The 56,901-nt window shown below is 44.6% G+C and overlaps 1 protein-coding gene across 4 annotated transcripts; it reads right to left on the bottom strand.

The window, feature by feature from the left end:
- Positions 1–12,962: 12,962 nt before the first annotated feature.
- LOC100357099 (protein argonaute-4) lies at positions 12,963–56,086 on the bottom strand. 4 transcript variants are annotated; one of them, XM_051832165.2, is made up of 18 exons: positions 55,833–56,086; positions 51,809–51,974; positions 48,417–48,537; positions 45,746–45,927; positions 45,433–45,569; positions 45,189–45,323; positions 41,492–41,579; positions 38,141–38,288; positions 37,801–37,920; positions 37,548–37,676; positions 37,170–37,303; positions 35,877–36,061; positions 34,363–34,522; positions 30,514–30,829; positions 30,242–30,376; positions 20,062–20,163; positions 19,595–19,794; positions 12,963–16,776 (listed from the first exon to the last, which is right to left on the bottom strand). In XM_051832165.2, exons 1-18 carry the CDS (start codon positions 55,849–55,851, stop codon positions 16,668–16,670), a joined length of 2,586 nt encoding a protein of 861 aa, XP_051688125.1. In that variant the 5' UTR covers positions 55,852–56,086; the 3' UTR covers positions 12,963–16,667. The 4 variants fall into 4 exon arrangements, with proteins under 4 accessions (XP_051688125.1, XP_069934869.1, XP_051688126.1 ...); XM_070078767.1 differs by having other exon boundaries at positions 12,977–16,776; positions 19,691–19,794; XM_070078768.1 differs by lacking the exon at positions 19,595–19,794.
- Between the last annotated feature and the right edge of the window lie 815 nt (positions 56,087–56,901).

Genomic DNA, 56,901 nt, shown 5'->3' on the forward strand with positions numbered 1-56,901 from the left:
AAAAAATATTTATTTATTTACTTGAAAGGTAGAGCCACAGAGAGGCAGAGGCAGAAGGAGAGAGAGAAAAAGCTTGCATCCGCTGATTCACTCCTGGAATGGCCTCAATGGCCAGAGCTGCGCCAATCCAAAGCCAGGAGCCAGGAGCCTCTTCCAAGTCTCCCACATAGGTGTGGGGGTACAAGGACCTGGCCGTCCTCTACTGCCTTCCCAAGCCACAGATGAGAGCTGGATTAGAAGTGGAGCAGCCTGGACTCAAACCAGTGCCCATATGGAATGATGGCACTGCAGGCAGCGGTCTTACCTGCTATACCAGAGCACCAGCCCCCAAAAACCTTTTTTGTAAAAGGCAAGTGGTCTTTTTCTCTTCAGTTTATCTGTTTATTTTCATCTACTTGAAAGACAGAGAAAGAAAGAAATTCCATCTGCTGATTCACTCTCCAAATACCCACAGCAGCCAGGACTGTGGTAGGCTGAGGTCAAGAGCCTAGAACTTCATCTGAGTCTCACAGGTGGGCGGCAGGGACCCAGCACTGGAGCCATCATCTGCTGCCTTCCAGAAGCATTATCTGGAAGCTGGATTGAAAGCAGATGTTCCTGGACTCCAACCAGCACTCTGATGTGAGATGTGGGCGTTTCAAACATTAGCTCTATCTGCTGCACCACAACCACCACTCTCAGAATAACTTATTGTAATTTCACTTTTTTACTTAAAACAAGACTTTATGACCCTTCTTTGGCAGTATCACTACTTTTGTTTTGGGGCTGTTACAAAGTAAAGAAATTGTTACTTTTTTTTTCTGCCCCATGCCCCAAGAAATTGTTACTTGAACTCAGCACTTGGGTAAGATGACTATGAAGTGGGGCCGGCGCTGTGGCGCAGCGGGTTAATGCCCTGGCCTGAAGCGCCGGCATCCCATATGGGCACCAGTTCGAGACCCAGCTGCTCCTCTTCCAATCCAGCTCTCTGCTATGGCCTGGGAAAGCAGTAGAAGATGGACCAAGTCCTTGGGCCCTTGCACCTGCGCGGGAGACCTGGAGGAAGCTCCCTGGCTCCTGGCTTTGGATCGGCACAGCTCTAGGTGTTGCAGCCAATTGGGGAGTGAACCAGCGGATGGAAGACCTGTCAAAGCAGTGGAAGATGGCCCAAGTCCTTGGGCCCCTGCATTTGTGTGGGAGACCTGGAAGAAGCTCCTGGTCCTGGCTTTGGATTGGTGCAGCTCTGGCCGTTGCAACCAACTGGGGAGTGAACCAGTGGATGGAAGACCTCTTTCTCTCTCTGCCTCTCCTTCTCTTTGTGTAATTCTGACTTTCAAATAAATAAATCTTTAAAAAAAAAAAGAAAGAGAAAAAGAAAAAAATAGATGTTTCACATACCAGGCTGGACAGCACAGGATTCCATCATGCTACTCAGAAGAGTGCACAATTTAAAACTTCTGAATTATTTAAATTCTGAATTATTTAAATGGATCTCCCACTTAATATTTTTAGATCATAGTTACTATGGGCAAATGAAACCACAGAAAGTGAAACCTTGGATAAGAAAGGACTACTGTACAGAGACTGGAAACAGACTCATGTAAGGAAATGTATATATGGAAATAATGTTCATATGACGGAGGTGGTAATGCAAACCACTAGGCAAAGGATAGACTAGTCAATAATGAAATTGAGACAATGAGTTATCAATATGGAAAAAAATTAAAATTGAGCCCTATCTCACCACACACACAAAAATCAACTCCTGTGAAAGGTGGGGAAATTTTTCTTAAGCACACAATCATGCTACCCATTAAAAAGAAGACCATAAGGGACAGGCATCAGTGGATCAAGCCACTACGTGCAATGTTGACATTCTTATATGAACACTGGTTTGAGTCCCAGTTACTTGGTTTCCCATCAACTTCCCTACTAATGTTCCTGGGAAGGTGGTGGAAGAGGGTCCAAGTACTCGGGCCCTTGCCACCCTCATGGGAGATCTGGATGGAGTTCCAGCTTCCTGGCTTCAGTCTGGCCAAGTTCTGGGCTATTGTGGCCATTTTATGAATGAACCAGTCCATGGACAATCTCTGTCCCCCCCCCCCCCACAACTCGGTCTTTCAAATAAATAAAATAAATCTTAAAAAAGAAGACCATTGATACAACCAGATTAAAATTAAGAATGTAAGTTCTTTTTTATTTGAGAAGCATAGAGTCAGAGATAGATAGATTATAGAGATCGATAAATAGATAGATACATAGATAGATGATAGACTGAGCTATTTCCCATCTGCTAGTTCACTTTCCAAATGCTTGCAAGAGCCATAACTAGGCTGGGCTGAAGCCAGAAGCCAGGAACTTAACTAAGTCACTTACATGGGTAGCAGTAACCCAACTACTTGAGCCATCAACCCCACTTTCCAGTGGCTGCTTTAGCAGGCAGCTGAATTCAAGAGCTAGAGGCAGGTAGAAGCCAGACAGTTTGATATGGGAAGCAGGCATTTTAAGCCCTAATTCAAATGCCCATTCCTTGAACCTAAATTCATATAAAGGGAAGACAAAATCAAACTGAGAACAAATATTTGTGATACATATAATCATCAGATGATATGTACCCAATATATTTTGAGAACTACAAAGCAGTAGAAAAGCAATCATACTTTTAAAAAGGCAAAATCCATGAACAGTCATTTTAGAGAAGAGGAAACATAAAGGGATAAAATCCATGCTTTAGAAGTTCAATCCTATTATTTATCAGGAAAATATGAAGTAAGACCACTGTGATACATTAATGTCACCCATGGAATTGGGCAAAAGTAAAATTTTTAGAGTAACAAGAACAATTAGATACTGTTGGTGAGAGTGTAAATTTGTATAGCCATCACATTCTCTTATACATTTGAATACGCTCATACCCTATGACACACAATTTCACTACAGAGAAATTTCCGTTTTTGCCAAAAGGAGATATATACAAGCATATTCTAAAGGCCATTGCTGTGGCATTGCAGGTAAAGCCGCTGCCTGCAGTGTTAGCATCCCATATGGGTGCTGGTTGGAGTCCCGGCTGCTCCACTTCCAATCCAGCTCTCTGCTATGGCCTGGGAAAGCAGTAGAAGATGGCCCAAGTCCTTGGGCTCCTGCACCTGTGTGGGAGACCTGGAAGAAGCTTCTGACTCCTGGCTTCGGATCTGTGAAACTCTGGCTGTTGTAGGCAATTGGGGAGTGAACCAGTGGATGGAAGACCTCTCTCTGCCTCTCCATCTCTCTGTGTAACTCTGACTTTCAAACAATTAAATATATCTAAAAAAAGATTATTTTAAGAGTTACTATTTATAAAATATTGAAAATAACACTAAATCCATCCATAAATCAGATAAATTATGATATATATAAATCTTTTTTTTTTTTTTTTTTGACAGGCAGAGTGGATAGTGAGAGAGAGAGAGCCCTTGGTTCACCCTCCAATGGCCACCACGGCCGGCGCACTGCGCTGATCCAATGGCAGGAGCCAGGTGTTTCTCCTGGTCTCCCATGGGGTGCAGGGCCCAAGCACTTGGGCCATCCTCCACTGCACTCCCGGGCCACAGCAGAGAGCTGGCCTGGAAGAGGGGCAACCGGTAAAGAATCCAGTGCTCCGACCGGGACTAGAACCCGGTGTGCCAGCGCCGCTAGGTGGAGGATTAGCCTATTGAGCCACGGCGCCAGCCTGATATGTATAAATATTACAAACATGCTATTGAGTGATTAAAAAACAAGTTGCAGGCTGGCATCATGGCTCAACATTTGTCAACAAGTTTTTGGACATTTGCTTTCATTTCTCTTGGGTAAACAACTAGAAATGAAATAACTGGGTCTTATGGTAGGTGCATAACTTGGAAAGGTAAGCTTGGAGCACTTTTTAAGCAGCAAATTGTCTTCCAAAGAGTTTGTGCTTTATATTCTCATCAGATGTGCATGAAAATTCTGGTTCTACATCTTCCTGAACACTTGGGGTGCACAATCTTTGTTTCAATGAGAATGTGGTGGTTTCTCATTGTGGTTATAATTTACATTTCCCTAATGAGAAATTATGTTGAGCACCTTTTCAAGTGCTTATTTGCCATTTGTATATTTTCTTAGGTGAAATATGTGTTCAGATCCATTATCCATTTTCAAATTGGGTTATTTGTCTTATTAAGTTGTAAGAATGTGGTTTTTTTTTTTTGAAAGGTTTAATTATTTATTTGAAAGTCAGAGTTACACAGAGAGAGGAGAGGCAAAGAGAGAGAGAGAAAGAGAGAGAGAGAGAGAGAGAGCGCTCAATTAGAAGAGGAACAGCTGGGACTAGAACTGGTGCCCATATGGGATGCCAGTGCTTCAGGCCAGGGCACTAACCCACTGCACCACAGCGCCGGCCCCACAAGAGTGTTTTTTTTTGTTTGTTTTTTTTTTTTTTTTTGACAGATAGAGTTAGACAGTGAGGGAGAAGATAGAGAGAAAGGTCTTCCTTCCACTGGTTCATCCCCCAAATGGCTGCTACAGCCGGCGCGCTGTGCCGATCCAAAGTCAGGAGCCAGGTGCTTCCTCCTGATCTCCCATGTGGGTGCAGGCTGCCTTCCCAGGCCACAGCAGAGAGCTGGACTGGAAGAGGAGCAACCGGGACTAGAACCTGGTGCCCATATGGGATGCCTGTTCTGCAGGTGGAGGATTAACCAAGTGAGCCACGGCGTCGGCCCCAGAATGTCTTATACGTTCTTGATGCAAGTCCTTTGCCCGATATACAGGGGTACTTCAAAAGGCTCATGGAGAAGAGACATTTGGTCTAACAATTAAGAAGCTGGTTAAGATGCCTTTGTTCCACATGGGAGTGCTTGGGTTCAGTATTCAACTCCCCCTCCTGACTCCAACTTTCTGTTAATGCAGACTCTGGGAGGTGATAGTGATGGTCAAGTAATTGGGTCTCTGCCACCTGTGTGGGAGACCTGGCTTGAGTTCTCGGCTCTTGGCCAAGCTTTTCTTGGCATTTGAGGAGTGAATTGGTGGATAGGAGCTGTCTCTCAAAATAAACTTTTTTTAAAAGTTTGTGCAAAATGGAATTTAAGGATAAGTTATCTTGGTGAAAAAAATTTTGAAATTCATGAATAATTTTTTCATAATGCGCATTTTCCATGAACTTATTGAAGATTTGTTTTGTAAATATTCCTTCAGTTATATATTACCTCTTCATTTTCACAACAAAATTGGATAATTTATAATAAATTTTTATTCAAAAATTTTATTAAATCCAATTTATTTACACTATTTATTTTTTTATTTTTATTTATTTATTTTTTGACATGCAGAGTGGACAGTGAGAGAGAGAGAGAGAGAGAGAAAGGTCTTCCTTTGCTGTTGGTTCACCCTCCAATGGCCGCCGTGGCCGGCGTGCTGCGACCAGCGCACTGCGCTGATCCGATGGCAGGAGCCAGGAGCCAGGTGCTTTTCCTGGTCTCCCATGGGGTGCAGGGCCCAAGCACCTGGGCCATCCTCCACTGCACTCCCTGGCCACAGCAGAGAGCTGGCCTGGAAGAGGGGCAACCGGGACAGAATCCGGCGCCCCAACCGGGACTAGAACCCAGTGTGCCGGCACCGCTAGGCGAAGGATTAGCCTAGTGAGCCGCGGCGCCGGCCTATTTACACTATTCTTTTAAAGTTAATGCTTTTGTGTTATGCTTTAGAAATCTTCACCAGAGTCAACTTTGTACAATGAGTTAAGCCACTGCTGGTGACACCTACATCCCATATTGTAGTGCTGGTTGAAGTCCCAGCTGTTCTGCTTCCGATCCGGCTTCCTGCTGGTACACCCGGAAAAGCACTGGAAAATGGCCCAAGTAGTTGGGAGACCTGGATGGATTCCTGCTACTGGTTACAGCCTGGCTCAGCCCTGGCCATTGTGGCCATTTGTGGAGTGAATCAATCTCTCTCTCTCTCTCTCTCTCTCTCTCTCTCTCTCTTTCTCTGTCCTTCTGCCTTTCAAACGAATAAATTTGTTTTTACATTTTTAATTAATTAATTTATTTATTTTGACAGGCAGAGTGGATAGCGAGAGAGAGAGAACAGAGAGAAAGGTCCTCCTTTTGCCGCTGGTTCACCCTCCAATGGCTGCCACGGCTGGTGCGCTGCAGCCGGTGCACCGCGCTGATCCGAAGGCAGGAGCCAGGTGTCTCTCCTGGTCTCCCATGGGGTGCAGGGCCCAAGGACTTGGGCCATCCTCCACTGCCTTCCCGGGCCACAGCAGAGAGCTGGCCTGGAAGAGGGGCAACCGGGACAGAATCCGGCGCCCCGACCGAGACTAGAACCCGGTGTGCCGGCGCCGCTAGGTGGAGGACCAGCCTATTGAGCCGCGGCGCCGGCCACGAATAAATCTTTTAAAAAATCTTGTCCAAACCCAAGGTCACTAAGACTGTCTTCCATGTTTCCTCCTAAGAGTTTTGTAGTTTTTGACTTTTACATTTAGGCAGGTGATCCATTTTGGGTTAATTTTATATATGGTGAGAAATAAAGGTCAAGGTTTTTTTTGTTTTGATTTTGCACATAGCTATCCAATTGTTCCAGAATCATTTTTTGAAAATATTTCCCCATTAAATTGCCCTGGTTGTGTTAAAAGGCCATTTGCTATGTATTTATGGGCATATTTCTGAACTCTTTCATTCCATGTATCTATCTATCTTTATGCTAATGTATCACTATCTTGATCAGTGTAGTTATACAATAAGTCTTGAATTCAGATAGTGTATTAATTATCAATTGTTGCATAGTGAACTATCACAAATGTAGGGGCTTAATACAATGCAGAGTTGAGTGTCTCAGAGTTCCTTCAGGTCAACATTCCAGGCATGGCTTAACTAGATGTTCTGCTTTGCATAACCACAGACTGCAATGGAGGTGTATCCAGGCTAGGGCTAGATTCTCATCTGGAGGTTTGACTGGAAAAGAATCCACTTCGCAGCTCACATGGTCTTTAGCAGCATCCAATTTTCTGATAAAATCAAGAGCCTTCATCTCTCTGTTGCTTGGTAATTGAAGGACACCCTTAGCTCCTAGAGACCCCTCACAAATCCTTGCCACATGGGCTCCCCCAGCATGGTCAGCAAGGACTGGGAGAAGTGGAGAAGAGAGACTCTATGGTAAGTCTTCTAGTTTCTTTAAGAAGTATTTGAAAGGCAGAGTTACAGAGAGGGAGAGGTAAAGACAGAAAGAGAGAGAGAGATCTTCCATCTGCTGGTTCATGCCCCAAATGGCCACAATGGTCAGGGCTGGGCTAGGCCAAAACCAGGAGCCAGGAGCTTCATCTGGGTCTCCCATATGGTTGCAGGGGTCCAAGCACTTGAGCCATCTTCTGCTGCTTTTCCTAGGCCATTAACAAGGAGCTGGATAGGAAAGGGAGTGGCTGGAACTCCAACCGGTGCCCATAAGGGATGCCAGTGCTGCAGGTGGTAGCTTTCCCGCTATGCTGGGCCCAGCAAGACGGTCTTTTTTTTTATATAAAGATTTATTTATTTTAAAGTCAGAGTTACACACAGAGAGAAGGAGAGGCAGAGAGAGAGAGAGGTCTTCCATCCGCTGGTTCACTCCCCAACTGGCCGTGACAGCCAGAGCTGCACTGATCCGAAGCCAGGAGCCAAGAGCATCCCCTGGGTCTCCCACACAGGTGCAGGGGCCCAAGGACTTGTGCCATCTTCTACTGCTTTCCCAGGCCATAGCAGAGAGCTGTACTGGAATTGGAGCAGCTGGGACTTGAACCAGCGCCTATATGGGATGCTGGCACTCCAGGTGGCTGCTTTACCCACTATGTCACAGCCCCAGTCCTGCAAGACAGTCTGATGTGAGAGGGATTCATAAAGTTTGTGGAAATGCATATTATGAAAAAACTATTCATGGATTTCAAAATATTGTGCCAAAATGAACATCTTTTGAAAAATTTAATATATATAGGAAGAGACTGAGACAGACAGAGCTTTCATTTGCTGGCTCATTCCCCAAATGCCCATAACAGTTAAGACTGGGCCAGTCCAGAACCCAGAGCCACAATACAATCCAGGATTCCCATGTGGGTGGCAGGGATCCAGCCACTTTACCCATCATCTGCTGAGCATATCAAAAGATGCTCAATATCATTAGCAATCAGGGAAATGAGAGGCAAAACCACAATAAGATACCACTTTACACTCAGTACAGTGGTTATTATTACAAAACAAAAATACAAGCAAAAAAAAATACAAGTATTGATGAGAATATAGAGAAACTGCATGCTGTTAGCAGGAAGGTAAAATGGTGCAGTTACTGGGGCCAGTGCTGTGGCACAGCAGGTTAGGCTGCTGCCTGTAGCACTGGCATCCTCTATGGGTGCTGGTTTGTGTCCCAGCTGCCTCCTCCAATCCAGCTCTCTGCTATGGCCTGGGAAAGCAGTAGAAGATGGCCTGAGTCCTTGGGCCCCTGCACCTATGTGGGAGACCTGGAAGAAGCTCCTGGCTCCTGGCTTCGGATCAGCCTAGTTTGGCTGTTGCAGCCATTTGGGGCATGAACCAGTGGATGAAACACCTCTCTCTCTGCCTCTCAATTTCTCTGTCTGTAACTCCACCTTTCAAATAAATAAATAAAAATCTTATAAAAAGTAGTGCAGTTGCTTTGGAAACATTATAGCAGTTTCTCAAAAAGATAAACAGTATTATCATATGATCCAGCAATTCCACTTCTGGGTTTGTATCCAAAATAATTGAAAGCAGAGTCTTGAAAAGGTATTTGTACAGTGTGTTCCTGGTAACATTATTCACAATAATCAAGAGACAACCCAAGTGTCCAAAACCTGGTCCACATGTTGTTACAATGGAATATCACACAGTAATAAAAATGAACACATTTCTGCTATGGGCAACAACATGAATGAATCTCACAAGCAAAATTGTTCTAAAGAGGCCAAAAGCAAAATATCCCATCTATATAAACCCCAAAACAAGCAAAACAATCAATATACTGCAAGTCAAGACAGTGATTGTTGATAGATACATTTATAACTTTTGATTGTGATAATGGTTTCACAGCTATATACATATGTCCAAATCCATTAAATTGTAGGCATTAAATGTGAGAATTTTTGCGCATCAATTAAGCTTCCAATTAAACTGATCCGATGGCAGGAGCCAGGTGCTTCTCCTGGTCTCCCATGGGGTGCAGGGCCCAAGCACTTGGGCCATCCTCCACTGCACTCCCTGGCCACAGCAGAGAGCTTGCCTGGAAGAGGGGCAACCGGGACAGAATCCGGCGCCCCCGACCAGGACTAGAACCCGGTGTGCCGGCGCCGCAAGGCGGAGGATTAGCCTAGTGAGCCACGGCGCCGGCCCAGATCTAGTCTTTCTACACGAGTGTTGGATAGTAGATCCCTTCCTCATTACAGCTAGTTGCTTCCCAGTCTTTACATAGCTTTTTCTCATGTAATCCTTAAACTCTTGGATGTAAATACTAGTTATTATCTCCATTTCACAAATAAGAAAACCAGGAAAGACTAAGTAACTTGTCCAGTGTCACACAGCTAACTGCTTATCCTATAGACACTTGATGAAATGCTCTTCTCCTTTAGTTTCTAGAACAACTGGTTCTTTGATCTTTGTCCGTTCTGTATTCTCCCTTGTATAACCCTGCTCCTCTGTCTACTCTGTAAGTATTTGTATTCCGTAGGACCCCATGCTTTTTATTTCTTCTCACCCTGCATGATCTTTCTGGGCATACATTTGAATGACTTTAACCACAACCTATACACTGATGGCTTCCAATTTCTTGTTCCAGTACAAGCCCTCAAAACCAACTTGTCCAAAATTGAACTTACCACCTTCATCTTTCCAACAAATCTTCTTCTCCTGTGTTCATTCTCAGTGTTCTGTGGTTTACTAAGCCACCCAAACCAGAAATCTAGAAGTCACCTTACGAGTCTCCCTCCTTCTCCTTACACCCCAAATCTGCTCCATCACCAGGTTCAACTTCTATTTTATGTCTGTCTCTCGTGTTCTTTCTTTCCCTCCAATTGCATCATCACTGCTGGAGTTCAAGCCTCCTCAGCTTTTGCTTAGCATTGCAATAAAACTTGAACTTCCCTTCAGTGGAACTTCAGCTTCAACCTATCCAAAAGATTCCTGCTAGCTGCTAGCAAACTAGCACAAATCGGAATCTGCTATCCCTCCGCACCTGTGAAAAAGCTCTAAACTCTTTAGAATGCCAGTTAAACCCTGTCCTGTGAGGAACTGGTGCCTGCTCCACTGTCTATCCTTATCACCTGCACTTCCTCTCTTACCTTTTAAAGCTAAGAGTACTAAAATTATTTGTAATTCATCCAAATGTCATGATCTTTTTTCCTACTCTGTGCCTTTGCCCATGACCAGAATTCCTGGAATGTCTTCTTACACCTTATTCACTTATAGAACTCTCATTTTTTTTTTTTTAATAAGACAGCTCAGTCATCACTTCTCCCAAGAAGACATCCTTGATTTCCCAGGTTGGGGTAAGGACCTCTGTAAGTGATTCTATGATCCCCTGTATATATTCTCATAGCACTTAACCCTCAAAGCTATCTTTCACATGTGTAGCCCCCAAGTGTACAAGTGAATCCCTCAACAGCCAGAATTTGTGTTCATCATCTTAGTAGCTTCTAGTACCTGACAGAAGCTCAAGACATGTTTGTCAGACTAAATTCATTTCTTTCCTTCAGTGATTATGCAATACATTTGCTAGTATTCTTCCTATTCACCAACTCTATCAAATTTTGTCTTTCTCCTTAAAAACTGCCATTAGGCCTGCGGCACTGGCACCCCGGGTTCTAGTCCCGACTGGGGCACCGGATTCTGTCCTGGTTGCCCCTCTTCCAGTCCAGCTCTCTGTTGTGGCCTGGGAAGGCAGTGGAGGATGGCCCAAGTGCTTGGGCCCTGCACCGCATGGGAGACCAGGAGGAAGCACCTGGTTCCTGGCTTTGAATCGGCACAGTGCGCCGGCCGTAGCAGCATTTAGGGAGTGAACCAAAGGAAGGAAGACCTTTCTCTCTGTCTCTCTGTCTCTCTCACTAACTCTGCCTGGAAAAAAAAAAGTAAAATACCTGCCACTAGCTTCTAGAGAATAAAGTCAACACAAGGAAATCAGAACCAAAGCACAAAGAGACAGAAGAGACACATGCCTTCTGACAGTTTGTCATTTATCTAATTACTTACCTCTCTCCTCCAACAGGAGTGGGCACATGAACCATTCCTGACTGGTGTAACACATCCTCCTGTAACTCAGGAATAGACATGAGCAGGGTACAAGTGGGGGTGAGGAGACTTGGACCCACCTGAATCACACAAAATAATGCATTTCTCATTTAAAAAAAAAAAAAAAGGTTTCTGTCTTCCAAAGTGTCGCTCCCCATCTTCGTGGAGGAACGACACAAGACCCTGCGCTGTTCTTTTGTCTGCTCGGCCCTCCCCGGGTTTGCTGCTGGTTCTTCCCGGGTTGGCTACTGTCCCTTCCACCTCCGTGGAAGGGCGGTTCCCCCTGCCACTTTCCCCACTTCCGCAGGGGAGCGGCACACCGCCGGCCGGCTCTCTCGGGGGCTGCACAGGTGTTCCCCTTAAATGTTCCTGGTGCATGCCGTCTCTCTCCTCCTTTATAGTCCTCCTCCGCCAATCCTAACTCAGCTGCCCACACGCCGAGTACGCTGCTCTCCTCCAATCAGGAGCAGGATCAGCTCCTGGAGGTCAGCACTCAAGTTGGCAAGAGGCAGCTGTGCGGAAGCCGTTTTCTTCTCTCCCAGCGCCATATTGTGGGAGAGCAGATGCATAGAACAAGTCTTAATTCCAGTAACTTAGTCCAGTCCGGGTTGCTCCCCACACAAAGGAGTAGAAGAAAGCATTTGGGCGAAGATCGTAGCTGCTCTAAAGTACTGTAAGGGAACTGGGTGTCTACAATCCCCACATCCTCTCCCCTGTTCACCTGGCAAACTCCTGTTGTGCTTCATGATCTATCCCCCAAATCACAGCCACTGACAAGTGTTTCTTGATACCATCTTCTAAGTTCCTCACAGTGTTTTCTCGTTTTGTGCTCAATAGCAGGTGTAATAAAGTTAGCCTGAACTCAACTTCTAGCTTTGTCATTCGGTAACTGTGGTACTTAGCATCTTTGAAGCTGACTCTTCATTTTTAATGGAGGATACCACTATCCACCTAAAAGGACTGTTTTCTGGGATTCAAGATGTCAACATAAAGTGACTGACATATAGAAGCTTTTGGGTAATGTAAATCTCGATGCCTTCTCCTCCACCCCATGATACAGGAGAATGAACTCTGAAGATTTTTACTCTTCTGTGTTCTTAGCACCCAGGGTGAGCTTGGCATTACCCAGTCCATCATAAATGTTTGATAAATGTGGAAATGGAGATATTATGTGCAGGGGTGGGGGAAGATTCCCTTCTAGTAGAGGGAGCTGCATGTAGGAATTTCTCATCTGGTAAACCACAAATTTTCTGAGGATATAAGGCCTCCACTGTGCATATTTCTGCAGCATCCCCACTGTGACCTAAAAAAAGTTTTGCTGGTGAAAACCTTAAAAAATAGAAAACAAAAAAAAAGGTGTTATAATTGATACCCCCAGGTTGGGTGAATTTGGGCAGTTCCTCTGGAGAAGTTAGTTGGGCTCCACTGCCTCCTGGAAAGTACAGATTTTCCCCAAGATATCAGTTAAATAGATCTTCCCATTGAGAGCTGTGCCTAGAATCCTGATGAATACTTAAAAGTTTTCATATGTGAAATGTTGCTGAAAATGCCTTCTGAAATTGCCAAACGGCAACTTACAAAAATAGGAAGACCGAGCATTTAAAAACACAAAGTTTTCCCACTGTTGCTGTCAAATTTCTCAAATGGAGGAAATTGTTTTTTAACAGCAACCATGTGTGTTGCCATTACAGTGTACTCTGCATTTACCAGACAATTGACAAGCAAAACAAGTTTTGGCACAAGAATGCTGATTTGTCTTATTTTTATTTTATTTTTGGACACATGAACACAAAATATCCCTGCAGGCCAAAAAAAAATGCAAAATTTAAACAACCATTATCTTTTCTCAATATGGGGATATAGCCCCTCCCTTAATAGCTTAGAAAGTACCTCGTATTGCTAGAGACATACATCCAGTCCAAATTGAATAAATTTAAAACATTACAAATCTAACAATATAGAAACAGAAATCACACCATTATTCAAATGAACAAACGCAAACATTGTCAGCCACTAGACATAGAAAGAGCATGAATATGTCAATAGCAAGGGATAAGAAAATGTTCATCAATAACAAGATCTTTCCTTGAATTTGACAAGGAAAAATTCTTGGAGTTGAAAGTTTTGATACAATGCCCTCAGCCTCCACTTTCTTAAAATGAAAGTAGAGCTACCACCTTGCTATTGAACAAGAAAATCTTACAGCACATCCACAAAGAGTTGCTAGGGTGGGGTAGAGAGGGTGAACCTTATTCTACCAGTAGATTAACTTTTCCCTTGGGAAGCAGAGGTATCTGAGCCAGGTAGGTTAAGCTCTGATATAGGCTGGGCACCAGATCCTAAAATGCAGACCGTATAGAACACGTCTGCTTGTAAATCATCACCTTTGGAAGCAGCAAATAGAATTTACAGTAAGAATGAATATGTTTTGCCTGCCCAGAATGCTGGCTACATTACACCAGCTAGCTCACTGTCTAAATCGCTCAGGATTCAATGGCTCACAACAACAAAACCATGGGTTCGCCATTTGAATTTTCACCACTCTCTTAATGTCCTTGCTCCTTATCCCTAAATTGTTACTCATTAGCGTTGCTACATTTAAATCTTTCACACCACATGACAGTGCCTAAACAGGCTGCGATTTAGAAAACCCAACAGCCTAACACTACTTGTAGAGAATGCACACCTCCCATTGATTGACACATGCATAACGATTCAATCAGTCCTGAGGGGGTTACCTATTTGAATAGTCAAGCCGAATTCAATTAAAACTGTGCATTCAGACTTGCTTGCAAAAGTATTGCCACAACTCTGACTCTGCAGAGATCGCCTTTTAAAGATTCACCCCTCAACAAGTTTTTCCAATGATCCTACTTCATCATTTTCTTCCCTTTTGTCCAAAATGACAACATTGCACCCTTAATGGTATTGTTTTCCTATAAAAATAGGCCTCCTGGCTTTTCCTCCACCACTGCACTGATTTGCCCCAGTGTCCAAGGACTGACTGAGGTCTTACAGACTATGTAGATCAAGGTCAAGCGTAGAGCCCAGCTGCAGGCAAGTAGTTCGGGACTTCCCTGAACTCCGCCTTGCTCCCTGTTCCGTGCATGCCAGGAGATGGTGAGAAGTGACACTTCTGTGCGTTACTAGCGAGCAAGCCCGAGGCACTACCGTGCAGGGCAGGTGCCTGCTGGCCTGCCAGCCAGCCACCAAGAGTTCTTCACTCGTTGAGTCCTCCTTCCACAAAAGCTTCCGTTCTTCCTCTTCTTGGGTCCAGAGTGGCCATGCTGAAGGGTATTTTCTGTGCTCTCCCTGAACAAGTGTGAATAAAAGCAGCAGCCAGCCCCTCACCAACATGTCCTGATTTGTATTATCCAAGTGAGGTATTTGCAAAAAAGGAAAATCTTACGAAACGAACAACTGCCATCTCTTCACTCCTGCCTACGTTGTGCTTCAGTCACAGAACCTGCTTTCTTCCCATCACCTTCAGATCAGGGGCGTCTGCATCATCACAATGAGCTGGGGGCTCAACACACATTACAAAACTTGGAGACCGGTCTCAGCAAATGTCGGCGGTGCTGCTGAGCGATAGCCCGCGGAACTGTAAACTTGAATGTATTTACAGGCTTGTTTCCACAATTGATGAAAAACAGTGCTTTATATTGCTGGGATTTTGAGAAGGCTAGATTAAGAGATTTGGACTGACCCATGAGTTCAAGCAAACACCCTTTGCCATCCGCTCCAGTGTTTCCCCAACCAGCGGCTTCCAGAGGCAGAAAACTGTTCTCACCACACTGTGTGTCTCTCTTCCCCCACCCTTTCCTCAGCTCTATGGAGTGTGGCTCTGGGGCCTTTTATCCCCCTTTCCATTTCTCATTCCTGATGTTCCGGGATGCAGAATTCCAAGTCAGTAAAATCTGCGCTGGGAAACACCGGCTGGAACTACCAAGGGTATATGTAGCTGTTGTCCATTCACAAAATATTATCTACACTAAATACAGAATACACTTTCCCCTATGTTTTAACTGGTGCTTGCTTTAGATCAGCTCCCTTTGTTCAGACAAGAAACGAATCCCATCTCCCTGTGAGCAGAATCCAGAATCTATGAAGAAAAATCAATATTTTCTACACAGATTTAGTATAATAAAAGGAAGGAAAACCCACCAAGTACATTTCAGTTTGAAAGAGAAGCAAGTAATTGTGTGAGTAACCTTGATTCTCAGGAAAAAAAAAAAAAAGTTTAAATGCTGGTACGTTTTTGCAAGTTGCAGCATCACTCAAGGTACCTTAAGGACTGGCAAAGCCTATCCAATAAGGAAGCATCCTGGTTCTAGCTTATTTTAAAATAAAGTGACAGGACACCAACTGTGACTATAAAAGAGGTAAAAACAATTCTTTAAAAAGGCATGGAAATATATGTCTTTTCTGACCAGTTTCAGAAGTTGCCAGATTATGATATATAAGAAATAGCTAATAAAAATCATACTGAAATCTCATCTAGAAAACTACATTGTCAGGGGACAGAAGAGGAGGGATCTTAAAAAATGTTTATTGCCAAAGTTAACTTTCTATGAGAAAAGTTTAAAAATCATTTAGATCTAACAAACCACACAGCAGCATAGAATGGGCACTTTTGAAAACTTGGAAAAATACTAAAAACTATTTTCTTTTTCAAATAGGGAGAAACATGAGTACTTTGACCATGGCAGTGTTATCTGTCACTGTGACATGCATTATATCTGTTTATGTCACACATTCACAAAAGTCAATCCAATAAGATAACTGCCTGCGGAATCTGAAGCCAAATATAGTGCAAATTGCCTGGCAGCCTGTACTTGCACCAGCACAAGTCTGCAGAGATCAATCATATAAAGTAGTAAAACTAATAAAACTTTGTAAATCTTTCAAAAATTAATGCTCGTTAAAGGCATTTACAGTGGCGAAGTCAGGAATCTCCATTAAAAAGTCCATGAACATACACAAGTAAATAGTTACACTCAACTGAAGCAGATTGTTTGGTTTTTCTCATCCATATATACTCCACTTGATGAAAACAGAAAAAAAGGAATAATCTTCTCCTATAAGACTAGAGGGATGCGGGTTGCGGTGAACACCACAGCTAGCAAAATATTCCATAGAATCCTTTCTTGTAAAGTCCTTTAAAAAGTTCAGGCTATCAGCCTTTGCACATTGAGGTAAAAATTCCATCCAGTGCATCAGAAAAGATAATCTATGAGTATCTATTACTTTAAAAAAAATGGCTCAATTCTGTTGATGCATCAGATAGTGCTGCAAAGAAAGTAGATTCAGTGCAACTATTCCGAGCTGCTGGTAGAAGACCACCTGCGATCGACTTGGCTCTCTCTAGAGGTGGTAGGCATTTGAAACATTTTGAGGCTGCATGAGGTGCCAAACAGGTTCTTTTTTCTGAGACTCTCAGGCAAAATACATCGTGTGTTGGGTATCGTGATGGATCTGCACAGCCTTAGCCAGGGCCTGAGGATCCCGGCCATTGCTCTGTCCTGACACGTGACTGCCTTCCGCGCTGTAAAAAGAAGAGAGCAAAACATAGGTGTAACAGAAGGCCACTTTATATTTCACCGTTACAAACAGCGTCGGTGGTACCAGATTTAAGAAGATATCAGATTCAAGCCTTGGCTCCTCAAATAATTTGTTATGTCTCTTTACCCACCAGTTCGCTTAACCATGAAGTGCAGTACAACTTATTTAATGAGAAGTTGTAAGAACTACATAAAATAAAGTCTGGATAGACCCAGATCTTTCTTGGTTCCTTTATGAGAACTTTTGCTACCATTTATATTGGATTAATTCCTACTCATCCTCTAGGTTTCAGCTAAATGCCATTTTCCTTATTGAAATCTATTCTGGCAATGGGCATTTGGTGCAGCAATTAAGACATTTCTTGGGAGCCCAGCAGCACACATCAGAGTACCTGATTTGAACCCCGTCTTTTCACTTCAGATGCAGCTTCCCTTAATGCACACTCTGGGAAGCAGCAGGTGATGGCTCAAGTACTTGGGTCCCTGTCTACCACATGAGAGACCCAGGTTGAGTTCTGAGCTCCCGTCTTTGGATTGGCCCAATCCTGGCTGTTGGAGATATCTGGGGAGTGAACTAGCAGATGGAAGAGCTCTCTCTGTTTCTATGCCTTTCAAATAAAATGAAAATAAATCATAAAAATTTAAAGAAGAGAAAGGAACCTATAATAACTTCCAAATTCAAGTGCAGAGTCAACCTGGAACATGCTTTCACAGTACACGGTGAAAACATTTTTGTTTCATGTTACTAAACACAACTGAAATTAAGTTATTAACTGGGTAATGATTTACTTCCAGACTACATGTACGTCCTAAAAAAGCAGCAACTTTGTACATCTCACTCACCACTCTATCCCTACTGCCCAGCACATAGCATAGTTTCAGTAACCATTTGTTGAATGAACAAATTTATGTGTCTAATACACGGCTGTAACCCAGAAGACCCTCAGCAAATGTTACTGTGCCATTTGTCTCTTCCTGCTTTCTCTTTGCTAGCTATATAACCTTGGACAAGTAACAACTCTGCATTTTGGTATTTCAGGGTAATAATAACAATTTCTGAATGTACTGCATAAACATACCATGTGATACAAAGGGCTTAGCTTGGGGCCAATTCATGGCACAATATCACCTGCAAGGTTGGCATTCCATAAGGGAAGGCCAGTTCAAGTTCCAGCTGTTCCACTTCCAGCTTTCTGCTAATGCACAGAAGATGACCCAAGTATCTGGGCCTTGGCAACCCATGTGGGAGATTTGGCTGGAGTTCCCTGACTTCAGCCTGGTTCAGCCCTGTCATTGTGACCATTTGAAGAGTGAAAGATCTCTTTCTCTCTCTGTTACTCTCTCTCTCAAATAAATATAAATGTCTTTTTCAAAGGAAGGGGGATATAGTGAACCATTACTCATCACTCCTCCTTTGCCTTCTCTGCTTTAACCAGTTTTTGTCATCTAGCCTCAAAATCTTTGTCATTCTTTATTTCATCTTCTCCTCTGCTACTCACGGCCAATTAACTACCTATTCTATCCCAGGGATAGCTTTTCTTCCCCCTAAAGTTTTATTTATTTATTTGAAAGGCAGAGCAACACAGAGAGAGGGAGAGACAGAAGGAGAGCTCTTCCACCTACTGGTTCACTCCCCAGTGACCATAACAGTCAGGCCTGTGCCAGGCTGTAGTCAGAAGTCTGTACCCCTGTGCCAGCCCCAGGAATAGCTTTCTGTTTTTAACAAAGACAGTCTTGCTCTAACATACTTTCCCTGCCTCATGCCTGCTATTCCCCTTTAATATGCTCTGGCCAAAGAAAACTTGATATTGTCCAAACATGTCATGTGCTTTCTCTCCTTTGTGTCCATTGTTTCTTCTGCTTGGAAAATCCTTTTCTTTGTAAAGCCAAAGCCTCTGCATCTGGCTATGAAGTCTTCTCTAACTGCCTTTCCTCTGACATTGCAATGTACTTTTATCTGTACTGATAATGGGCTAGTTGTCAGTTCTATATTTGCCTGTGTTGTTTCCCATACTGAAACACAAAATCCTCATGGACTGGAGCCATGTGTAAGTATTTCTTGCACCTACCACTATACTAAGCTCACAGTCAGACCTAATAAATATGCTGAATGAGTGGATGTATATTATAGAATGGAAGGCATGAAGCCACAGCCAGGCTTTTTCTGTAATAGTGTATTTTCAACCATACAGAAATAGACTTGCAGTGGAATGTCTAGAATTTAGCAGCTGAATTCAGACTTGGGGAAGAGCCCAGAAACTGCTATATTTTACAGATGGTCATTTGGAAGAGAAAATTAATGCAGGAAGCTCAGCAATAGGTCAAAATGTCCAATTCTCTTGGGATCCCTATTTGGGGTTAAGAGTGGCCTAGCCCCCTCCCACACATAGGTTCACTGGTACATCCCAGATTGCACTGGAAAGTGGAGTGAAGTGATCATGACTCCCTTTTGCATGAAGTGGAATCCACAGACCTCTGACTGGAGTCAGGGGGCCATGTTGGCCACCTTTTGAGGTTACTCAGGATCTGAATAGATCTGAAATGCATTTGGCTCCACGCCAAAGCCACAGGCAGCTCCAAATTAGACTTCTTTAGAGAAACAAGTATAAACAAGCCTGAGCACTTCTTGGATCAAAAGTCATGTTATAAGCTCTCAAAGGCACATCTAATTTTATTTGCTTGTTGCAATTAAATCCTGGAGGGCAGTTTAAATCATTTAAAATGTCTTCTATAGTAACTTTAAAAACAAATTAACATGCTGCTAAATGAGAAAGAGATTTTTATTGTGCCTGAGAAACTTGCCTGTCGTGATCTTTATCCACCAGATGATACCTGGCCCTAAAAGCTACAAGCCGGGCGTAATATGCAGGGGCTGGAATAGAGACTGAGCGTGTGCACCTCACATAGGTGTGGCACAGCTGGTAGGTCAGGAGCTGCAGCTCATCTGCCGTGAAGCAGTTGTCATCCCACAAGACCTGATAGTGCGAAGGACGGCTGGTTCCCTGGAGAAAGAGTGGCATGATTAATCTGTTTCTGACATGGGCTGACTACCTGAAAGGAGATAAGAATTGAAACTTACTCCTTAAATTCAGAAGTATTTCAGCCTAGCACATCTACAAGTAGATACCTAGACCAACAGATAACAATTCTAGGATACAAGCATTAACAAAGTTAATTACCATGTTTAATAACAAGTCTACTCAAGCTAACTGCTGAATTTGCAAACACCTTCCTATCAAGTCAAAGATCCAGACCAGCTTCCAAGTTACCTGAATTCCTGCATGACTACAGAGGTAAAAGTCGAACTCAGATGGATGAGTGATGGTGCTATCCACGGTAGTGCCTGCTGGTACGTTGCCACTTTTCCCCACCTACCAAAAAAATGCAATTAGTCATCAAGGATATTAGTGCTCAGGATGTTTTAAATGGTGTGTGTTAATTGGTAAAAAGTTGACAAACTGCTCTTAAGTGAAGCCTTAAAGACCAGTTTAATCAAGATGCTGAATCCCCTGATTTTGCCTTAGTTCAGCCATTTCACCCTAGAAGTATTTTCTCAAGCAAACATACTACAGGGTCTCTTGGGGAATCCAGACGAATAAGTTTTTACCTGTGGCTTTGGGCTGCAGTATTGCCATCTAGTTACAGATGACACAGGTTCACAAAGGGTGTAAAAAAAAATGAACATTTAATAGGGACAGGTTTCCTGGAAAAAAAAATCATTTTTTTTCCTCACTTGAACTAAAAAACAAACAAACAAAACAACAACAAAACTCCATAACTTTTAGCAAAAGGTAAGATGAAGAAATCTTTGAACTAGCTCAACAGGTTCAATAAGCCTTACACTTCATGGAGTTAATAAAAGAAGTCACTGGCAAATGATTATCAGAAAAAGAACACCTGAAATGGGAATTAAGAAACTGGTAGCAGAGGCCAGCATTGTGGCACAGCAGATTTAACCACTGCCTGCGATGCTGGCATCCCATACGAGCACTGGTTTCAGTCCAGGCTGTTCCACTTCCAATCCAGCTCCCTGCTAATGCACCAGGAAAGCAGTGGAAGCTGACCCAAGTACATGGATCCCTTCTACCGATATGGGAGACCTGGATGGAGCTCCAGGTTCCTTGCATCAGCCAGGGCTGGGCAAGGATTGTTGCAGCCATTTGGGGAATGAACTAGCATACAGAAGATCTCTTGAGACTGGGGCTGTGGTGTAGCAGGTAAAGCAACGGCCTGCACTGCCAGCATTCCATATGGGCACCAGTTCCAGTTCCTGCTGCTCCACTTCTGATCCAGCTCTCTGCTATGGCCTGGGAAAGCAGTAGAAGATGGCCCAAGTCCTTGGGCCCCTGCACCAACATGGGAGACTGGGAAGAAGTTCCTGGTTCCTGGCTTTGGATCAGTGCAGCTCCACCCATTGAGGCCATCTGGGGAGTTTAACAGCTAAAGGAAGACCTCTCTCTCTCCCTCTTCCTCTGCCTCTCTGTAACTCTGTCTTTCCAATAAATAAATAAATCTTTAAAAAAATATTTCTCTTCCTTTCTCTCTGTAATCCTGCCTTGCAAATAAGTAAATAATTCTTAAAAAAAAAAAAAAAAGGAAGGAAGGAAGGAATAAAAGAAACCAGTTTCAGATCTAGGTCTACTTTGCAACTATATAATTTGAACAAAGCCTAACATTTCTGTGTCTTAATTTAATTGTATATACAATTAGGTGGTGATCTCTTGCTCTTTTAAAATTCTAAGATTCTTCTAGAGTCAAAATTTTAAATTTCTAGGAAAGTAGAGAGGGTAATTTCAGAAGCTCATTTACAAAGAAAGAAATGAAATCTTGCTATTTGGTCAGCCTCCTCTGCTGTCCAGCAGATTCAATAGGCATATAGGCATAAATGTGACAGGAGTTTATTTGGCTCCATTTTAATGATCGTTACCTTCAACTGAAGTTCCTACACACAAGGACTGGCATGGTAGAGCAGCAGGTTAAGCTGCTACTTGAAATGCCAGCATCCCCTATCAGAGCTCCGGTTCAAGTCCCAGCTGTTTTGCTTCCAATCCAGGTCTCTGCTAATGCCTGGGAAAGCAGCAGAGGACGGCCCAAATACCTGGGTCCCTGCTCCTCGTGTGGAGATACAGTTGGAGTTCAAAGTTCCTGGCTTTGGCCTGGCCTTTGGGGAATGAAACAGTGGGTGGAAGATTTCTTTCTGTCCTCCTTTCTTTCTCTGTCACCCTGCATTTCAAATAAATAAATAAATAAATCTTTTCCTAAAAAAAAAGTTCATACACCACTGCATACAATAGCTCTAGAGAATAGAAAAATTTCCCTTCAAGCTCTTATGTGAATTTGGGCACCTAACTAGGCCAGAGGAAAACTGAGTTACAGCATTCCCCCTGTATCCAAGGTTTCACTTTCTACAGTTTGTTCAACAACTGTAACCAAAACGATTACTGCGCTGGAATGAGGAATGAAAATATTTTGGGATAGAAAGACCATATTCACATCACTTGTAGTATATCATTATAATTTTTCTATTTTATTCGTATTTACTGTTAACCTCTTACTGTGCCAAATTTATGAGCTATACTTTTATCACAGGTATATTTGTATGTATAAGGAAAAACATATAGGGTTCACTACTATCTGCAGTTTCAGTAATCCACTGGGAGGTCTTGGAATCTATTCCCCATGGATAAGGGGGAACTACTGTAAAACAGTTTGAGTGCTTTTTCCCAAAGTATGTTAGGAATATTTTTTTTTAAGATTTATTTATTTGAAAGACAGAATTACAGAGAGACATAGAGCCAAAGAGAGGGAGAGGGAGAGGGAGAGGGAGAGGGAGAGGGAGAGGGAGAGGGAGAGGGAGAGGGAGAGGGAGAGGGAGAGGGGGAGAGAGAGAGAGAGAGAGAGAGAGAGAGAGAGAGAGAGAGGTCTTCCATCCACTGGTTCACTCCCCAGATGGCTGCAATAGCCAGAGTTGAGCTGATCCAAAGCCAGGAGCCAGGAGCCTCTTCCAGGTTTCTCATGCAGGTGCAGGGGCCCAAGGACTTTGGCCATCTTCTACTGCTTTCCCAAGACATAGCAGAGAGCTGGATTGGAAGTGGAGCAGCCAGGACTCGAACCAGCACCCATATGGGATGCTGGCACTGCAGGCCAGGGCTTTAACCTGCTGCACCACAGTGCTGGCCACAGGAATATTAGTTTTTGAAGGATGTATTTATGTGTTTATGGTCAAATTTGAGAAATACTATGTAAAGATACAAGTTTAAGAGGCTTTTTTACTGTCTAACTTCTCAGAATATTTTTTTCTATTACTTATAATCTTTGAGAGGGAGGTGGTGTATGTAGCATTTTCCAAACATTTGCCCATAAAACCCTTTTAGGACCTATTAGTGTTGTGGTACAGTGGGTTAAGCTGCTGCTTGGGCTGCCCACATCTCATATCAGAGTGCCTGTTCCAGTTGCAGCTACTCCACTTTTCTCTTACTGCTAATGCACCTGGGAATGCAGCAGATGATGGTTCAAGTGCTTGGGTTCCTGCCAGCCATCTGGGGGACCCAAATGGAGCTCTTAGGTCCTGGTTTCAGCTGGGTCCAGTCCCAGCTGATGTGGGCATTTGGAGAGTAAACCAGTGGATAGCTCACTCTTTCTTTCTCTTTCTTTCCTTCCTTCCTTCTATATTTTTTTAAGAATTATTTATTTGAAAGGCAGAGTTAGAAAGAGAGAGACAGACAGAGGGAGATTTTACATCTGCTACTTTACTCCCCAAATGGCTGCAATGGCCAGAATTGGGTCAGCTGAAGCCAGGAGCCCAGAGCTTCTTCTGGGTCTTCCATGTGGGTGCAGGGGTCCAAGGACTTGAGCCATATTCTGCTGCTTTCTCAAGTGCATTAGTGGGGAGCTGGCTTGGAAGTGGAGCAGCTAGGACTTGAACCAGCACCCATATGGGATGCTGGCACTGCAGGTGGTGGCTTCACCTGCTATGCCACAACACTGGCCCCTGTCACTCTTTCAAATAAATAATTTTTTCCCCAAAATTCTCTCAGGTTCTCTAGATGAGAGCCTGAAGATGCAATACCTTGGGGAAAAGGGAATCCAGGCACATTCATTGCAACAATGATTTCTGGAGCATCTATCCACTTGGCTTTGCAGCAGATGTTAGCAATGAGAGCCTGACACACAGACAGAACTAATGAGCTTGCCTTTCTGCCTTCACAAAACCACATGCAGGGGCTGGCGTTGTGGCAGAGCAGATAAAGCTGCTGCCTGCAATGCCAGCATCCCATATGGTCAAGGGTTTGAGTCCTGGCTGCTCCACTTCCAATCCAGCTTTTACTGTTAATGCACCTGAAAAAGCAGTGGAGGATGGTCCAAGTCCTTGGGCCTCTGCACCCATCTAGGAGACACAGAAGAAGCTTTAGCCTGGCCACTGTGGCCATTTGGGGAGTGAACAACCAGCTGGAAGACCTCTCTCTCTCTCTCTCCCTTAACTCTGCCTTTCAAATAAATAAAATAAGTAATTAAAAAACCACATACAATACAATGAAGTGTGATAAGGACATATGTGAGGCACTGGGAAAAGGTGGTGGGAAGGAAACAGTTGAGCCACATTTTAGAGTACAAGTACGGTGGGATTAAAAACTGCAAACACTCCTAATACCTCTAAACTCAGGAACAGATAAGCAAATTCTGGCTAATGAAAAACTACTCAGCAATAAAAAGGAACAAACCGGTTGGGCATTTGGTCTAGTGGTTAAGCCACCAGTTGGGACACCTGTATCCCAAATTGGAGAGCCTGGGTTTGGGTCCTGATTACACTTCCAATTCTAGCTTCCTGCTGATGTGCACTGTGGGAGGCAGCAGGTGATGGCTGAGAATGAGGGCACATGAGCATTTTTTACATTGTAGAGATAGAGTGGGGAGAGGAATAGGCAGACTTAATTCCCATCTACTGGTTCACTCCCCAAATGCCTGTCACAGCTGGAACTGTGCTGGGTTGAAGTTGGGAGTCAGAAACTCAATCCAGGTCTCCCACATGGGTGGCAGAAAGTTATCACTGGAGCCATCACCACTGCCTCGAAGGGTCTGCATTACCAGGAAGCTGGAGTCCGGAACTGGAGCCAGGTATTGAACCCAGGCACTCCGACATGGAGCTTGGGCATTTTAACCGACATCTTAGCCACTAGGCTAAACCCTGGAATGCCTGAAGACTTTTGAGCAGTGGAGTTGCACAATAAGATCTTGTTTTAAACACTCAGCCTTGACAGCATGGAGGGTAGAGAATGCCTTAGTGAAGGAGGAAAGGAGACAGGGAGACCGCAGAGAGACTTCTCCAACTCCAACACAGAAGTGTTCCGCCTAGGGCAGCAGAAACCCAAGAGGAAGAGCTGAGACGAGACACCAGGATACAACACAGAGGACTGTTGGACCAACTGGACACAGGCAGGGGACAGGAAAGGAGGAGAAGACTTTAGGACAACTCTGAAGTTTCTAAGCTGGCTGACTAAAGGTATAATGATGCCAAGTTAGGGTAAAAGGAAAATTTGGGAGATGAATAGGCTTTGGATGGGGATGAAACAACCAGTAGAAGGTTTAGACATGTTTTGCTTGAAACGCCTGTGGTTCATTGTATCACTGTTGCCAAATGTTCCCGGCCCCTCCCTCAGGGAAGATTATATCTCCCCACCCAATTAATCTCTCAAGAGGGGCCATGTGAATTGCTTTGGTTGATACAATGTGGCCTGAAATGTGTGACTTCTGGGCAGAATCTTTAAGAGGCAGCACTTGGCTTATTGTGTATCTTTTCCCCCTCTGCCACAATGACTGGCAATGTTCCACATAGATGCCTCCGGCCAGCCTAGGTTCCAACACGAGGACTGCAGGGTCACAGCTGCAGCGAAGCCGCAATGAATGTGTAATGTGAGCAGAAAGAAATCTTTGTAAGCCATGAAGAGTTGGGTTTTTGCTGTGTTACCATAGCACAGCCTAGTCTACCTTGACTGATGCAATGCCCATTGAACATCTAGGTAAATATGGCTGCTGAGTAATTAAGAGTACACATCAGGAGTTTCACAGAGTGGTTTGGGGTTGGAAAAACAAATTTAGAAAACAACAAGTAAATAATTAAGCTCATAAAAGTGGATGAGACTAAAGACCAGGTTGAAATTGAGAAAAGGGAGATCTGAGATGCCAGGAAATACCAGTGTTCAATGGACAGAGGGAGGAAGAACAGTCAAAGAGTAATTATAGAGCTAGGCAGTGAACCTGGAAAGTCCTATTGCTAAGGCCAATGAGGGCAGTCATTTCCTTAAGTGCTGCAGAGATCAGTGACAAGATGCACATCTTCAGTGGAGTTACTGAAACTGCAGTCAGTCTACAGAAAATTGAAGTGTGTTGTGAGAAGGTACCTATAGAAAGTGAAGTGGTTGTTTCCTTTTTTCTTATTTTTTGTAAGATTTACTTATTTATTTGAAAGGCAGAGTTACAGAGAGGCAGAGGCAGAGAGAGAGAGAGAGAGAGAGAGAGAGAGAGAGAGAGAGAGAGAAGTCTTCCATCTGCTGGTTCACTCCCTAAATGGCCACAACGGCCAGACCTGTGCTGATCTGAAGCCAGGAGCCAGGAGCCTCTTCCAGGTCTCCCATGCAGGTACATGCAGGGCTCCAAGGACTTGGGCCATCTTCTACTGCTTTCCTAGGTGATAGAAGAGAGCTGGATCAGAAGTGGAGCAGCCAGGAGTCGAACTGGTTCCCAAATGGGATGCCAGCATTGCAGGCGGTGGCTTTACCTGCTACACCACAGTGCCAGCCCCCAAATAAATATACTTTTATAAAAGAAATTACACTGACAGGAACATTTAGTCTAGCAGTTAAGATGCTGGTTAGAACACCTCATATCAGAGTACCTACATTCAATGCCCAGTTCCGGCTCCTAATAATGCAGACCTTGGGAGGTGGCAGTGATGGCTCAAACAACTGGGTTCCTACCACCCCATGGGAGTCCTACATTGAGTTTCCAGGTCTTGGTCCAGTCTCAGCCATTGTGGACATTAGGGGAGTGAAGTGAACCAGCAAATGGGATCTCACTCTCCCCATCTGTTTCCCCTCACCCCCTTTCTCTCTGCCTCTCAAAAAACAAAAACAAAAACAAAAACAAAACCACAAAATAACAAACAAACCACAGGTGGCAGGACAGGCAGTTAGCCTAGTGGTAACACAACAGTTAAGTCTCTCACATCCCTTATAAAAATGTCCGAGTTTGGGTGCCTGGCTCTATTCCTGACCTCAACTTCCTGATAATGCAGACCCTGGGAGACAGAAGTGATGACTCAAGTAATTGGGTTCGTGCAACCTGGATTGAGTTCATGGCTCCTGGTTTTGGCCTCACCCTGTCCCAGCCATTGCAGATATTTGGGGAGTGAACCATCAATGGAGGTGTTATCTCACTCTCTTTCTCCCTCCCTTCCAAACCTAAGTCAGGAAAAGAAAGCATAGTTGGAGAGATTAGCTTGAGATATAAGGAAGGAGATGTGCAAATATAAGATACAACTAAGTTTGAAAAATAGAGAACAGCTAAGAAAATTTGGGCCTCCTAGAGTTTGTTTTCTGGGGGAAACAGAAGATAGGACTTTGTTGGCAATGAAGGCATCATGGATGCAACTGGAGAACCGAGAGTACAAATATTTGGAAGGGGAAAAGGAAAAATTAAAAACTGTAGCATCCAAGACTTGGCTGAGATTTGCTAACATGAATTTATAATCTTGTATAGTTCATGATTACATGAATGATTTTTCTCCCCCAGTAACTCCAGGTCAGCCTCTGAAGAAGCAAAGAAAGTGGGCAAGTGACTGATTCAGAGTTGGAGATTGGCAAGAGGCACACATAGAGAAGTGAAGATGCTGGCAAATGTCAGGGTACAAAGCAGATCAAGACTAGGACTGTCACAGTTTACTGGGTGACAAAAAACAGAACCATGAGATAGCGTTGAGTTTTAGAAAGACAATTCAGGGGACAGGCACTGTGGCAGGGGTAAAGCCACTGCTTGCAGTGCTGGCACCCCATATGGGCGCTGGTTCAAGTCCCGGCTGCTCCTCTTCTGATCCAGCTCTGCTATGGCCTGGGAAATCAATAGAAGATGGCTCACGTGCTTAGGCCCCTGCACTCACGTGGAAGACTTGGAAGAAGTTCCTGGCTCCTGGTTTCAGATTCACCCAGCTCTGGCCATTTGGGCAGTGAACTAGCAGATGGAAGACTTTCTTTCTTTCTCTCTTTCCCTTTCTCTCTCTCTCTCTCTGTAACTATTTCAAATTAATTAATTAATAATAAAAAAAAGACAATTCAGGACCAAGGTTCCATGGACAGTGGGTTCTCAGGCAGGTGGAGGGGTGCAAAGAGCAGTTAAGGTGGAGGTGGCAGGATGTTTGGAGCCCAGTGATCAGGCAAGAATTCAGATAATTTGTGTTAACAAAGTCTAAGAAGTACTAATGAGTCAGCATCTGGTCAACTTAGAAGGGGGAACTTTTAATCTAAGCTGATTGATGGAGCTGGGGCCCCAGAAAAAAAGAAAGAACCTTAGCTTTCTAATGATTCAGAAAATTAAAGGAAAGCCCATTCATGGATTAGGAACCAAAAAAACCTAAGGGTGCACTAGAAAACAATAGGAGAGGCCAACAAGATCATGTGATTGGGCAGTAGAAAATTCTCATCTCCCTGGGGATGGATCAGGGAGGCCTGGATAAGATGAATTAATGGCATGAAAAAACCAAAGAAGCAAAGTGATTCAAATATTATGGATGTGTGACTTACCTAGTTTATACATAAGTACCAGATTATAAACAGATAACATGAAATGCCTTTTATCAAGTGCTGAGCATTGTACCCCAAATTAATACTCATTTGTTAATCTTTAAAACACTCTCTGAAATAAATGTTGTTCTTCTTTAAAAATTATTTTTTAATTTGAGAGGGAGAGAGAGAGAGAGAGACAGATAAAGCTCCTATCTGCTGGCTCACTCCTCAGATGCCTACAACAGCTACAAAATGGCTGGGCTGAAGACAGGAATTCAATCCAGATTTCCCACGTGGGTGGCAGGCATGCAACCATTTGAGCCACCACCACTGCCTCCCATGGTCTGCATTGGCAGGAAGCTGGAATCAGAAACCAGAGTTGGGTATTGAACCCAGGCAATTTGATAAGGGATACAGGCATCTTAACCTCTAGGCCAAGCACCTATCCCACTATTGTTTTTTTTTTGTTTGTTTGTTTGTTTGTTTTTTTGACAGGCAGAGTTAGAGAGAGAGAGAGAGAGACAGAGAGAAAGGTCTTCCTTTTGCTGTTGGTTCATTCCCCAAGTGGCTGCTACGGCTGGCACATTGTGGCTGGCTCGCTGCGCCGATCCGAAGCCAGGAGCCAGGTGCTTCCTCCTGGTCTCCCATGTGGGTGCAGGGTCCAAGGACCTGGGCCATCCTCCACTGCCCTCCCGGGCCACAGCAGAGAGCTGGACTGGAAGAGGAGCAGCCGGGTCAGAATCCGGCGCCCCAACCGGGACTAGAACCCGGGGTGCCAGCGCCGCAGACAGAGGATTAGCCTATTGAGCTGTGGCGCCAGCCCCACTATTGTTCTTAATCATATTATACTGATGAGAATATAGATGCTCCTCAATTTATAACGTGGTGACATTCTGATAAACCTATCATATATGGAAAACATATGCTAGCTGAAAATGCATTTAATGTGCCTGAGCTGAACATCGTAGCTTCGCAGCACAGTGCACTGCAGAGTTCCCTTGCTTCCCCTCACAATCGCGGGCTGACTACTGGCTGCAGGCTGCTGCTGCTGCTGCTGCTGCTCAGCAGGGAAGGACTGTATCACGCCGCATACTATTAGCCCAGAAAAAGGTCAGCATTCAAAATGCAAAGTACGATTTCTACTGAATGCATATTACTTTAGCACCATCATAAAACTGAAGAAAACTTAAGTCAAACTACTTGCTTAATGGCTTAGAAAAGTTAAGTAATTCACCTATGTGAATTCACAAATGTGTTAATAATTGCTCAGAGTTTGTACTCCATGAATTACATAGATAAAAAGTCACTTTAGAGATTGATCCTTCTGTAACCCTGGAACTGTGGCAGCCAAAAGTAGCAAAGGGCAATGGAGTCCACATAGACAACCCTCCTTTGAGGGCTGCCTTTATCACTGTACCTGGCCTGTTTCTGATCTCCGCTCCTCCACACTCAAAAAACAAGTCTAGAAATCAGCATTTCTGTCAAACAAGAGGAATATTCATTCTTGAAACTTGTATCACTCAGAATTGGCCATCGAGGCTCAATGGCAGTTAACATATTTATCAAATTATTATTAGGCACTTCTGTTTTTGGGGAAAATTGTCTACATGCCCACTCAAAAACACATTCAGTAGCCATGGCCTCAGGTAGGGAAGCTTATATTACATCCTCTTACCCTTTCTGTCTTATCTGCGCAGAAGAGTCGTGTGTGGTGCCTTTTTTGCACCACAATATACGTTATTCCTGGTCGATAATCTTCTTCCAAGCTAATACATGCCTTTCGAATTGCTATTAGTTCTGGCCAAGCTACCTAGGAGACAGACACAGCATGATGTTTAATTGAGAACTCACCCAGCATCTCCCAGATCTGACTTTTCCAGAGAGGCAAATGGGAGGCAGCTCTGTTAGAGTCCTGGAAACCCCACAAAGCAAAATGAGAGAAAGTACCTGTTTCATCTGTCCCTCTGATACCCCGCCACGATAATAGATGATCCGAGTGGGTTTGAAGCGTGTGGATTTGTAGAACTGGATCAGCAGCTCTCGAACCATGTTAGTAAGGTCCTGGATGACCTCCTGACTGTAGAGGAGCTCCTGGGAAATCTCCTGCCGGGAAGTCTGCACACGCACGGTGGCACAGTACCGGCTGGGGTGGCCATCCATACTGCCCACCACGGCGGCAATGGAGGGCTTCTTCCCATCTCCAGCTGGGGGGTGTGTGACATCTGCACCCAGGAAGATGACAGGCTGCTGGAACACGGAGGGCCTGCTCAGATTTAAGGAGACAATGCCATTCAGACAGGTAAAAATGCTTGAGTATAGCAAGAGTATATCACCAGAGATAATCACAGGTATAATCTACTAAGAAAGAGCAAAGACTGTGCCCATCGACAGAGAACACTAAGTACAACCAAGTATTGGTGCCACCAAATTCAGAGACTCCGAATTGACTGCAAGGTGAACATGGTTCTTCTATACTGGCAGGAAGAAGACCTAATCCAAATTCAATGAAATCTCTGTGTGTTAAGGAAATACTTCCCCAGAACAGGTTCTCTTGGGATCCTAACATCTCTACAACAGAAACAGAATTGCAGAATGTACATGGATTTAGTCCTCTTTAAGAAGTGATACTCCTCTCTCTCTCTGCTTCTCCTCTCTCTGTGTAACTGACTTTCAAATAAATAAATGAATCTAAAAAAAAAAAAAAAAAAAAAAAAAAAAAAGATGTGATACTTTGGGGCCAGTGCTGTGGCGTAGCAGGTGAAGCCACTGCCTGCAGTGGGCACCATATGGGTGCTGGTTCGAGTCCTGGCTGCTCCACTTCTGATCCAGTTCTCTGCTATGGCCTGGGAAAGCAGCAGCAGATGGCCCAAGTCCTTGGGCTTTTGCATCTGTGTGGGAGACCAGGAAGAGTTTCCTGGCTCCTGGCTTCAGCCTGGCCCCACCATGGCCATTGAATCTATTTGAGGAGTGAACCAGTGGATGGAAGATCCCCCTCTCTGTCACTCTCTCTATATAACTCTGTCTTTCAAATAAATAAATAAGTCTAAAAAAAAAAAGAGCAGGGCCAGTGTTGTGGCATACCAGGTTAAGTTGCCACCTGTGATGCTGGCATCCCATATGGGCGCTGGTTTGAGTCCCAGCTGCTCCACTTTTCTTTTAAAGGTTTATTTATTTATTTGAAAGAGTTACAGAGAAGGAGAAGGAGAGAGAGTTGAGTGAGTGAGTGAGAGAAAGAGGTCTTCCATCTACTGGTTCCCTCCCCAAATGGTCATAATTATCAGGACTGGGCCAGGCTGAAGCCAAGAGCCAGGAGTTTCAATCAGGTTTCTCATGTGAGCTGTAGGAGTCCAAGCACTTGAACCATCTTCTATCACTTTCCCAGGTGCATTAGCAGAGAGCTGGATTGGAAGTGGAGCAGCTGGGACTCAAACTGAGATGAGAATCTTCCATCTGCTAGTTCACTCCACAAATAACCACAATGGCCAGAGTTGCACCAATCCAAAACCAGGAGCCAGAAACCTCTTCTGGGTTTCCTATGTGGGTACAGGGGCCCAAGGACTTAGGCCATCTTCTACTGCTTTCCCAGGCCAGAGAGCTGGATCAGAAGTAGAGCAACTAGGACTTGAACTGGTGCCCATATGGAATGCCGGCACTGCAGGCAATGGGTTTACCTGCTACACTACAGTGCCGGCCCCATAAATAAATCTTTAAAAATAATTGTGTGGCTTAGGGTGGGCATTTGTCCTAGCACTTAAGATGCCTGACATCCCATATTGGAGTACCTGGGTTTGATTCCCAGATCGAGCTCTTGGTTCCAGCTTCCTGCTAATGTGCACTTGGGAGGTGATGGTTCAAATAGCTGGACCCCTGCCCCTCACATGAGAGACCAGGATTGGCTTCCTGGCTCCTGGCTTTAGCCTGACCCAGCACCAGCCATTACAGGCATTTGGGGAGTGAACCAGTGGATGAGAGCTCTCTGTCTCTCTAACTCTCAAGCCAATAAAATAAAGAAAAAAAATTTTTTAAAGAAATTGGGTGACTATTACAGAAATGAAACCAAATTAAAGACATGAAAAGAAACTCACTACTTAGAAACTTAACAGTGCTTAATTTAGGTATTTAGTTAGCATAGTAATATTTCTACCTGGATCCAAAAGCAACGTTTATAGTTGTCAAGGCAGATATTATTATCTAGACAGATGAAGAACTAAGGCCCAGAGATATTAAAAATTCAAAAGATATGGGGCTGGCGCTGTGGCATAGAGGGTTAAAGCCCTGGCCTGAAGTGCTGGCATTGCATATGGGTGCCAGTTCTAGTCCCAGCTGCTCCTCTTCCAATCCAGCTCTTTGCTATGGCCTGGGAAAGCAGTAGAAGATGGCCCAAGTCCTTGGGCCCCTGCACCCACATGGGAGACCTGGAAAAAGCTCCTGGCTTCTGGCTTTGGATTGGCACAGCTCCGGCCATTGTGGTCATCTGGGGGGTGAACCAGTGGTTGGAAGACCTCTCTCTCTGTCTCTACCTCTCTCTATAACTCTGTCTTTCAAATAAATAAAATAATCTTTAAAAAATTCAAAAGATATGTGCAATATCTATATCCTATCACTATATCCAGAAGTCACAAAGAACTACCACAAATTAATGTAAAAGATTCACAACCCAATATAAAAAATGGGCAAAGGACTGAAAAGGTCCACTACATAAGAAGATGTCTAAATAGCCAATAAGCATATGAAAATGTGTTCAGCATCATTAGTCATCAGGGGAATGCAAATTAAAATCATACTGAGATACTATTATTCTCCAAACAAAATGGCTAAAATTTTTAGTTTTTATTTATTTGAAAGGCAGAGTGACAGAGAGAGACAGAGACAAAGAGAGATCTTCTATCCACTGGTTCTCTCCCCAAATGCCCAAAGAAAGCCAGAAACTCTATCTAGGTCTTCCAAGTGGGTGGCAGGGTCCCATGTACTTGAGCCATCATATGGCACCTCCCAGGAGCATTTGCAGGAAGTTGGATTGGAAGTGAAGGTGGACATGACCCCAGGCACTCCAATATGCGATGCAGGCATCCCAAGCAGCAGCTTTACCCTCTGTATCACAATGCCTGCCATGGCTCAAATTAAAAGGACAGATATTACCAAGTGTTAGTAAGGATATGGAGCAATTAGAATTCTCAGCAGAAAGGTAAACTGGTACAACCACTTTAGAAAACTTTTTGACGGTATCTATTAATGCTAACTAGGCATATTATCTGTAACTCTATTCCTTATAACTCAGCAATTCCACTCCTGGAATTCCACACAAAATATAGAGTGCTTAAGTCCACCAAGAATGTAGAATTGTATAATGAATGAGAATATCCAGCAATGATAGAAAAGATTAAATTGTATGATTTAATCATGCCATGAAATAAAACACAATAATGAAAAGCAATAAACTACCACTAAATGCAACCAGATAAATGAATCTCATAGACATAATGTTGAGTAAAAGAAGATAGACACAAAATGGTACATATTACATGTTTCTATTTATATGAAGTTCAAAAAGGGGCAAAACTAACCTATGGTGATAGAGATCAGCTACCTTTGGGGTTTCTCTATTTGGAGGGGGCACAAGGATGGCTGGGTGGTATTAGAAAAACTCCAAATCTCACCCTCAGAGGTGTGTGCCCGGGTGTATAGACACAGAAGAAAAAGTAATTGAGATGCATATTTGAGGTGTGTGTGCTTTACCATCAATCATGGAAGTTAGATTTTCAACAAAAGCAGGAAAAGCAGAATTCAGACTCTCACCTCTGATGAGGGACAAGCACATTGTTAATCCCTCCGAGCTTCGCATTTATCTTCAGGCAAAGGTTGGAGAGGGTTTGGGGTGAAGTCTTCACCACATTCTTTACCTGGACACACTGGGTGGCCATACCTAGAAGGGTGTCTCCCACACGTTTCACCTCCGCTAAAAGAAAAAAAAAAAAGGTTAAGTAATTCATTTAAAAATGTTACATAGTCTCCTAATTACTAAGAGTAGAAGAAAAATTAACCCATGAAGTAACAGTTACAGAGCACCTACAGTATACACTGTACATGGTGCTGGAGGCTTCTCACGTATCAGGCCCTTCATGGGTTAACCCTGCAGGGCAACTTCTCCTTCTGCTTGGTTAGGCCCTCCTCCCTTTTTTTCCCTTTCTGCAGCCCTGAAGCCAGCCTACTTCCTTTATTCTTTGGCACTGCCTGCCACCACTCGCTCAGTCTTTTGAGGTTGCTTTTCCCACATGACAAGCCTGGCAAAGGAATCCACCTCCCCAGAGCCTTCCTCTCAGCACACACACAAGCCTTTTGAATGCTACCTTGCCTCAGCCCCTTCCATCCCCATCTACACACCAGCCATAAACAGAGGGAAACAAAAGAAGCAAATAGTGTTGCCTACACAAAGTTCAGATTGCTACTCTGTAGTTCCTACATCCTTTACTTAACTTTAAAGCAAAAAGAACTTTGTATCATTGTTAGAGAAGATAAAATCTAAGCCCTCTCCTGGAAGGCAGGCTCCTGTACTCTTCCTCACTATCATCATTAGTGTTTTTCACCAAATATTGTAGTTCTTGTGGCTTCCCAGACTAAGTTAGGTGTGTCCAGCTTGACCTGATCCCATCCCTGCACCCCTACAGGGTTGGGTAAGGCCATGAGGCTGGGTATAGCTGAGGAGCTGCAGAGAGAAAAGAGAATTGGGGACCAACAACATCCCAAATAGTGGCTGCTCTGCCAAGTGGGATCCCACAGTAAGGATGACAAGATCACCGGAGACAGGGGCTGCAGTCCACCCTTAGTGGACACATAGTGGGAGGAAGAAATAAATCTTTGTTGCTTAGAACCATGGAAAGCAAGGAGTTGTTTGTGAATGTAGCATAACCTAGTTCATCCTGGCTTGAAATCATTCTTCACTCAGCATTGAAAGGTTCCATACCCTGGTGCTGGGGTGCAGTGAGCCTAGCTGCCACTTACAGGGCTGGCATCCCATATCAGAGCAATAGTTCAAGTTCCAGCTGCTCTGCTTCCAATCCAGCTCCCTGCTAATGTGCCTGGGAAAGCAGCAGAAGATGGCCCAAGTACTTGGGCCCCTGCCATCCAGTTGGAAGACCCAGATGGAGTTCTGGGTTCCTGGCTTCAGCCTGGACCAACCACAGCCATTGTGACCATTTGGGGAGCAAGCTAGTGGATGGACGTGCACTCGCGCTCTCTCTCTCTCTCCCTCTTTCTCTCTCTGCCTTTCAAATAAATGAGTCTTTTAAACATTTTTTAAAAAGGTTCCATACCATATACTGGTGTCTTTCCAGGTAAGATAACCACTATTAGCTGTAGGCCCACATATGTCATTTTTAGATGTTTGAACATGGGCTCCACACTGTCTGCACCTTGTGCATACTTGCAGAAACACGGCTGACCCTGGATGGGCATTCCTGCGTCCTTAGAGATTTTACGCAGTTGATCTGTAAAACTCCTGTTAAAACAGAACCAGTGGCACAGCATTTTCATTTCAATGTTCATTCTTAGCATTATTTCCCCCTAAAATATTTCTTTTAGTTTCACAAATTCCTAGCCAGAATGAGAAACAAATAAACAACAATAACAAATCTTTCACTGGCTGCCAAAAGCAGACTGGCAGTTGTATCACAGCAATGACAGCAGAGAAGAATCAGAATTATTAAACTATCAGGTTATCATTTGGAATTTTTAAATAAGAATGCCTCCATTGGGGCCCTAGGGAGTAGAAAAGCACTCATATTCAAAGATCTGTTTAAAAATTCAAATTAGAAATTCTGGACTGAAGAAAAGCAGATTCAAAATTTCAAGTAAGTTGTGTTTTGGTAAACCTGATACAAGAGTAGCTGGGTAAGCTTGCATTCAACTGAGAACACAGAAATACAGTCACTAAGTTGATACATTTAGCATTCTATTCAAATTTGTAACACTTGGTACAAGAACAATGTCAAAAGAAATCATCACTTTAAAAAAATTCATTTTGCAGTTTCAAATTTTAGACTTAACAAGTTCCTTCAATCTATATGTAAAGTATTAGAATAATTTTGTTTGTGTGTCTGCCAATACTGTTTAGAATTCCTTTCTTTCCCCCCTCTTCCCTCTTGATTTTTTTAATCTTTGATCACCCTTCTCACTCACTTCCTTTCTATAGAAAGCTGCATTGGCTTAACACGTGAACCAATATTATTTGCCAGTAACCCTGCAGGGAAACAAGCTCCCTAGCAAATTATAATGATTAAAAATAAACTGGTTTTTATCTTAGCTGAAAAGATACAATTTAATATCAAAGGAAGCTTCACAAGGAACTCAAGAATCAACCAATCAGCTTTGCTTTGGCTTTTTTAGTCACAATTTTCTGCTCTAGCTGGAAGGAAGTTGAGTCAGATTCTTAATGTAATTCCCAAGTTTGTCATTTACTATTAACACAAAGTCTTTTTCATACAGCCAGATGGTATCACTAGGGGAGTCAGTGATCTGAGTGCCAGTGTCTACAGCACATTCACGTAAAGAAGGGATTTTCATATCTGGAAGGGATATTACTAAGCTGAAAATACGAAGATACTCACTTTAGTAAATCTTCCCTACATTGTTTCTGAGGCGCAAAACAAGCAACTGCCCAAACTTTAATTTCAATGCCAGCATAAAACTGCTTTCCTCGCATGTCCCAGACACCCTGGTTGGGTGTGGCTACTGTTTTATTCTTAAAAAACAAAAACAAAAAAAAGAAACAAAAGAAAAGAGAAAAGACATTACAATCTAAGGCCATTTTAGTATGGATGAGGGAATAAACAAAATTCTATTTGATATGAGCCAGCAGATAAAAAAACAATAATGGGCCAAACTACAGGAGAAAATTCAGCGTGGTGTAACGGGGGAAACCTTGCACGTATTCTCGTTTTGACTAGTTGTGGAGAAAACTTGCAGAATGAGACAAAAAAGCTTACCCGGCCTCCGTATTGCAGCATTGGTGCTGGAAGCACCCTGCCTGTGAGTTCTGTCATTTCATTGTGGACAACGATACCAAATTCTTTAAGGTAAGGGTCAGGACCTCCTACCATGCTGTTACTCTTCACCTAAAGAACAGGAAAACCTGAATACATAAAAACCAGAGTAACTGTGTCTCATCAGGAGTTTTCTGTTCTTTCGCTCTTTTTTCATCTTAAAGTTAGCTAATCTTGAAGCCCATGCCTTACTGACCAGTCTACTGATTTCTTCCTGTCTGTCAGGAGCAGATCTGGCTGTGGCTTTGATCATCGTGGAAGTCTGATTGTCTGTGAGCTTCTTGATACATCGCTGTCCTGCCACTATGTTACACACCTGCCAAGAAGCAAAAAGGAAGTTGCTTGTGTAGCGGGCTTACTTGCCCAACTGTACCTTGTATCTTTCATTTCCAGAAAAATAGAAATGCTGTTACATAATGATCTGCCAAAAATATTTTAGAAACTAAGTTCCACAACTAGTTTAGAACTCTACTTAAACAAACAAACAAACAAAACTTATTCAAGAGACTGGCAAAAGAAAATTCAGTTTCCCTTACCTCAAGTGGCAAGTATGTATGCTTTTGCTCCTGTCCCACTTGGAGACAGGGAAGATGAGGGTATTTCAGCTGCAGACTATACTTTTGCTTAAAATATTGAGCTACTGTACATTCCATGGCTTGACCATTTTCTAGCTGTAAAGGAAAACTAAAGGAGAGAATGTCTTTTTAGAAATTTCCTCAAGTTCTTCTTTTTCTAAATAAGTAAATAAAGACATAATATTTTCAACCTTGATCACTCAAAAGACAAAAAAATCTACTTGAGCATTTTTAATTAAGTAACTTTAATATTTAACCAGAACAATGATTCCACTGAACTTTCCCACATTTGTTGAAGCTAGGTAGGATGAGAAAAACATTTCAATAAAAAATTTGAAAATAATTTTCAGAAAGAATTTTAGGGGTAGGTATTCATCTTTGTGGCTGGGATATCAGTTAAGGTGCCAGTATCCCCTGCTGGTGTGCCTGGGTCTGATGCCATCTCTGACTCCTGACTCCAGCTTCCTGTTAGTGGAGATCCTGGGAGCCAATGGTAGTAGCTCAAGCAATTGGGTCTCTGCCACCCATGTGGGAGACATGAATTGAGGTCCTGGCTCCCAACTTTGGCCCCAGCCCAGCCCTGGTCATTGTGGGCATTTCTTTCTTGTTCTCATTAAACGTTGTTTTAATTGCCCTCAAAATTCTGTGATAGATTTTTGGTCAAGTTGTTTCCATTAAAAAGTACTGATTTTAAAAACTAATAACTTAAAACTACCAAACACACAAAAAAGTGGTCCACAAAACATTCTCCATCCTTCTAAAAGTTTTTTTATTTTTTATTTTTTATTTTTTTATTTTTTTTGACAGGCAGAGTGGACAGTGAGAGAGAGAGAGACAGAGAGAAAGGTCTTCCTTTGCCGTTGGTTCACCCTCCAATGGCCGCCGCGGCCGGCGCGCTGCGGCCGGCGCACCGCGCTGATCAGATGGCAGGAGCCAGGAGCCAGGTGCTTTTCCAGGTCTCCCATGGGGTGCAGGGCCCAAGCACCTGGGCCATCCTCCACTGCACTCCCTGGCCACAGCACAGAGCTGGCCTGGAAGAGGGGCAACCGGGACAGAATCCGGCGCCCCAACCGGGACTAGAACCTGGTGTGCCGGCGCCGCTAGGCGGAGGATTAGCCTAGTGAGCCGCAGCGCCGGCCATCCTTCTAAAAGTTTTACGATGGAGCCGGCGCCGTGGCTCAATAGGCTAATCCTCCACCTTGCGGCACCGGCACACCGGGTTCTAGTCCCGGTTGGGGCGCCGGATTCTGTCCCGGTTGCCCCTCTTCCAGGCCAGCTCTCTGCTATGGCCAGGGAGTGCAGTGGAGGATGGCCCAGGTGCTTGGGCCCTGCACCCCATGGGAGACCAGGAAAAGCACCTGGATCCTGGCTCCTGCCATCGGATCAGCGCGGTGCGCCGGCTGCAGCGGTGGCCATTGGAGGGTGAACCAACGGCAAAGGAAGACCTTTCTCTCTCTGTCTCTCTCTCTCACTGTCCACTCTGGCTGTCAAAAATAAAAAAAATTAAAAAAAATAAAAGTTTTACGATGTATTGTTATCATTAAGTAGTCTTTCAGTATTAAACTTAAATGACCAACGGAGACAACAGTTCTGAGACCCGTCTTCCACCACCAATTAAGACAGGGGTGGCAGGTATTAGGGATAATATTCATTTAGCCTTCTGAGCTTTCTGGGCAGACTTCGAGACCTTGTGCGGGCATTCCTTGAATCAACTAGATGATGCAAGCTCTCTCTGTGTCTCTCTGCCTCTCAAATAAACAAATATAATTTTTAGTTTTATTTATTTATTTATTTGACAGGCAGAGTGGACAGTGAGAGAGAGAGACAGAGAGAAAGGTCTTCCCTTTGCCGTTGGTTCACCCTCCAATGGCTGCCGCGGCTAGCGCGCTGCGGCAGGCGCACCGCGCTGATCCAATGGCAGGAGCCAGGTACTTATCCTGGTCTCCCATGGGGTACAGGGCCCAAGCACTTGGGCCATCCTCCACTGCACTCCCTGGCCACAGCAGAGAGCTGGCCTGGAAGAGGGGCAACTGGGACAGAATCTGGCGCCTTGACCGGGACTAGAACTTGGTGTGCCGGCACCACAAGGCGGAGGATTAGCCTAGTGAGCCGCGGCGCCGGCCGAAATAAGGACTTTGAATCATCCACAAAGGAGTTGTATTTGCACAGGAACATTTTTTGGCAAAATGAGTATAATATAGTTATTGAGGCCACATTTTCAGATCTCCAAAGTTTCTGATCCCCAACTGAGGACAAATGCACATGGATATGGACAAAACATGATATTTAGTTCCTGCCAGAATATTTGGTTAAAAAATGGAAGCATGATTTAAGGGAGTCTTTGGCTCTTTAGGTGGACCAGTTATCTCAACTACTTAACACATTAATAACTATAAACTTGCTTTCTTAACAGGTATAGCCCTACAAATTAACAATAGCATGAGGACCATCTGTGACATTTAAATCTATGTGCTTTAAAGCTTTGAACAAAAATTATATGTGTCTATATCTAACTATTCTGACAGGGTTACATTAATTAATTAGCTAATGCAGTTCGTAACAAATACTAGAAGTGACAACTAACTACAAAAGGAGAGGGGAACATACAGAACAAACCACAAAGCAATATACATCTTCCCATGACAGTCTTTGAGACTTGAAAGATGCTGGGGCCGGCCCTCTGGCACAGTAGGTTAAACCTTCGCCTGCGGCGCCGGCATCCCATATGGGTGCTGGTTCTGGTCCCGGCTGCTCCATTTCCAATCCAGCTCTCTGCTGTGGCCTCGGATAGCAGTGGAGGATGGCCCAAGTCCTTGGGCCCCTGCACCCTCATGGGAGACCTGGAGGAAGCTCCTGGCTCCTGGCTTCGGAATGGTACAGCTCGGCTGTTGCAGCCATTTGGGGAATGAACTAACGGAAGGAAGACCTTTCTCTCTGTCTCTCCCTCTCACTGTCTGTAGCTCTACCTCTCAAATAAATAAATTTTAAAAAAAGATGATTCAGGCCATGTATTGAGAATATCACAGTGTATAAGTATACAAATGGTGCTTATATAAGTATATATAATGCTGACTGCATCATTAAATAAAAGTTGGTAAACATTTAACATATTCTATGGAAGAGTATGAATTAAACACAAGGAATTAAATAAATAATAAATAGCTTTTTATATTAGTAGCTCCATAAAAAAAAAATTAAAACATTTCTTAAAGCTTTGCTGTTAAAAGCAAAGATTCTGGTAATCTTGAAATTATAATAGGAGATATTAACTTGTCGCATGTAATTGTGCTATTTTAGATGTGGTTAACATACGTTTGATGACTGGCTGGCCTTCTGGTCACATTACAAACTCGATATTTTCGTTTCATCTGTCCACAATGGGTCACTTCAACCTTGAGACCTGACATTTAAAAAACAAAACAAAACATCAGTATTAATTAAAAGCAAAGTAGGAGAATAGATTCAAATGTTATCTTTGGGGCTGGCACTGTGGCGTAGCAGGTAAAGCTTCTGTCTGCAGTACCAGCATCCCATATGTTCTGAGTCCAGGCTGCTCCACTTACAATCCAGCTGTCTGGGAAAGCAGCAGGAAATGGCCCAAGTCCCTGGGCCCCTGCATCCATGTGAGAAACCGGGAAGAACTCCTGGCTTCAGATCGGCGCAGCTCTGGCCATTGCAGCCATTTGGGGAGTGAACCAACAGATGGAAGACCTCTCTGTCTCTCTCTACCTCTGCCACTCTGTAACTCTGCCTTTCAAATAAATAAATAATTTTTTTTTAAAAAAATGTTATCTTTGGGAGCTGGCACTGTGGTGTAGAAAGTTAAGCTTCTGCCTGCAGTGCCAGCATCCCATGTGGGCGCTATTTCAAGTCCCGCTGCTCCACCTCTGATCCAGTTCTCTGCTAATGGAAAAAAGTAGACGGCCCAAGTACTTGGGCCCTTGCATCCATGTGGGAGACCCAGAAGAAGCTCCTGGCTCCTGGCTTTGGCCTGGCCCATCCCCAGCCATTGCAGCCATTTGGGGAATGAACCAGTGGATAGAATATCTTTCTCTCTCTCTTTGTATCTCTACTTTTCAAATAAATACATCTTTTAAAAAATGTTATCTTTGGGGGAAAATGTTTAGCCTTAGTGGTTAAGATACCAATTATGATTCCTGTGGGAACACTGGAGCTCTTGATTCCAGCTTCCTGCTAATGAGGATCCTGGGAGGCAGCGGTGATGACTCAAGTGGTTGGATTCTTGCAACCATGTGGATTGAGCTCCCGGCTTTGGCCCTGGCCCAGTTCTGGCTGTTGTAGGCATTTGGAAAGTGGGTCAGCAGATGAGTTCTCCATCTGTTTGTCTGACTCTCTCTGTCTCTCAAATAAATACATTCAAAAAAATGTAACGTTGCCTCCAAAAAGGCATGATCTTGTACAGGATAAAAGTTGCAAGAATATGGGGAGAATATTACCACGTGTAGGCAAAGAGCCTCATTAAGCAGAATAAATTAGAACCCGGATGCCCTAAAATGTTCTATCTACTTTGTTAATTCATTCAATAAACATTTATTATTTATTTTTAGTTTTTATTTCCATTTTATTTGAAAGGCAGAAAGACAGGAAGAGAGACTTTCTAATTTCCCCAAATGTCTGCAACAGCCAGGGCTGGGCCAGGCTGAAGTCAGGAGTAAGGAACTTACTCCAGGTCTCCCACATGGACGACAGGGACCCAAGCAATTGAAGCATCACCTGTTGCCTCCCAGGATGCACATTAGCAGGAAGCTGGATTAGCAGCAGAGTGGGCCGGCGCCGCGGCTCACTAGGCTAATCCTCCGCCTTGCGGCGCCAGCACACCGGTTCTAGTCCCGGTCGAGGTGCCAGATTCTGTCCCGGTTCCCCCTCTTCCAGGCCAGCTCTCTGCTATGGCCCGGGAGTGCAGTAGAGGATGGCCCAAGTCCTTGGGCCCTGCACCTGCATGGGAGACCAGGAAAAGCACCTGGCTCCTGGCTTCGGATCAGTGTGATGCGCCGGCCGCGGCGGCCATTGGAGGGTGAACCAACGGCAAAAAGGAAGACCTTTCTCTCTGTCTCTCTCTCTCACTGTCTACTCTGCCTGTCAAAAATTAAAAAAAAAAGCCGGCGCCGTGGCTCAATAGGCTAATCCTCCACCTTGCGGCGCCGGCACACCGGGTTCTAGTCCCGGTCGGGGCGCCGGATTCTGTCCCGGTTGCCCCTCTTCCAGGCCAGCTCTCTGCTATGGCCAGGGAGTGCAGTGGAGGATGGCCCAGGTGCTTGGGTCCTGCACCCCATGGGAGACCAGGAAAAGCACCTGGCTCCTGGCTCCTGCCAGGATCAGCGCGGTGCGCCGGCTGCAGCGGCGGCCATTGGAGGGTGAACCAACGGCAAAAAGGAAGACCTTTCTCTCTCTGTCTCTCTCTCACTGTCCACTCTGCCTGTCAAAAAAAAAAAAAAAAAAAAAAAAAAAAAAAAAAAAAATTAAAAAAAAAAAAAAAAAGAAGCAGCAGCAGCAGCAGCAGAGTGGTCAGGACTTGAACAAGGCACTCTAATATGGGATGCAAGTATCCCAAAGGGGGAACTTAAGCTACTATGCCAAACTTACTCCAATACTTATTGTTTCTTAAGTATTAACTATGTTCTGATGCTTATTCTCAAATCTGGAGATAGCCTCATGGGCTTATGTTTTAGTGAGAGAAAACAGCTAAAAACAAGAAAGAGGCTAGCACTGTGGTACAGGGAGTAAATCTGCCACCTGCAGTGCTGGCATCCCATATGGATGCCAGTTCGAGTCCTGACTGCTCCACTTCCAATCCAGCTCTCTGCTATGGCCTGGAAAAGCAGTAGAACTTGCACCCACATGGGGTACCTGGAAGAGGCTCCTGGCTTCTGGCTTCGGATTGGCCCAGCTCTGGCTGTTGCTGCCATTTGGGGAGTGAACCAGCAGATTCTCTCTCTCTTTCTGCCTCTGCCTCTCTGTGACTCTATCTTTCAAACAAATAAATAAATCTTTTTTTTTTTTTTTTTTTAATTTTTTGACAGGCAGAGTGGACAGTGAGAGAGAGAGACAGAGAGAAAGGTCTTCCTTTGCCGTTGGTTCGCGGCCGGCGCGCTGCAGCCGGCGCACCGCGCTGATCCGATGGCAGGAGCCAGGAGCCAGGTGCTTTTCCTGGTCTCCCATGGGGTGCAGGGCCCAAGCACCTGGGCCATCCTCCACTGCACTCCCTGGCCACAGCAGAGGGCTGGCCTGGAAGAGGGGCAACCGGGACAGAATCCGGCGCCCCAACCGGGACTAGAACCCGGTGTGCCGGCGCCGCTAGGCGGAGGATTAGCCTAGTGAGCCGCGGCGCCGGCCAAATAAATAAATCTTAAAAAAAAAAAAGAATTAAATTTGCAAAGTATAGTAAATAAATTTATGTTTGTTTATTTTCATTTTATTTTAGAGGCAGAGATAGAAGAGATCATCATCTACTGATTCATTCCCCAAATGCCCACTGGAACCAGGAGCCCAAAACTCTGTTTAGTCTCCCTTATGGGTAGCAGGGACCCGATCACTTGAGCCATCATCTGCTGCCTCGCAGGGTGCACATGAGCAAGCAGCTGTATTGGAAGCAGAGTCAGGACTCAAACCAGGCACTTTGATATGGGATGCAGGTGTCCTAACTGTTGTCCCAAACATTTGCCTTATGTTATTTTATCACAAAAGAAGTTTTAAAAGTAGGTAAAGCTACCATTTACTGAGTGCTTGATACATGGCAGGTAATGTATTAGAAAGTTTTATAAGACTAATTGCAGTGAATTCTCATGGTAACTGTACATGATCTATATTATTATCTTTATCTTAGAGATGAATAAACTAAGGCACATGGTAGTTAAGGAACTTGGTCAAGGTCCCACTGATAGAATTGACTTGGCTGGAGTGGAAGCCCAGGTCTGTCTGACCCCAAAGCCCAGGCTACTTGAGTCCTGCTGAGCTGTCTCTGCACAAGTACACTGATGCAAGTACCTACCTCTGATCTCTTTGGTAAACTTGACACGTTGGGAGTCTGTCAAAGGTTTGGTCTGTTCATTGATGTTCTGTATGTCTAAAACCTCACACATGAATTCAATGATGGGCTGAGCCCGGTAGAAAGCAGTTGCAGAGACTAACAAACAGAAAGGAAGTACACTTAGTTCAGGAAAAAAGAGAAGGGCCCAAAACAAACAAACAAATCCAGCCAATGGAGTTGGTGAAGAAAGAAAATCCCATCCTACCATCAATGTTGAGCATCATATTCCACATGGCAGGTCTCACGGACTGATGAAAGCCAAACCAGACCTCTCTGCCCCCTCCCAGAGGGTGATAGTAACCTTCAGGAGGTGAGAAAAAGGAACGGCCCACTGGAGTGTACCTGGAGAAGGAAGAGTCATTACGTTTCACAACAGACGGGGAAAGAGCTTCTGCTCCACTCTCAGTTTTGTGAACTGAGCTCATTTGAACAATGACTTATGTAGAAACCCTTCAATGGCTCCAATCTACCAAAACTGTCTGACATTCGTGGGAAAGGATCCAAACCAAGGTACCAACCTCATGGAGGGAAGGTGTCTTGTGATAACATCAAGTGCTTGTACTGAGTCATCGGGGACTTCACTCAAGTGCCCAGCCAAAGCTTCTAAAAGCAACTGAAGGCTCACAACTGACACCCACTGAACAGACACTTTAAAGGTTTGGTCTTTACCCTCACCTGGAAGGGTCACCTCCATGTCAACCTAAGGAAAAAATATACACAAACAGGTACATTTACAAAGATCTCAAGAACATTTCAAATGTTAAATGCATAGGATATTTATTTTAATTATAAAAGACTGGAGGCTGACGCCATGGCTCACTTGGCTAATCCTCCGCCTGTGGCACCGGCACTCTAGTCCTGGTTGGGGCGCCAGGTACTAGTCCTGGTTGCTTCCCTTCAGTCCAGCTCTCTGCTGTGGCCCAGGAAGGTAGTGGAGGATGCCCCAAGTGCTTGGGTGCCTGCACCCGAATGGGAGACTGGGAAGAAACACCCGGCTCCTGGCTTTGGATCGGAGCAGCGCCAGCCATAGCAGCCATTAGGGGAGTGAACCAACGGAAGGAAGACCTTTCTCTCTGTCTCTCTCTCACTGTCTATGACTCTACCTGTCAAAAAAAAAAAAAAAAAAAAAAAAAAGACTGGAAATAACATAAGCATAGATCAACATGAGAATAATTTAATATGGAATATTACATAATAGTCTAAAAATAAACTAGATGCTACAACATGGATGAACCTTGAAAACATCATGCTAAGCTAAGAAGCCAGATTAAAAGGACAAATACTGGGGGCGGCATTGTGGTGTAGCAGGTAAAGCCACCACCAGAGCTCTGGCATCTCATATGGGCAATGGTTTGTGTCCCACCGGCTCCACTTCTAATCCAGTTGCCTGCTAATGGCTTGGGAAAAGCAGCAGAAGATGACCCAAGTGTTTAGGCCCTTGCCAGCCACATGGGAGACCCAGATGAAACTCTTGGCTCCTGGCTTCAGATTGGCCCAGTGCTGGCCAGTGTGGCCATCTGGGGAGTGAACCAACAGATGGAAGATTGATCTCTCTCTCTCTCTCTCTTTTTTTTTTTTTTTTTTTTTTGACAGGCAGAGTGGACAGTGAGAGAGAGAGACAGAGAGAAAGGTCTTCCTTTGCCGTTGGTTCACCCTCCAATGGCCGCTGTGGCCGGCGCACTGCGGCCAGCGCACTGCGCTGATCCGAAATCAGGAGCCAGGTGCTTCTCCTGGTCTCCCATGGGGTGCAGGGCCCAAGCATTTGGGCCACCCTCCACTGCACTCCCGGGCCATAGCAGAGAGCTGGCCTGGAAGAGGGCAACCGGGACAGAATCCAGCGCCCCGACTGGGACTAGAACCCGGTGTGCCAGCGCCGTAGGCGGAGGATTAGCCTGTTGAGCTGCGGTACTGGCCTCTCTCTCTTTCTGTATCTCCCTCTCTCTCTCTCTGTAATTCTGACTTTCAAAATAAATATTTTTTCTAAAAAAGGACAAATATTGTATTCTACTTGCATGAGGTACCTAGAACGGCCAATTTCATAAAGACAGAAAGAAGGGGTTACAGGACTAGGAGCAGTAGAGAACAAGGAGTTACTGTTTAATTAATATAGAGTTTCTGATTGGGATGACAGAAAAGTTATGAGGATGAAGAATAGTGCTTACTGCATATCAATGTGAATTGTATATTTGAACTTTTATGTTAACTATATTTTACCACCATAAGAAATTTGAATTTGAAAAACATAAAGCAGATGTATGTATATAAAAATGAACAGATAGGTGCCAGCATTATAACATAGTAGGTTAGGCTGCCACTTGCAATGCTGGTGGCATCCCTTGTGGGAGTACCAGTTTGAGTCTTGGCTGCTCTGCTTTCAGTCCAGCTTCCTGCTGGAAAGGCAGCAGATGATGGCTCAAGCGTTTGGGCCCCTACCACCTAAGTGGGAGACCAGGATGGAGTTCCTATCCACAGATTTTAGCTTGGGCCAGACCTGGCTGTTGCAGCCATTTCAGAAGTAAACCAGCAGATAGAAGATCTCTCTCTGTCACTCCACCTTTCAAATAAATAAATAAATATCTTTTAAAAAATGAAGAGATCTCCCAGACATATTATTTAATGAAAAAATTATAGAATGACATGCAAAAATATGTAAACATATTCATGAAAAGCTAATACATATATCTAAAATGACATATACCAAATTATTATAGTAGCTTCTTCTGAAAAGGAAATGGAGTTGAGGGAGTAGACAAGTGGGAGAAGCAAGAAAGCTCAGCATTTCTAAATCATCTGAATAAGTTGATAATGGCATTTATTCACATACTTCTTTTCTAAATTTTAAAATAAATGCTTAAAAAGTATTGTTCTATGAATCCTTTTTCATAAGTGGGCATTGTATAATTTTCTACAGTTATAAAAACTCCTTTGTTCAGATTCAGGTAATACTTTGCTAAAGGCCATTGGTTACATGAGAAATTTGGAATATATGTAAAGATGACATAATTGGCCTAAATTCTAATGCTTGTGAGATGCTCAAGTTTAAGGATCAATCAACTAAGAGACAAGAGACTACAGCTAGAATAACAAGTCCATCATCCAATGACAATAACTCTAAGAACTGCAGTGTAATTAGAAAGGGCAACATTTCCACAACTAATGACCTAAGTACTTCTTGCTGTCCACACTTACCCTGTCCCGTCCAATTGGCAGGGGATGTGCTGTGTACATGTTTCTTTTGCCATCATAGCCAGGCTGCCGGTCACCAAATATCTGCATCTTGAAGTGCCGTACCATTGTGTCTACTACCTCCCTTAACAGTAATGGAGACGGTGGCAGTTAACTTCCAGAAATGACTCAACAGTCAAGACAGAATCACAGTTATCTTAATCATCTAAATTCAGTCCAATGCTACTTGGAAAAAATAAGAATTAAAGTTACAATTGATTCAAGTAATTTAAAAAATAGTTAACTGGGGGCAGGTATTTTGGCTAGCAGTTAAATGCATTTGGCTAGCCTGCATCTCTCATCAAGCAACCTGGGTAAGATACCAGGCTCCAGCTCCTGACTCCAGTTTCCTACTAATGCAGATCCTGAGAGGCAGCAGTCATGGTTAAAGTAACTGAGTTCCTGCCACCCACATAGGAGACCTGGATTAAGTTCCCAGCTTGGCTTCAGTCCAGCCCAGTTCTGGTCACTGCAGGCATTTGGGGAGTGAATGCACAGATAAGAGAACTAACTAACTCACTCACTCACTCTCTCTCTCTCTCGCTGCCTTTCAAGTAAATAAAAGGTAAATTCAAGTAAATAAAAGGTAGCTACAGGGACGGATGTTGTGGTGCACCAGGTTAAGTTGTTGCTTACGATGCCAGCATCCCATGTTGTAGTGCTGGTTCAACTCCTGGATGCTTCATTTTCAATCCAGCTCCCTGCTAATAAGCCCAGGAAAGCAGTGGAGGATGGCCCAAATGCTACGCTCCTGCTACCTACATGGCAGACCTAGATGGAGTTCTGGACTCTTGGCTTTAAACTGATCCACCTGGCTGATAAAGGCATTTGGGGAGTGAACCAGTGGATGCCGGTCTAGCAAGCAGGGGGTTAACCCACTGCACCACACTGCTGGCCACAGTTTCTTTGTTTTTAAGATGAAAGCCTTTCTCTCAATCATGTATAGCTTTACTTAAGTGTTCTTGCATTTATGCCAGCTCACACTGTATGCAGGCCCCGAAATAAATGCAACCTCAAGGAAACAGTTTAAAATATGGACATGTATGGGTCTCTGAGATTTTTGAATGTGAGAGTCAATGAAGTTGGGTGATTGGTCTTACCAACATTAGTGACTTCCACATGGGGACTACCTCTTGAGAGCCAAAATATATCGCTAGTTAATTCATTAATATTATTACAAATGAAAGCTGTGGGGAAGCTTTATACACCACACTTATTTATATACCAAGTCATGTAACTGAAAAAAAGCTTACTTAAGATTATATATTTTAATACTAGAAAAGGTTATGATTATAAAGAGTTTTACAGTAAAGAGATTTTTTGCCTTCATTCTCATTTACTTTTCACAATAACCTTGTAAGATAACGGAGAAAGATTACAGGAAAAAAGAAAAATTCAGAATGAGCCAGGATCTGTCCCCTGGTCACACAATGATGAAGCAGCAGAACTGCATGACCTTGGACAACTTTCTTAATCTTTCCCATGTTTGTTTCCTCATGGTAAAATTATGACAATAGGGACTGGTGTTTGACACAGGGGTTAAGATACTATTTGGGGCCAGCGCCGCGGCTCACTAGGCTAATCCTCCGCCTTGCGGCGCCTGCACACTGGGTTCTAGTCCCGGTTGCCCCTCTTCCAGGCCAGCTCTCTGCTGTGGCCCAGGAGTGCAGTGGAGGATGGCCCAAGTCCTTGAGCCCTGCACCCCATGGGAGACCAGGATAAGTACCTGGCTCCTGCCATTGGATCAGCGCAGTGCGCCGGCCGCAGCGCACCGGCCGCGGCGGCCATTGGAGGGTGAACCAACGGCAAAGGAAGACCTTTCTCTCTCTCTCTCTCTCTCTCACTGTCTACTCTGCCTGTCAGAAAAAAAAAAAAAGAAAAAAGAAAAAGAAAAAAAAAGAAAGAAAGAAAAAAAGATACTATTTGGAACAAGCATATCCATAGCAAAATGCCTGAGTTTGACTCCCAATCCTGCTTCTCATTCCAGCTGCCTGCTACTGTACACCCTGAGACAGGTGGTGGCTTGAGTACTTGGTTCCCTGCCATCCACACAGGAGACCAGGACTAAGTTCTCAGCTCCTGGCTTTGGCTGGCCTGGTCCATGATTTTGCAGGCATTTGAGGAGTGAACCAGCAGATGAAAGAGCTCTATCTCTCTGCCCTTCAAATAAATAAAATTACATTTTAAATTATTATAATATTTATTTTAAAAGAACTCTCTTTTAAGTCATCAAATATTTCCTCCTTAATGAAGAGAGACAGAGAGAAAGGTCTTCCTTTTGCCGTTGGTTCACCCTCCAATGGCCACCGCGGCCAGCATGCTGTGGCCGGTGCATCGTGCTGATCCAGAGCCAGGAGCCAGGTGCTTCTCCTGGTCTCCCATGGGGTGCAGGGCCCAAGCACTTGGGCCATCCTCCATTGCACTCCCGGGCCATAGCAGAGAGCTGGCCTGGAAGAGGGACAACCGGGACAGAATCTGGCACCCCGACCGGGACTAGAACCCGGTGTGCCGGCGCCGCAAGGCGGAGGATTAGCCTATTGAGCCACGGCGCCGGCCCTAGGGTCCATTTTCAAGTTAGGACCCAAACAATCTATTAAAAATCTGAGTCATATCACATGTGTATTTGATGCCCCTGTTACCAGAGTAAATGCTATAGAAAATGTTTTGACTACCTGTGATGAAAAAAATTTCAAGCAGCACATGATATTTTACTTATTAGCAAGAACAAGAATGTTAAGGTCAAAGACTGTTTGAATATCATGGCGTGGAAAGGGGGAAAATCAAAGTGGGTGCACACTGCTAGAATATTTACTACAGGGCTGTGTCTTCACATCTGGCAAATTCTTGCTATACAGCCAACAAAATTCATAGCATCTCATCAGTACCCCTCTTGGATAGTGCTAGAAATAAGTAGAACTTTCCTCTGAGCAATTTTTTTCAATATTTCAAGATGATTCTTCTGTCTTCACACTTACATACTTCTCATGATCAATGTAAACATTTAATAAAATTTGAATTTCCAGATAGTTCTACGTCCCATAGATACTAATGTCCTCACCTATTCTTACACATTTCTGTTCCTCTTTGTTCCTGAGAGTGACCTTTCTCTTTCATTCAGTAGGCATTTGCTACTTATGGTTATATATGACACTCAATTGTACCAGAATAAATGATACACCCACCACTCTACTGGAATAACCAAGGAGGATAACCAAGTACGAGACCACAGACTTGCTATTAAAAAACTCACCATCTCGGGTAAAAACAAAGCCTGTGTGTTGACATAATTTAGAGAACAATATGATAGAAATCATGCTCACTCAAATATACAGAGGCCTGTTCTTTCTGACCCTTACCTGTTGACTCTGCGAGGCCGTTTTTCTGGCTTAATGTCCACATCATAGTGATACACATCTATTTTAGGAATCTGAACCTGAAAATGATTGGCTAACAGTCGAATTGGTTTTCCAACAGTACCAAGGCCAGGACGACGAGGTGGCTGAAATAGGCTGGTGGGAGGTCCTAAAAGATTAAAAGACATTTGCTATGTTATTTGGTCATGAAGTATAATATTTATAATGATGATGACGACAATGCTGCTAGCTGCAATTACTCAGATCTTTTATTCACTGAGCTTGCTCTGATTAAGTGGTTAGGATATCAGGTTGGGACACCCACATTCCATATGGAGTGTCTGGGTTTGAGTCTCAGCTCCCCTCCTGATTCCTGGTTTTCTGCTAATGCAGTTCGTAGAAGGCAGCAGGTGATGGCTCAAGTGCTTGGGACCTTCCGTCTACATGTGAGTCCTGGACTGAGTTCTTTCTTCTGTGCTTCAGCCAGTGCCTGACTTGAGCATTGCACACATTTAGGGAGTGAACCAGCAATGAGAGTTCATTCTGCCCCTCAAATTAAATAAATTGATGAATTTAGTATAGAATGTCTGCCAGCTTAAGGTTCTCTATATTTCTAAATATTTTGCCAGGTTGCCATTATTTTAAAGATAAAGACATCAGAATTAGAGAGTATGATGAATTCCTTTCACTTGTAGGTTAGTGTAAAACTTCTCATGAGCACTAATAGCTCTAAAGCTAGCCTTACAAGGCTGTATGCATTAAAAAAATAAAACTATCTTCAAATTCTTGGGGCCATCATTCTCAGAGTTGGGGGTGATCCATTAATTCTCCATTATTATTATAGATTAATATTATTATAATTATGCATTATTATCTGTTGTACAAACAGGAGAAAAATAAATAGTAGCTATATTTATCCATTTATTTGCTAATTTTCATAGTGAAAAATACTAATAGTACTATATCTCTTGTTTATAGTCTGATATTTTTAGAATTGGGACAATGAAATTTCCTAATCAGAAGATTTAGTTTAGTTACTCAACAAACATTTATTAATTTTTAAAATAATTTACTATTTATTTTATTTACTTGAAAGGCAGAGCAAGACAGAGGGAGAGAGAAAGAAAGAGAGAGAGAGAGAGATCTTCCATCTCATGGTTTACTCCCTAAATGGCCACAACAGCCAGGACTGGGTCAGGCAGAAGTCCAGGAAGCTGTAACCACATCCGGGTCTCCCACGTGGGTGGCAGGGACCCGAGTACTTGAGCCAGCATCTGCTACCTCCCAGGGTGTGCATTAGCAGGAAGCTGTATCAGGAAGTACAGTAACAGAGTCTTGAACCAGGCACTCTGATATGGGATGTGGGCAACCCAAGTGATGGCTTAACCCACTGTGCCACAAGGCCTGCCCCTTTTTATACTGGTGGCATCTCACTCTTCTTATCTGTAAAATGGGGACAAACACCTGCCTCACTTACCTTCTAGTTACAAAGGCATTTTCCAAACTATAAAGCACAGCAATAATAAAAGATATAGTCAATGTAACAAAAAAAAAGCGGTAATCTAATTAATTCTGTCTTGGAGAGACTGTCAGAAACTGAAACAAAGGGGTGTGTGTGGTGGTGGCGAGGGTGTGGGAGGGCTTGCAGAGAAGACTGAGAAAGCTTCAGTGGCTGTTCAGGTGAGGAGGTCACAAAGCACCAGGTGAAGGTGTGTGTTGAGGGAAGCAGAGTTGCTTTTCTAGTCCTGAAACAGCCTGGATGAAATATCAAAGAATGGGGCAAGACTTTGGTACGGTGCTTAAGTCGTTGCTTGGGATACTCACATCCCATAGTGGAATCCCTAGGTTTGAGTCCTAGCTCCACTTCTGATCCAGCTCCCTGCTAACCCACACCCTGGGAAGCAGAGGAGATGGTCCATGTACTTCCATTTTTACCACTACGTGGGAAACCCTGATTGAGTTCCAGGCTTCTGACTTCAGTCTGGCCTGGCCCTAGCTGTCACAGGCATTTAGGGAGTGAATCAGAAGATAAAAGTTATCTCCCCACACACACCCTTTAAATAAAGAAAATAAATAATATTCCTAAAAGTTCACGGAAAAATGCATATCTGTTAAAAAAATAAATATCCAAGGCTATCAACCCTGTTTGTTCTGATTTCTACTGCTCAGGAAGCAGCTTCTTTTACTCTTTGGGTTTCCAAGGCACTACAACACCAATAAAAGGAGTTTGCTACACAGCAGACAGGAAAATATTCCAGTCAATAGAAATGATCTATGTGACATTTCGGCTTACTCATAAGTGCCTTTCGTAACCACAATTTGAACAATCCTGGGTAAACTGAGAAGTCCTCAAACCTGCAAAAGCTAAAAATCAAACCAAAAACTAGTCCCTGGCCAATTCCTAACACCACAGGTGGATCCATTCCTTGGAATTCAGCATGTGCACACAGTTGCATAGTTTCTTTGCACATCAACTCATAAATGCAACAGCTGCCTTGATTATGAGTTATTCATGGGAGGGGAGGAAATATTTCTTGAGCATCTATAAGTCTTAACCTCTACAATCAGATTTCTCACATACATTATCTCATTTCATTCTCACAACAATCTTGCAGCACCTAATTATTATTAGCCTCATTTTATAGATGAGGAAATGAAAGTTCAAAGGAATTAAGTAACTTGCCTACGGTCATACAATGATTAAATTACTAGATTTCCGGGGGGGGAAGCCATTGAAATCCATAAGCTGTACTTTGGAAATTTATATTCATTAAATAAAAGTTAAAAAAATTACTAGATTGCATTTGAACAGAAGTCTGTTATATTCCTAAAGTCTAGATCGTGTCTTTAGCGGCAGAACAGATATTAAGTAACCTAGCACATTACAATGAGGTTTATCAAATAATCTTCATGTGACACCAATTTATTTTTCAAAGGCATATAAAATTTGAGGAGGTCCTTTTAAAAACAGCAGAAACAGCAAATCAAGGTGGAGTGTGCTCAGTTATGCAAACAAATCCTAAGTCAACAACTCTGAAAAGTTCCCGAACACAAATGGCAAACTGATTTCTCTAAGCACTAAGAAAAATGAAATCCTCTACAATTAAAGCAAGGCTTGCAAATTAAAGTTAATTCCACCACATCCCCTCAACCCGACTCCACTGAGCCAAGGCATCAGAGACCAGGTGGGAGACCCAGGCCCCCACTAAGAGGGTATCTGTGACCACCTGGAGGGTTCCTTGGGTTTGGGCAGAGTGAGGGAGGCAACAAGAAGCCTGCACAGCCACAGAGAGATCGTTTCCAAAGCACTTTCTCCTTCATTGCATCCTCGCAACCACTCACAGCCCCATTAGAAGAGTCCTCGAGACACATAAGCCTGCTCCGGAGCCAGCTGGCTGGTGGCTGCCCTGCCACTCAAGGGCTAGCCTCGACTACTCTGCGACAGACACACTGGCTGACAGACAGAGGCATGGCAGCAGGTTCCGTGAGACTTCAGCGCCTTCCGGAAAAGCATGTTTGCTCCTGGGCCTTCAGGGGTCAAGAGCGGCGTCTCAGGGAGGTTCTTCCCCCACTGAGGGCTCTGGATCGCAAAGAAAAACAGGGGTGCGGCCCCGAACCCAGAATACCCAAGGGAGCAGGCGGGGGACCTGCCCAGCCAGGACCAGGCCTTCGTGCGCACCGGACATAGATGTCCCCTATGAGGACCAAAGTAGTCTCGCCGCGACCCTGGGGCACAGATTCCCCTGATGGGGTTGTGTCAGGTGGCCCCTGCACCTGGAGACACCTTCCTAGGCCTCCGCACCAGCTCCAGCCTGCGTCTCCCGGCTGGGGCGCGGTCCCCGCCCCCTGCGGCCCGGGTCCGCTCCCTCCGCCGCGCTCCGTGCGTCGCGGGGCACCGATCCCCTTCCCGGAGGCCTGGAGCCTGAGCCCGGGTGTGCCCGCCGGCGGGCGACAGGGCAGCTGCAGACCCGCCCGCCCGCCCCTGGCCCCGGGTCCGGCCCCAACCCGGCCCGAGCGCTCTCCTCACCGGGTCCCAGCGCCTCCATGGCGGCGGAGGGGGCCGCCTCGCCCCGGTCCCCGGCGCCTCCCGCTCCGGGCCCCGCCGCCGCCGCGTAACGCTTGATCTCGGGAATACTGGCGCTGGGGAAGCGCCGCGGAGACGCGGGCGCTGGGCAGGGGGCGGCGGCGGCGCTCGGCCGGGGGACAGAGACCGGGCTCCTGCGGCTCTTCCGGCCTCAGCGACAACAAAAACAATCCCCGCCGCCGCTGCCGCCGCCGCCAGCGGGAGCGGGAGCCTGAGCCCGCGCACGCCGGTCCAGGCGGGGAGGGGACGCGGGGCGCGCGCGACCCGGGGTCCTGGCGGCCGGAGGGGCGTGCGCGGCCCCAGTCGCGGGGTCCACCGAGCCCTGCCGGGGGCAGGGGGTGGAGTACGGCGGGGACGGGAGCGCGCCTGGAGGGGCAGCGCCCGCAGGACGTGCCGGGCACGCGCGCGCCGGCCCGCTCTGCCCTCCCTGGCCAGGGCTACCACCTCCGGGCAGGTGGCTGTGGGAGGGCTACAAGCGCTCCCCTGAGGGCGTCCGGACACGCTGCGACCAGCCCAAGAGCTGAATGCCAGCTCTGTTGTTTCACACGCGCGGGTATCCCTTTCTGTCCGTGGAAAGTGTCTTGAGATTCGCGTAGGCGCCTCTCCTCCCGCGGGTCCCCAGGTGGCTTCTTTCTCCTCTGTCTCTTCCTGGGGCAGAGAACACGAAAGGCACCGCAGCCCTGTTTTCCTTCACCCATCCCTGCACACCCCGTTGCCTTACAAGTTCTTTCCTAGCAGAAAGAGCTTACCTACTGGGATGCCCCTACCTCAGCACCCAAGTGCCAAGGGCCCCAGAGTCAGCCCAGCAGGCCTAGGCGCCTCCAGGTGTCACTGGGGACTCTGAGTCGGAGCACAGGGAGCACAGGGTGGGGAAGCACTTTCCAGGCAACAGAGTGAGGGAGGGCGCTGTCCACCCATGGGCTGCCATAACCAAGTTTCCCATCTGCCTGACTTTAACGACAGCCCTGAAGTATGAGACCGAAGTGTTGGCATGGTTGGTTTCTTTTGGGAC

Source organism: Oryctolagus cuniculus, chromosome 7, assembly GCF_964237555.1.
Source record: "Oryctolagus cuniculus chromosome 7, mOryCun1.1, whole genome shotgun sequence".
NCBI classification, from domain to species: domain Eukaryota; kingdom Metazoa; phylum Chordata; class Mammalia; order Lagomorpha; family Leporidae; genus Oryctolagus; species Oryctolagus cuniculus.

Bases quoted from the DNA above. Each gene is read 5' to 3' on its own strand.
- LOC100357099 (XM_051832165.2), bottom strand. The intron at 45,928-48,416 runs GTAAGTGTGGAC...TTTTTTCCTTAG, and splicing joins TGCCAATTGGACGGGACAGG to GTTGACATGGAGGTGACCCT. The intron at 45,324-45,432 runs GTAGGATGGGAT...TCTGTTTGTTAG, and splicing joins TATGATGCTCAACATTGATG to TCTCTGCAACTGCTTTCTAC.